A 72,089-nucleotide genomic window follows, 5' to 3' on the forward strand; every position below is an offset into this window, starting at 1 on the left:
CAAGATGATGAATCTTTTATTCATTTTTTTCTCATTTTCTCATTCTTCCTCCTTTTTGTTTTGTTAGAGGGGTATTTTCAGGCACACCCCGATGATGGTTGTCTGGAAATATTTTGTTCTAAACATGGATGGCATGCTTCGATGGTTATGGCTGAAGTATTATCCGCCAAACACATAGCACAGGTAGTGTACTGTTTTTCCAGCTGGGTTGAACAAAAAAACTAAATTATCTTGTTTGTGGGCCAATGAAAATAGATCATTTTTAATACCGATCATAATATTGATTGTTTTTCATTTGTTCCGTCTCTCAAGCAAATGACTAGCAACTACTGTTGGGGTGGGGGGACCTCACCAGAAGTTTTCTTTTTTCTACCTTCTTCTGTTTCTCTTCGTCTACTTATGCTTGAATTTTTCTATCTCAAAATGTTTAGTGCTTGAACTTACATAAGTCGGTGGTCTGAGCCTCTATTTAGTTAGTCTATTCTTGTATTTTATTCCTTTAGGAAAGTACAAAACAGTTTTCTGAACACTCCAATGCGCAAAAATTCCTATTTAAGGGAACCATCCATTGTGGTGCATATGAAAAGTCACTGCAGTCTTAGGCCTTCACCTAGTTGTGTCTAAACTTGAGCTAGTTTCTTGCTATGCACTCTGCAGATATGGCGAGATTAGAGAAGTTTGGCTAAATGGTGCAAAGGGTGAAGGGGAGAAATTCATGCAGTACTTCTTTTATCATTGGTTTAGTTTCATTCATCAACATGACAATATCAACCCAGGGCTATCATATTCTCCGATGCTTGTCCAGACACAAGGTGGATTGGGGACGAGGCTGGCGTCGCTGGGAGTACTTGTTGGTCTCTCTTCAACCGCACCAATGACATGATTGGCAACACTAGTATGTCCGCATCTCGATCGTTGCCCCCAATATATTGAGGGATATAGTTCATTCGGTGGAATTGGGATATTAGATCATAATTCATATAATTGCTCCTCTTATTATTTGATACTAATGACTGTTAATCATGGCCTAGGGCAAAAGTATTTTGATATTTATGTTGTCTGATGGCATTTCTCTTCATGTCGGAGAGTGTATGCTAAACGTAGTGATGTAATATTGCTGGTTGTCATACTTTAAGAGGGGAAAAAATAGAAAAAGAACATTTTTCTGCCAAAATGTCAAATCTAGTTACGTCTCTGAATAACTTATATTTATATTTTTAAATAGGTACAAAAAATTTGAGATGAATGGGAGCGGGGAAGAGGAAGAAGGTGTGAGTGAAGCCGAGGAAAAGGAAACTTCTAGTGCTGAGAACAAGTCAGAGCCATCACTAGAAAAGCGAGAAGAAATAGATATTGTTGGAGTGGAACCAGCAGAAAAGGAGTCCCAAACTGAAAAAGAGTCGATCACCTCACCTCCTGAGGACAAAGCGTCACAGGTCATTCCAGAGGAACCAAAAGATGAACCTCAAGAGAAAGGAGAAAAGGTCATCGAGCGTGATGTGGAACTCGACAATACGCTATTCTATCTCTAGTCAAGAAAATTGCATGTGCGCGGTTAGAAGGTGGAGGAATTCACAACTGCGGTGAAAGGAGAGAATACACCAACGGAGAGACCACCTCCAATGATTGACAAGTATGATGGGTGTTGCGAGGAAGAAGAAAGACCGAGGCTGAAGAAGGGGAGAACCAAAAGAAGTGCTGCAAGATTCATCTACTGGGTGCAGCTTCAATCATGGCCGGAACTGCTTAAGACAAAGAAGCCTCCTAACCCTGGAGTGCGTCCCAAGGAGAACAAAAAGATTCAGGGGACGTACAAGAATCACAAAAAAAGCGGGCAGCCATGATGGTGATGTACCCTCAGAAAAATCAGTGGATAGAAAAGAGAAGAATTAATCCAGGATCTCCAAGAAAAGATTATTCCCATAATGGTTTCCCGACTTCTGAGCTGATCAAGTTGAAAAAGACATCAAAACCACTTGATCCAGTCATTTGCAAAGGTGGCAACGGGAACCAGATGAAGGATGACTATGAGGAGGAAAGGAAACTGCCAAACCAAAGGCACCATGGTCTAGAAATTATCAATTAGGCAAAAAGTACTACTTCTCAAGTTTTGGTGGGAATCAAAGCAAGCCAAATTCAGAAGAGCAAGTGCAAACTTGCAGCTCAACCGATCCACCACATCCTGAGGATTACAAAGTTTCAGGGAGTATCTTGCCTTATAACTTTCTCTTCGACTATCCATCTAAAAAGAATGGGAAATAAATCGACAGTATATGTGGGAAAAGAAATCCCACTAACTAATATTCAGCCTGATCAAGTGAATAAATAGTTGCTAGACTATTCTCGGAAATTTACGTACTTAGCTCAATGCACATGTGCGAGCAAGGTACTTGATCAAGTTAATTCTGAGAATTTGCCTACAACCTCAAATAAAGGTACTTTGGACGTATCTAAAGGAGATATGAATTTCAACGCAATACTTTTCAGAATCTTGAAAACCTCCGCCAGTACTCCAGAAAATCTTTTGTTTTGTTTTTTGCGTGTTTTATTTTCGGATAAGGATTTGACTGAATAGGTAAGAGAGAGGAAATTACTTTAAAATTTTGTTTTTAACCGAAAAAGGTAAAAAGTGGGGGAAATATGGAAAATTTCAAAATTCAGAGTTTGGCACGGAAGTCAAACGGTCGCTGACATCATGGAGACCCTTCCCTCCCCCCTTTCTACCTCTATTCATAAAACTTCCTCCTCTCTCTAACTTTTTCACATTTCAACAAACCCTTAGCTTTCTCCAACCTCCAAAATTCCTAACTTCTTATCTCTCAATTTTAGACGCAAGCATCCCACACCACCACCCATGGACAAATCATCCACCAGCTATTCTAAGAAACACTCAGCAGGGCGATGAGCACGATTGATTCCGTCGACTCCTCACCCGAAAATTATGACACCGCCGACTACCCAATCAATGGTATCACCAACTTCTGGTACGTCTCAGCCAACGGAGACGTCCATGAGTAGTACGTACCTTAGAATTCTTGGAAACGTAATGGGAAAGTTCGTTCCGAGTGACAAAATGAGTGAGGTTTTCTCCAATTTGGCCGATAGATTTAAGGAAGAAGAAAGTCGAGTTACTCCCATTCCCGTCGGAACCCCAATCAGGGAATTGGTCCCGAGAGAACCAGCGGCACAACCCCCCAGCACATCGACTGCCTTTCGGGATCAAACCCTCATGTCGGAAACAACCAGAACCGCCGACAATCTTGAACAAAAGGCGGAAATCGAAGAAGGGGTGGAGTCCAGCGAGGAAGGAAACAGTCGAGAAAAGGGAGAAACCGATGAAGGGAATGAAAGAGAGATTCGGAAGACAGTTGGTGAAGAATCCACAGGGTGGGCATTAGAAGTGGTGAATGTGGAAGAAATGGAGTCAGACGATGATATGGAGACCCTGAGTGAGAGGGCGAGAAGAAGAAGTTTTCGTACACAACGGGGGCTGGATAGAGAGGAACTAAGAAGCATGCGGGAAGAGGCTGCAGTCTTGGCAGCCGCAAAAAGAGAAGCATCACAAAGAAAGAGAAGGGGGAAGCGGGTGGCAACCCCAAGCCAGCGTAGAAAATCAAGACCGGCATCTTTGGGGGTAGTGATCCGGAAAGTTGTTGCCAGCCCCACCAAATCATTTCACCATCAGGAGGAATTACGCGGGGGGAGTGTCAGAGTCAAGACCAGCGCAATCCGGAAGAAATAATTCACTATCCCTTATTGTAGATGATATGCGTCAAGGAACAATTTGTGGGCTGTATTAGAGGAATCGGTTTTAGGTGGTTACTAGAACATGCACCTTGTGAGGTGCCGGTGAATCTGGCGAAGGAATTCTTTACATCCTTCAATTTTGAGTACACCATCAACTTGGATGAAGAGTCCATCTATTTCAGAGTATTCAATCAAAAGGTGGTGATGAGCCTTAGGGAATGGTCATTGCGACTGGGTTTGCTGAGCCCTGAAGAGGACAAAAGGTGAGATTGGTCTCTGCGAGAGATTGGCCAACCGAAATGCACGGAGGAGTTCAATGCTAAGGAGGCGTGGAATCTAGTAGGGGCCAAGGGTGCAAAACCTTTCAAGACAAGTGAGTCGACATGAGAAGCAACCTCCTAGGTCATATCAACACCACAGTCACCATGATCGAATTGTATTTTATGTGGTGCATGATCAACAAGGTCAAGGTACATGTAGGGTACTGGCTAGCCTATTCATGTCACAAGATAGCTCATCACCCTGTTTACGATCTATACGCTTGCCACCTGCTGGGAGCGTATTTGATAAGGAATGTTATACCAAGGCTGACAATCGCAAGATCCTCTATCGAGATGTGCGAGGATCCAGAGTGGTTTGATCATTCTCATCTCATTAACATCGGAGTTGTCGAGAGGAAAGGGGATGCAGTGGTATTTTGTAAGCATGAGCAATCGGGGGGAGAAAGTGAGGAGAAGGCTAGCGAAGAGGATAATGAGCCCGAAGAGGCTGCAGAAGGGAACACTCCTTCAGAGAGACCATCTCCCACCAGGACAAAACAAGAAACTCCCAAGTTGCAACCACAGAGAAGAAGTCAGAAGGCACGGAGGAGAAATGGCAGAGGATAATTGAGTTCATGATGCAAAAATTTAGCGAGGCCAATGAAAAGAAACAAGCGTTTCTCGAGCTCCAGAATGAAAATATGACTCAAACACTCTCTCTGATTGAGAGAATGACAAATTTGGCGGAGCAGAATAATCAATTGGCTCTCCAACTCTTATCCGCTACCTCTACCTCAAAAGGAAACCAACCCTAGGAAACCACTCCAGAGACAACCTCGACCAGGACACTAAGAAGAAGGAGGATCACCACCACCACCACCACCACCAGCTAACCACCATCTGACCTACTGACCTCTTCCACGGCCAAGAGGATCAAGTTGGAGAACCAAGTAAACTTTAATTTCTGGTTAATATTTAGCTCTCTTCAGCTTGAGCATGATCCTTTCTGCCTATATATATATGCTGACTATGCTTCTACCCACATGTTTACTTGTTTGCTGCTTGTTTATTTGTGTTCTTCTCCTACTTAGTCCAGAGTCTGGTCAAGTGTGAGAAGTTTATCTGATTTTCTTGCTATTATATTTGTGTATGTTTTGTGTTCTTCCCACACTTAGCCCATCGCAAGGTCTAAGTGTGAGAAGTTTTTGTTAAAGATATGTTTGTGTAGTTTGGGTTTTTTGTCTGTTCTTCTCACACTTAGCCCACTTCTTGGTCTAAGTGTGAGAAATTTCTCTGTTGTTTCTGTTTTAGTTGTGCATGTTTAGAGTTTGACATCTTTTTTTATCTTCTCCCACTAAGCTCACTGTTTGGTCTAAGTGTGAAAAGTTTGTTTCTTTGTTTTGACACTAACAACACTGTTTTCCACTTCATCAAGTCACTTGAGGACAAACTGTAATGAAGTGGGAGGGGGGAAATAGTTGGTGTAGTTAGTGTCAGCGTTGTGTGTTTTGTTTAGCTAGAAATCTTCTGTCAGGTGTTTTTGCTCTACGTGTTTCTAGATAAGAACTGGTTTAAGAAAATAATGGCAAGATTCTCTTAGTAAGAGTGATTGAAGAGAGAATACACATTGATTTGTGAGATTCCCTTCTTTAATAAACCAAAATCTGCTTGGAAGATGTGAGAAAGATGAAAGTAGCTTTAATCTAATCCCTCTGTGAAGCCCTCTAAAATGTGAGTTAAAAATAGAGAGACTGTCATTGATGCTTAGAGGGAAATGACACAAGCTAGTGAGGACTAATTCTTTCGAATCATGCGAACCTGCCTCATTGCAAAGGCATCCCCTAGTTACAACTTTTGAGCATAAAGTATGATCATCCATTCTTTGGAAGCCCTAAGCCTTCATGTCATGTGAACAAGGGGATAGGCTAGGGCAACTCACCATCCGGAATAGGAAATAAGTTGTGAAACAGGGGAGTATAAAACAGAAATTTAGAAAGAAAACGGGCAGGAAACATTGTAACCTGACCCAGAAAAAAAGAGAAAGATAGAAAAAGAAAATTAGAAAATGGGCAGGAAGAATGTATAACCCAACCCACAGAAAAAAATAGAAAGAAAAAAGAAAAAAAAAAGAGAGGGCAGGAAATGATGAAACCTGACCTTATGAAGAAGTTAGAAAAATAAGGCCAAATTGGCCAAGGGTAGTTCCAAGGTTTCAGATTGTACATAGGGAGGTTGTACTAGTTTTGTCCCTAAGTTCACATGTCCTTCATACTTCTATATACCTTATGAATTTAGAACCCATAGGACTCTCACCTTTATACATTACAACCATTTCCCCATTAAAACCTAAATAAAGACTTTAAGGAGTTAGCTTATGTCAACATAACTCGAGCATCAATGGTATGACAAAATGAATGAGAGAATGGTCCTAACAATTCTGGTGAGGACTGAGTGACCGAGTGAATCCAACAGTTGGAAAGATAGAAGCTATCTTGACAAACGGACAAGCATGATTAGGTAGAATAGGGGAGGGAAAGGAATCTGAGACTGTAGACGATTGGATTAACCTTAAGCTTATGGGGACGATTGCCAAACAACATAAACCAGTTTTTTCCTTTCTACCTTTGAAATGTGTTTAGTTGCTTATGTGTTCTTCCTTTCTAGGTCGTTTACATATTTGTGTTATTTTTAAGTTGTTTTAAATAAGAACCATGCGTTGAAACTTGCCTCTTTCCTTTTCTTTTCTTTCATACTTGAGGACAAGTATGAGTTAAGTGTGAACAATTTGATGAGGCTCGTTTCATGCATGTGTTCTGTGGTAAAACTACATCAAATTCTGTAACTAACGTCCAATTTTGAGCCAGGTGCGTGTGAAAATCCGTCATATTCGGAAAAGGAACAGATCAGTTGGGCGGATGAACAAATCAAGAAAAGAAGTAAAAAACTGCAGCATTGAGTTGATCAAGTTAAGAATCGAGTGGAGCTAGCAGAAGTCCTCCAAATGGGAGATAGAGTTGAAGACCCCACTAATGCACTTTTTATTAGCACTATAAATACCTGCAAGTATATAGAGTAGGAATAGTATAGTTAAAGGTCAGTACCGGATATCGATCACGGGGAAAATAATCACAGACTGCCTTCCCTCTTCTAAAACTCAATTACTATTTGGAAAAACCGAAAGATTTGAAGATTTTTGAAAACAAAACAATTCGAAAGCAAGTAAACAACTAATTGCAAATAAATCATGGAGATAATAGTATAGAGATAAGAGAATTCCAGGGATGTGCGTTCACAGTTATGGTTATACAAATTCCAACTACAATACCCTAGCACAGTTCTTACTTTGATAGAATGAGTCATCTAGTTTATGCTCATGCGATGCAAACGTTGGTTACAAACATTAGGGTTGAAGGGAAAACAATTGGAACATAAAACTAAAGCAGATAAAACTCAAAGGTTGAATCCTTGTAGCTTTGATGTTCTTGAATCCTTCTCCAACTCCTTGCACAATGAAGCACTCTCACTTTTAATCTCTATAAAGTATGTTGCAAAAAGAAGATTATTTTGATAAAGCTTGAGGGGCTATATATAGGGAGAAATTTGAGCTCCTCAAAATATGGAAAAAGGTTGCAAAATATAGTAAACCTTGGAGAGAAAATTAGGACAAATCTGCTCACCGCTATTTTGAGGCGGATCGTTGCACCTTGGCCAGCGGTCGCCAAGCATTAATCTGAGGCTTATGACTCTTGGGTGGGGGTCTCGAAACGGACCGCTACAGATATGGTGGTCGTCGGCAGTGTTGCAGCGGTCGCTGGACGCTACCAGAAACTGCAGATTTCCTACTTCGCGTTTTGACTCCCTTTTAAGCTCAAATATGCACATTTCTCACAAAACATGTCAAAATACCAAAACATATAAAATATGCAAATAATGGACATGTAATGCAACATTGACACTCAAAACAGACCAAATAATGACCTTAAAACCGTGCAAAATTCAAGCGTATCAACTCCCCCCAACTTACATTCTTCTTTGTCCTCGAACAAAACATAAAAGACATAAGAATAGACGCACAGAATGCATAAGGACTAGACGCTGTAATTGCCTCAAAAGATGGAAGAATAGATTAAGAATGTATTAACGCAATCAAATCAAGCAAGGCTTATTAGTTCACTTTCATTACTAACTCGTGGAACATCTTGAAATCATGCACTCACATGTGGCAAACTTCCAAAGATGGGAAGTGATTTATCTTTCACTCTCAAAGTGTATATGGCAAAGTGTATCTCTCAAATCATGCATCATACAAAGTTTACCATAGGCTTGCTAAAAGTCTTATCCATCCTCTACTAGATGTGATTAAGAATCAAAAGTCCGAAAGGTCTTTATTTTTTGTTGTAACGTAGGCTCTTTGGTAGGTGAGAAATATTTGGCTAAAAAGTGACTTCAAAAATAAAAAAATCACAAGTAGAGTAAAAATAACTCCACTTTCTAATAACCCAAGACATTTTTAACATTTTAATTTTCTCCTTCAACTCACTTTCTAAACCTTTGATTTTTCTCTATTTTCTTTACAACCTTTCACAACTTTTTCTTTTCTTTCTTTTTTCGTTAGCATCCTTTCTAAGATTAAGCACACATTTTGATTTTTTTCTATTTCACAACTTGCACTTTTCTATGTTTAAGCACACTACTTTTTATAATTTTCCTCCTTGTCTCTCCAATTCCTTTACAAAAGATAAAAACTAAACTAACCCAAGAAATTGTCCCCATTTATTTTGGCTTACAAAGAATTTGCTTAAAGGCTCAAAATTGGCTCCAAAGGGAAAGAGGGTTGAAAATTTGGGAATAAAAGTAGCTAAGAAAATATGGCCTAACATCCTCCTAAATCAACTTAAACACTATGTAAACTTAGGCAGACTAGGAGCAAATTCTAGAAACATATATATGCATGTAGATAAATCACCCAAGAAAGAAATTAGGCTCAAATCTCACAAGGTATAAGCATGATTCAAGGCGAACAAGCAATTCACTAATTGTGCACCTTTTCACCAAACCATCATATCAAAACGTCAAGCCATACTTAAACATGGATGGAATTAAATATCATCGGCAACTCGGTCTAATGTGTCCCTAAGCATGCGTGTTTCTAAGTTCTTCATGCTAAGTTCATGACATGGATTCACCTTCGGGATTTTAAAACAAAAACTTAAACTAAAAACCTAAAACAAAAACACTAAACTCACGGTCCACCATTTCATCCCCCGAAACTTATTTACAACAAAGTGTAAAATAAGTTTGTAGAGTCAGTCGGTAGGGATGTGAGGAAACTACTAAAAAGAAAGAATACCTTGAAAAATTCACGTAGAGGTTGGACTGGATGAAAATTCGAAAAATTTGAAATCATTTCCTGCCCTCTCTTTTCTATCTTCTTTTCTAAGGCTAAGGGATTCCAAAGAAGAGATGATCATAGTTGAACCTTAAAAGGTGTAAATAGGTGGTGTCTTTACACTGAGGCAGGTTTATATGGTTCGAAAGAATTTGGCTCAACTTGTTATTCCTATTGCCTTTAGTCCTTGCTAACCTATGTCATTTTCCTCTAAGCATCAATGGCAGCCTCTCTGATTTTTTTTCTTTTGGTAGAAAGTGTTCTACTCTAGCTTATAACTCACATTTTAGAGGGCTTCACAGAGGTTTAGATTAAAGCTACTTCCATCGTTTTTACATCTTCCAAGCAGATTTTAGTTTATTAAAGAAGGGAAACTCACAAATCAACATGTATCCTCTCTTCAATCACTCTTACTAAGGAAATCTTGCCATCATTTTCTTAAACCAGTTCTTACTTGAAAACACAAAAGCAAAAACAACTAACAAAAGATTCCTAACTAAACAAGTCACAAAACTTTGACACTAACTACACCAAATGTTTTTCCCTTCCCACTTCATTACAGCTTGTCCTCAAGTGACTTGATGAAGTGAAAAACAGGGTGGTTGGTGTCAAAAGCAGAGAACAAACTTCTCACACTTTAGACCAAGCTGTGGGCTAAATGGGAGAAGATAAAGCACATTAAACAGAAAACATAACAACAAAAACAAAATAAACAGAGAAACTTCTCACACTTAGACCAAGAAGTGGGCTAAGTGTGAGAATAACAGACAGAAAATCAAAAATACACAAACACATCTTTCTGTTAACAAAAAATTCTCACACTTATACCAGGCAGTGGGTTAAGTGGGAGAAGAACACAGAATAAACATAAACATATTATTAAGGAAAATAGATAAACTTCTCATACTTAGACCTGGCACTGGGCTAAGTGGGAGAAGTACGCATATAACGACAGTAAACATATAAGCATGCGGGAGAAGCATAGTTAGCACATATATACAGGTAGAAGGATCATGCTCAAGCTTAAAAGAAGCAAAATTAGAACCAAAAACTAAAGTTTACTTGGTTCTGCTAGCTTAGCCCTTTTTTGGCTCCCATGGGAGCCAAAGTGTTTGGTTCTCTTGGTCGCAGATGAGGCGAGATCGGCAGGGGATGGTGGTTGGTTTTCTTTTCCTAGAGGTTCCCACTAGTTTGGTATCTGAGACATTCTGGGGAGGTTTATTCTTACTTGCAACTGAACTTGACGGCAAGGGTCGATGAGAGGCTTGGGTTTACCCCTTCCATACAGGAGATCATCCCGACAACAATGTCGACCAGCTTGATCAATTGCTCCCTTCGAGCCTTCAGCATAGCTTTTTGCTTCGCATTTCCTATCACCAACATATCCACCGTTTCCTCCATTCTGCTTTTCCAGTCATCAGATGCAGTTGCTTCCTCATCGTCCGTCTCCGTCAGATCATAGATCTCTCTAATGGGATTTTCTTGGGGCTCCCTATTAGCCGCCTCTGCAGGAACTTGCAGTGGTTCTCCCAATTCTTGCGTTTCTTTGGATATCCATTCCCTCTCTTTTCCACTCATCTTCCGAATCACCTCAGATGCAATTTCCTCAAACGTTTGACCGTTGCTGAACCAGAGTGAGGACGACGATGTCGGACTGGTCTTGATGCTCGATTGAGTTGCAGCTTTGCTCGAACTCTTACTGGAGCTAGTCTCTTCTGCAGTGATTCCGTACTTCCTCAACTTGGCTATCGCCTCTCTGATGATATCAGAGCACAAGTTGCCAGCGGACGTCTCCGGTGGCCGCGACGTACCCACATTCGGGATCTATACTGGCTGTGCAGTTGGAGGCGTTGTACCCTCCGGTCGGGGAGTTGTGGGAATCAACCGAAGTCGGTGTTTGGTGGAAGATTTTTGTGCCTGACTTGATGCAATTTCCTCAAACGTTTGACCGTTGCTGAAACTGAGTGAGGATGACGATATCGGACTGGTCTTGATGCTCGATTGAGTTGCAGCTTTGCTCGAACTCTTACTGGAGCTAGTCTCTTCCGCAGCGATTCCATAATTCCTCAACTTGGCTATTGCCTCTCTGATGATATCGGTGTACGAGTTGCCAGCGGACGTCACCGGCGGCCGCGACGTACCCATATTCGAGATCTATGTTGGCTGTGCAGTTGGAGGAGTTGTACCCTCCGGTCGGGGAGTTGTGGGAATCAACCGAAGTCGGCGTTTGGTGGAAGATTTTTGTGCCTGGCTTGATGCAGATGGCTTGTCCATTTTTTTGGCTAAGAAGATGTTTTGCAGAAGATTGAGAGTGAGAGGTTAGGGTTTGACGCTTGTTCTTTTTCTTTGAGGAGAAGCGGTCTAATTTATTTGCCGAGATATGAAAAGACAGGATGAAGTGCGTTTAGATATCGATGTAGGAAGGTGAAACGATCTCTATGACGTCAACGTCTGTTCGCCTTTCTGCGCCAAAATTCAAAATTCGATTATTTATAATATTCCTTTTATTTTTTTCCTCTTTTAGCTTTGTCCCGGTTAAAAGGCAAAAGCTGCACAGTAATTTTCTTTTTCACTTAATTACTAAAACCATGCTTCGAATAAGGTAAAATTAAAATATTTTGTGAAACACTGGTAGAAAATCTTCAAAATTAATTTTCATTTAAATTCCTACCAGGTGTGTCCAAAACTTTTGAAAATATTTGTGTTATTTTCTAAAAACCCATCTTTTGAACTTCTTCTTCGGCTGGAAGGGGAGTACAATCTCGTTGTGTCGTACGAGCTCCTTTTTGGCGAGTTCCTCTACCTCCTCAGTGGCAGGCCGCTGCGGGGTATGCGATGGTCCGCCAGGCGTTGGACAGATTCCATTCTGTGGTCCAGCGGCGGGGTGTGCGGCGGTCCGCCGGATGTCGGTCAGTCCCCAGATTTCACTCCGGAGGCGCTGTCATCGTTCGAGACGGCAGTGGCAATTATGGTTATTCCGGCCTTGAGGTTGTTCAACCTTGCTTCCACGACCCTAATCTTGGTATCATTGGCTTTCCTATCTTGCACTAGCACCTCCAAAAACACAAAAACAAATTAACTAAAATTAAAAACAAAAAGCAATTAAAATCCAAAGTAATAAAATTGTCCGTTTGAAGATATCAATCACAAAGTGAATGTAGTCCACGACAACGGTGCCAAAAACTTGATGCATTTTTTATTAGCAATATAAATACCTGCAAGTATACAGAGTAGGAATAATATAGCTAAAGGTCAGTACTGGATATCGATCACGGGAAAAACAATCACAGACTGCCTACCCTCTTCTAAAACTCAATTACTATTTGGAAAAACCGAAAGATTTGAAGATTATTTAAAACAAAACAATTCGAATGCAAGTAAACAACTAATTGCAAATAGATCAATGGAGATAAAAGTATAGAGATAAGGGAATTCCATGAAATGTGCGTTCATAGTTATGGTTATACAAATTCCAACTACAATACCCTAGCACAGTTCTTACTTTGATAGAACGAGTCACCTAGTTTATGCTCATGCGATGCAAACGTTGGTTACAAATATTAGGGTTGTCAATCCTAAATACGTAACTCCTAAAAGCTCCTAAGACCCTTGAAAAGTCCTCAATCTCAATTAGCAGTGTCGTTTTAAAGGAAGCTACTTGTAGTGCCTATTAAGTGGATCTAACTCGCTAACCTCCTCTCACGATTATGTAGCAAGTTATATTAATTCATCACGGAATGTGTCACTCAAACGTGAGGCATTATCCAACAACTTAACGAAGAAACAAAGTAAGAACAAAACGGATATTAAATAGAAAAGGAATTGTATAATCAAAGTCGTTATTAACACATCCCTATAATTCTATGAATTTACTTACACATGATAGAATAATCTAAAAACATATATTGAAGGGAAAACAATTGGAACATAAAACTAAAGCAAATAAAACTCAAAGGTTGAATCCTTGTAGCTTTGATGTTCTTGAATCCTTCTCCAACTCCTTGCACAATGAAGCATTCTAACTTTTAATCTCTATAAAGTATGATGCAAAAAGAAGATTATTTTGATGAAGCTTGAGGGGATATATATAGGGAGAAATATGAGCTCCTCAAAATAAGGAAAAAGGCTGCAAAATATGGTAAATCTTGGAGAGAAAATTAGGACAAATCTGCTCACCGCTATTTTGAGGCGGACCGTTGCACCTTGGCCAGCGGTCGCCATGCATTAATCCGAGGCTTCTGACTCTTGGGTGGCGGTCACCACGCCTTTCCCAGCGGTCGCTGGGCGTGTCTTCATTCCATGCACAAATTTCCCGAAACAGACCGCTACAGATATGGCGGTCGCCGGCAGTGTTGCAGCGGTCGCTAGACGCTACCAGAAACTCCATATTTCCTACTTCGCGTTTTGACTCCCTTTTTAAGCTCAAATATGCACATTTCTCACAAAACATGTCAAAATATCAAAATATATAAAATATGCAAATAATGGACATGTAATGCAACTTTGACACTCAAAACGGACAAAATAATAGCCTTAATACCGTGCAAAATCCAAGTGTATCAAGTCCCCCCAACTTATATTTTTGTTTGTCCTCGAACAAAGCATAAAAGACACAAGAATAGACGCACAGAATTCACAAGGACTAGACGTCGTAATTGCCTCAAGAGATGGAAAAATAGATTAAGAATGTATTAACGCAATCAAATCAAGCAAGGCTTATTAGTTCACTTTCATTACTAACTCGTGGAACATCTTGAAATCATGCACTCACATGTGGCAAACTTCCAAAGATGGGAAGTGATTTATCTTTCACTCACAAAGTGTATATGGCAAAGTGTATCTCTCAAATCATGCATCTTACAAAGTTTACCATAGGCTTGCTCAAAGTCTTATCCATCCTCTACTAGATGTGATTAAGAATCAAAAGTCCGAAAGGTCTTTATTTTTTGTTGTAACGTAGGCTCTTTGGTAGGTGAGGAATATTTGGCTAAAAAGTGACTTCAAAAATTAAAAAAAATCACAAGTAGAGTAAAAATGACTCCACTTTTCTATTAACCCAAGACATTTTTAACATTTCAATTTTCTCCTTCAACTCACTTTCTAAACCTTTGATTTTTCTCTATTTTCTTTACAACCTTTCACAACTTTTACTTTTCTTTCTTTTTTTCGTTAGCATCCTTTCTAAGATTAAGCACACATTTTGATTTTTTTCTATTTCACAACTTGCACTTTTCTATGTTTAAGCACACTACTTTTTATAATTTTCCTCCTTGTCTCTCCAATTCATTTACAAAAGATAAAAACTAAACTAACCCAAGGAATTGTCCCCATTTATTTTGACTTTCAAAGAATAGGCTTAAAGGCTCAAAATTGGCTCCAAAGGGAAAAATTTGAGAGGGTCGGAAATTTGGAATAAAAGTAGCTAAGAAAATATGTCCTAACATCCTCCTAAATCAACTTAAACACTATGTAAACTAGGCAGACTAGGAGCAAGTTCTAGAAACATATACATGCACGTAGATAAATCACACAAGAAAGAAATTAGGCTCAAATCTCACAAGGTATAAGCATGATTCAAGGCGAACATGCAATTCACTAATTGTGCACCTTTTCACCAAACCATCATATCAAAACGTCAAGCCATACTTAAACATGAATGGAATTAAATATCATCGGTAACTCGGTCTAATGTGTCCCCAAGCATGTGTGTTTCTAAGTTCTTCATGCTAAGTTCATGACATGGATTCACCTTCGGGATTTTAAAACAAAAATTTAAACTAAAAACCTAAAACAAAAACCCTAAACTCACGGTCCACCACTTCATCCCCCGAAACTTATTTACAACAAAGTGTAAAATAAGTTTGTAGAGTCGGTAGGGATGTGAGGAAACTACTAAAAAGAAAACATACCTTGTAAAATTTCGCGTAGAGGTTGGACTGGATGAAAATTCAAAAAATTTGAAAAATCGCGCTGGAAACTGCAATTTGGCGGCGTTCGCCGCGGTGAGTCAAAATGTTTCTAGAATGTGGCTGGCGGGCTGCTGCCTCCTCTACAGCGATCGTCGGCGAAGGTCAGAACCTGCGAAATGTTTTCAAAAATATGAAAACTAGACAAAAACAAAAAGTACCCAAAAACTTAAGCAAAAATTGTCAAAACATATAAAGAAATTGTCTTCAAACCAAAAACAAATAATGATACAAGTGCTCATTAAAGTCATGAGCTTGACTTCTTCAATCTTGAGGAGGAGGGGGGAAACGGGCGTTGAGGTCGTCGAATGCGCCAATAAGATAGGCGATGTCGCCACTCATGGTTTGGCGCTCTTGTCGAGCCTCAGCGGCCATCCTTTGGAGCTCGACGATTTGTTGACGTTGATGAACATCTTCTAGCCGTTGATGCTCCCAAAATTCTTGCTCCGTCGTTCCCCATTCGCCTTGTCCCGCCCATCCTTGGCGGTTATAGGCGTTCTCTTATTATTGCTCCACCCATCTATTGTCCCAAGTGTTGGACATGTTTTGCTTGTAGGAGAACATATCTCCTAATTGGGAGGAGGTGTAAGCTTGGAACTCCTCATTGGCGTTAGGCCTCCAGCGGCGGCGGTTGGCTCTAGTGCGGCGGCGATAGGCTTCTTCTTCTTCTTCTTCTTCTTCTTCTTCTTCTTCATCTTCTCGGTGGTGGCGCTCCACTCCCTTGAGCATGTGAATGCTCCACCTCTTCTTGATAGTTGTCAATGGCATCGAAGGTGGAGTCATCTTCGGGGTCGAAGACGGGGATGCGAGAAGGAATGTTCATCCTCCTAAACTCTCCATTAACGGGGTTAGCCTCAATGGCTCTCCAGTGGGAGGGAGTATTGAGCTTCGAATTGGCTTGGTTGCCCCACGTTTCGACCTTGGTCAAATGAGGAATTGGAACAGGAAAGTGATCCTGATCCACTTGCAAAAAGAATCATTGACTGCTAACATTGGTCTTCAAAAGTCCCACCGAGAAGAGCACCTCGTAAGTGATGAATCTCTCCCCCATGTCTTAGGAGAGCCCGGCGGTTGAGATGCCAAGATGTTCGGCGAGCGCCGTGATCATTCCCCCACAACAAATAACTCCCTCGTCCGTCTTGGATATCCGGTCAACGTAGAGAGTTAAGAGGATTCCAAAGTTGAACACCCTTTTGGTGAGAAGACACTACGAGATGTTGAGCTCCGTTTGAGAAACACTCCCACCATCAATCCTTGCGAACATAAGTTAGGCCATAGCCCGGTGGAGGTACCTCAAGACGGGGTTGCGGATGGACGAGGACTTGGCGTACCCCAGCTCATGATCTTCCCCCTCCGTAGTCATCGCACCCCAAACATCGGAGTAATCATAGTCGACCTCTTCATCGGGGTTGGGGTCGAAGCAATGGAACACCGCATAAAGTTGCTCCATAGTGAGTGAGTGGTTGCGGTTGCCTAGGACGAAGTCGATCCTCTCGGGGATGCGGGAGCGGTGGTTCTTGTTCACCTTGAGCGAGCTTAGAAACTCTAGAGTGAGTCTTCTATATGATGGTCACCTCCTTTGGAACATATGGATAAGGCCATTCCCCTCGCCGACATTACATAACGCCCAAAAATCATCTAAAATCCCCAAAGTTTGTAGGGGAAGATCAATGGGGTATCTCGAGGGTTCCATCTCCCTCGCCAACACTTTCTTCCACATAGCCTTTCCCAACGGTCGCTAGGCGTGTCTTCATTCCATGCACAAAGTTCTCGAAATGGACCGCTAAAGATATGGCGGCCGCTGAATGCCGGCGTTCGCCGGCAGTATTGCAGCGGTCGCTGGACGCTACCTGAAACTCCAGATTTCCTACTTCGCGTTTTGACTCCTTTTTTAAGCTCAAATATGCACATTTCTCACAAAACATGTCAAAATACCATAATATACTCCCTCCGTCCTTTAAAAATAGAACACTTTGTAAACGGCACGGGTTTTAATGTAGAATTGGTAAAGTAAGAGAGAAGGGAAAAAAATAAGAGAGAGGGAGAAAAAGTAAGAGAGAAGTAGTGTTAGTGGAATGTGGGGTTCATATTATTAGTAGTGTTTAATTGTGTTAGGTAACACAAGTATATTTAATTAGGAACTAGGATCAATGACTATAATTAAATTAACAAATTAACTTCAAATTTTCATTTTTGGAAATGGAAAATTGTATCCAGGGTTGGAAAACTGCTTTAACGGTTGGGAAATTGCACTAATGGTTGGAAATTTGCATAAAGTAGTTTCTTATGGAAAATTGAAGATGGTTTGAAATTTTCATTTCATTTTGGAAATTGACGTAATTAATAGATTTGGATTTAATGTTTGAAATGAGTATGAGAAATTGTTCTTAAATTGTTTACACAAACCAAATCAATAAAGTACGAAATTGATTGCAGTAAGTCAATATGGAACATTGTTTATGCATTAATTGGTACGGAAAAATGTTTCTGTATTATTTATGGTGATTAATGCATCAAATAGTGCATTGAATTAATTTGTAAATCAATAATGATTATTGCATTAAATTGTAAGCCAATTCAACACATTTATTACCGCCTACAATGAAAAGAAAAGAGGGAAAATTTGAAATCAGCTAAATTTGACGGAGGGAAAATTTCCCTCCAGAATTAAAGTTTGTTGCATTAACTAGTCATTTAAATACATAAGGCCAGTCATTCATTAGCATTCATTACAGAGAACTGCCATTTCAAAACAAAAAACTACACATTCCATACTCCCAAGATGGTAAAACAGAAAGACACCCTTGATACCACCGTGGACCAAAAAAATTTAATCGCCCAGTTTCTTCTACAATGTACCATTGAGGGAAATCTTCCTTTTGGATCAAAGAAGAAGGCAGCAACAACATTTGGAGTCAGCTACATGACAGTTCGTCGCATTTGGGCAGCAGCAATGGAGCAGGTTGCAAAAGGAGAGCCAATACAATTCAAGTCAAATAAGAAAGGCAAACAACATGCAGATTTACTATTGATTGATGAAGCTAAATTCAGGTCTCTGTCAGTGTTAGAAAGAACAACCATAAGAAAGATGGCTTCAATGCTTGAGGTCAGTAAATCACTTGTAGGTGTATGGATTAAACAGGGAAAACTAAGGCCACACACAAATGCAATTAAATCTCAACTTTCAGAAGCAAATAAGATTGCTAGGATGAAATGGAGTTTGAGTCAGCTGAGGTTAGACAATAATTTGGATAAGATGTTTTACAACAGCATGCAAAACGTAGTTCATATTGACGAGAAGTGGTTTTACATGACCAAAGCATCAGATAGATACTACCTTCTCCCCGATGAAATTGAGCCCTATAGGTCCATCCAATCAAAAAGGTTCATCAATAAAGTTATGTTCATGTGTGCCGTAAGCAGGCCACACTTTGATAGTAATGGTGAATTGCTATTTGATGGGAAGTATGGAATTTTTCCATTTACTACTCAAGTGGCAGCACAACGAAACTCCAAGAATAGAGTTAGGGGTACATTAGAGACTAAGCCAATCAATTCAGTGAACAAAGAAATCATGAAAGACTGCATCATTAATCAGGTATGTATAGGAGTATAAGTTTATTCAATTTTTCAGTATTAATACATTTATCATTTATTTATCAGATTGTTCCAGCCATAAAAGCAAAATGGCCAGCTAGCTCATGCAAGGATATTATCATCCAACAAGATAATGCGAAACCACATATAATGCCAAATGATCAAGAATTCAAGGAAGCAGCAAATACGGATGGTTTCAATATTAAGATAGTTTGTCAGCCACCTAACTCTCCAGACACAAATGTTAATGACTTAGGTTTCTTTAGGGCCATCCAGTCATTACAAGATGACAAATCAGCCAAGAATGTGGATGACCTTTTGAAGAATGTGGTGGCTTCATTTGATGAACTGTCACCACACACTCTTGATAGTGTCTTCCTCACCTTACAAAGTTGCTTGACAGAGATATTGAGAGTAAAAGGTGGGAATAACTACAAGATTCCACATATGAACAAGCAACGGTTGAGAAATCTAGGGCTTCTACCAATGTTTCTTGAAGTGGACAAGGATTTGATTCGGGACAGCTTGAACTACCTACTGCTGCCTGAAAATGATGCTGGTGCCGATATTGATCTGTCATTTCTGAATGACTATTTCCAGATATAGTTAGCATTAGAAGTGTAGGCTTTTTGTGCATTTTGGTAAGGTTGTCAAGTTAAAGTTTTTTGTACATTTTGGTAAGCATGTAATGTCTCAGCTTTTTGTACATGTTTGTCAACTAGTGTGATGCTTATTTGCAAGCCTCCAAACATATGGAATGAAATGTAATTCCACAGGGTGACTTCTAAATTAGACAACACAAGATATTCATACAGAATTGCATCATTGACATTCAAATTCAGATTCTGCCCCAACACAATGATCCAACAAATGCAAAACATTCATCCAACAAATGTAACACATTCATAGGACAGTCACATTCAGACGCAACACATTAAATACAACCAGCATTGCACACCAAGGACAATATATCGACAGATATAGCAAGATAGTCACCTGATTAGAGATCAAGTGTCAAAACTGCCGGACAAAATATCGCCAGAAGTTCGAGGAAAACTTTATCCGACTTAGGGCGCACTGTTCTCGGCCGAGAATCAAGGATTACAGTCTCGGATGTGGAGGATAATGTCTCAGATTCGTCAAACGACACCACCAACTCCGGCACCACCATGTCAGAGTCGTCAAGCAGATGACTCATCTCCGGCACCACCGCGTTCAATTCGTCGCACGGAAGGACCGTTTCCTGCACCACCGTTTCCAACTCGTCCCCGGCACCACCACCGTTTGGATCTGACTCGAAACGTTCACGAGCGTGACTAGGGTTTACAGCAGGTCTTCGAAACAAACTTCGATTTACATTTCGATGGAATCGTTGCTGAGGGCTACGGCTGCGCTGCCGACTAGGGGGTGTATCCGGAACGACGGTTTCCATTTCGGACTCCATTGAGAAGATGGATCGAGCAGAAGAGGGAGGATGAGAGCGACGTGAAGGATGAAGATGTAGATGAAGACGAAGATGAAGATGTTTCAATCTCAATTTTAGATAGGGCACGATTAATTTAGGTTTAGGAATTGGGTGGGTTGGGGTAATTAATTAGTTGGGGTAATTAGTTTACGAGTCAGAAATTATGAGGCTAAATAGAAAATTAAGTTTTAATTCTAATGGCATAAGTGGTAAATAAAATGATGTGTGGGGTTATAGTGTAGTTGAAAACTTTCCATTTTTGATTGTGTTCTAATTTTGGTGGACGTCCAAAAAAGGAAACTGTGTTCTATTTTTTGTGGACGGAGGGAGTATAAAATATGCAAATAATGGACATGTAATGCAACTTTGACACTCAAAACGAACCAAATAATGGCCTTAAAACCGTACAAAATCCAATCGTATCACCCACCACAAAATGTGAAGGGCAGGAATGACATTTCGGAGAGGATGGTACCCTAGGGATCAGAGCCCTACGCCTCTCTATGTAAAGGAAGCCCGACACAAGAAAAAGGGAGCTCTCACAACAAGGGGGTCTCACAGGCATTCTTAGAATATCTTTAGGAATTTCTTCTAGGGCTGAAATCGGAGTTCATTTCACTTCATTTTCCTGATTTCCGTCTCACACACACTTGGTCCTGTCTTAGTTTAGTTTAGTTTGTGTTTGGTGTTGGTTTTCTGTTTTTAATCGTTTTGTTCTTGCTATTCCTCTTCGAGAAGAAGTGATAAAACAATTTCCTATTTTCGTTGTTTATTTTTAGTTTGGTTTTGACGTTGTTGACTCTTTGATGTTTGATTTAGTAAATTTGAAGTTATGATTTCATTTCCAGCTGATGTGTTCTGTTTTCATGCATGATACTTCTGATCTGTTTTGATTTTCATTTTATGTCGCATGTCTTAGCTCAAGTGTCTTGTTCCATTTTGATTTGGTCAGATCTGAGTTTCCGAGTTGTGTTTATATCTAGTTATGAAAGAAATTGTCATTAAGTTTGTTTAGGATGTTTAGATCTAGTAGTTTATATTTTATTTCTGCATGATCATGGTTTAGTTTCTAGTTTACGTAGTCGTAGGTTAGATTTTAGGAGTAGATCTAAGTTTACAAGTTGTTATGGTGTTTCGTTTTTCGTAACGTTTTAGATCTGCTCTTTGCTCTGTTTTTCATGTTGATTCGGTGAAGAAGATGAAGTTGTTAAAAAGTTTTTACTTTATCGTGCACTTTGCAGGGGACTGACAGTCCCCCGTTTATTCTGTTGGCCCATTTCGGGAAAGTTTAGTTGAGTTGATCAAGTAGATTTAGTTAAGCTTGTCAAGTTGATCAGTTTAGTTAGTTTATTTTTCTCAAGTCAAGTAGTTAAGTTAGCCCACCCCCTAGAAAGCGTGGCCGCAGCAGTCATTCCCAAATCGTGTCCAGCAAACAAATGTCAATCACATCATCTCTGTGGGATCGATCCTTACTTCCCTACACTAGTTAATAGTATTGTGGGTTAAGGTTTTGAACTCTTCCATTCATCTCACTCAAGTCGAATCTAAGTCAAGTTGATCAGCTTGAGTTTCCACTGGATCCACTCACCGGCATTTTGCAGGTAGAAGGAGTACAATGGCCAGCTAGATCAGTTTGATGATTTAACTTGAGCAAGCCACAACGATACAAAAAGAATGAGAAGAACAGAGAGCGAAAAGTCATAGTCGTCAATCACCTCTTGACATTTCACCTCCCATCGGCTTCTCTTTTTCCATCTGCTGCCCCATCCCATCTACTTCCATTTCGTTAAATTTGTTCCCATCCACCCCTGCTTTATATTCTGTGTGTTTCCCTCTGGATTGTGGTTTATTATAGTCTCTCTTGGTTGGATTTTCCTTTTTTTCCATTTGCATAACATGCGTCTGTGGAATGTCCCACATGTCTACATTCGTGGCAATATTTCGGGATCCTATCCCACTTGACCTTTTGTCGAACTTCACGTCCTTGAATGTCAATCAAAATTTCCTCCGGTGGCACCCTCGATATATCGATATAAATACAAAGTCTTGCACAGGATAGTCTCTTTTGGGAGATTGTCGCATGATCAACCTGAATTAGCGTCCCCAACAGGCCTCCTATAGCAAATAAAGTTGACTTCTCATAAAGATGGATTAGAAAGCCGACTAAATTGCACCATATTGCAGCAATCGGAGACTCAAAAAAAGGATCAAAATCTGGTGTCCACTTGAACACTCTCATTGGATGTCGTTCTATGAACCACACCGACAATCCATTTAGTCCATTTAGCATCTTAGCATAATCAGAGATCATCTTGAACTGTATTAAAACATGTTTTGCATTAATATAACTCCAGTTACACTCCCCTAGAAATCTCTTACTTTGGAAGGCCTTTTGTATGTATTGTGACGACGGAATGGAATGAGTGAACTTCCCCACCACAACATATCTCAGTTTCTCAGCACGGAAAGTTGTGTCAGAACCTGGGAAATAGATGGCTGGCAAGCCTAATCTCTCCCCCACCGTCCCAATTTACTTAATCTTATCAGGTTCGAAGATAACCAGGTCCTCTTCCCCTGCCATAAGAATATCTGCAATCGACTGTTTCGGCCCCTTTCTGTCCTTTCCTCCCATCCCTCCTGAGGTAGTAGCCTGTTGTTGTCTCACAAATGTATTCCCAGGTTGTGGGGGTAAACCACAGCCATTCACTGCCTCAGCTCATCTCTCTGACTACTCTCACCCTTTCCCATCTTCCCCTGTTGCAGGGACGTCTGAATATCTGACCTGTTCTTTCCCCTTTTGATAACTCCTTCTCTTAAAGTGGGGAAATCCTCATCTGAGTATTTCCCTCCCGGGGGGGACTCAAGCTGAGTTACCTCCCCATTTTTTTCCCACTTCGTCCCCTCAACCCAATTCCTAATTTCCGGGCAGAAGCTCACACTTACATCCTATCCAACCTTTAAAAAATCCATGTTCTGGAGTGGATGAGCTTCACAAAGATCTAAAGCAATATCAGATTCATTCATAACCAGGCCAATTTCATTCATCACCATTATCGGCCCCTGGTCTATCACCTACTCTGCCCCATCAGCCATGCCCACGCGTTTTCCCCCTTCCTCACTACCCCCCACATCAAGCAACATTCCCTCATCCCCACAACCTGCATCAGGCAAATCGTCGAACACATTATCTGCACATTCCTCTTGCCGCGCACCTTCATTCAGAAAACTACTCTTATCCTCCTTCTCCGAATCAATTCACTCCAGCCTTCCCCTCCCTCCATTAACATCCTCCCCTCCGAACTCCATGTTCTCCGGGATAGTGGAAATCCCCTCCGATTCTGCCACAATTTCCTCAGTAATCGGTTCAAGGCCAACTACCTCGTTCCGATTCTCGGTCTCTGGGAAGGAAATCAGCTGGGATTTGCTCTGATTTCTCATCCTCTTAGTCGCAATCAGCGCTCCCTTACTTAGTCCCTTGCGCCCCCTTTTCATCTCCGCCAATCTAATCCGAGGTGACATATATATGGTGAGCCTATTGTGTGAAGATCTCTTCCGACCCCCTACATGTCTCGTGTTCATTCCCTTGCTCAGAGCTTCCAGCCCATCCTTCCCAATCACCGGAGATATCTCCCCATCACCCCCCTCAGGAGGATCCTCTATATGACCAGCAAGCAAAAAGTCCCCCACCGGAGAAAAGTGGAAGACGAATGGAACAGTAACGAGAACCACACTGAAACTGTGTGAAAAAGGTGTGTAAGTGTGTGAGAGAGACGAGAGAAATCGCCTCTAGAGAGAGAAGGACTCGATTGAAACTGATTCAAAAGGTTTCCTTGTTGGCCTAGATTGTAAAGGTTTGCTTGTTCACCAAGTAAACCTAAATATAAAAAGTTATGCTTAAAATGAACTTCCACGAGACAACAATGGTTATGATGCTCTATTGACCAAAATGATCTCGTCTTCTTTGATGCCATTAAATTACAGTCATCACACAATATATTTGTGAGGGAAATTTCAATTCAAAAGGTTTTATTATTGGCCAAGTAAACGCACATATAAGAGTTATGCTACAAATATACTTTTAAGATATGACAAATACTTTGATGTTATATCGACCAAAATGATAGTATCTTGATGCTATAACCGTACAATGAATGTTTGCAGGTTATTTCGATTGAAAAGGTGTGCTTGTTAGCTAAAAAAGCCAAAATATAAAGAGTTATGCTTTAAATGAACTTCTACGAGACAAAATGGTTATGATGCTCTATTGACCGAAATGATCTTGTCTTTGCTGCGATTACATTACAGGCATCACACAATGTATTTGTGTAGAAGATTTAATTTCGATTCTAAAGGTTCACTTATTGGTCAAGTAAACGCATATATAAGAGATATGCTACAAATAAGCTTTTAAGTTATGAAATTATTATTAGTGTTTAATGAGTTGTAATGGTAGGATATATTGATATAGTAAGTTGTCAATAAATTGATATATGTGTAATGAGTTAGGGACAACTTTCTATAAATAGAAATGCCTATATTTTTATGGGACAGACGAAAATGAAAAGTGCACATATTTTTATGTGAGTGAGGGAGTATATTTGTTTGTTATAGAGGTCCAAAGTGTTTAAATCTATATATGACACGATCATGGAAGCCGTGCATTGAGGATTTTACATATAGCTGGATTCAACCAATAGGACGTCCAAATGCTCTTAAAAAGCCATCAATTTCTTCGTCTTTGAAAGAGCTTCGCGTGGGTACCTTGCACGCCTCAATTGGAGTCCGATGGAGAGAGTTATGGCCAATTTACTAAAGCAGCGCAGAAGATAGGGCGAGTCCAGAGAAAACGCGCAGGCGGCCGTTTTGCGCCTTACAATTCGCCCGACCGGGCGAATCACGCGGACTTAGACACCATTTCCTTAAATTTTGAGCCTAAACTATAAATAGCACTCTTTATCATTTTATTCCTTAGATTTTGATTAAATTAAAGTTATCTCCCTAGTGAGTTTCCTCTTTGAGGATTGTATCCAAATTCCTTCATTAAAGGTTGCTTGTTTCATTCCTAGATTGATTCAAGTAGAGGTATGCATCAATGGGGGTGTAGCCATTGAGTAGTGGAGCCAAGAGGTGGCTAGAATTGGTGAAAGTTGCCTAGGGTTGTTTCCATCTTTTTGGTCAAGGTCCTTGGTTGTAACTCTAATTCCTCATCAATACACATTCTCTCATTTCTTATCTTCCATGAATCTCTATTTTGGATCTAGTTTTTGTGGCTAGATCCACTCTATCTTTGTTTATTTTTGTATTTTGTTGTTGGATCTACACTTTGGGCATAATCTTCGGTAATTACATGGATACGTTAGTTATATGCCTGCAAAAATTCAGCCCAAAATACCTTCGTTTGCCTATGGATATGATTAATTGAATATTGTTGTCGTAGTTGGGGAAAAAGTGAAAAATCATACCCAATTTCAAAATTTGACTTGTTAGGCTTATTTTATCCTTGATATACACTCAATTTTGAGTCTCTCTACAAAATTTCAGCCAATTTGGGGTTGGATAGCTATACCAAAAACAATTCCCAAAGTTCAGCTCATGTTTATTATATTTTCAGCTCTTATATATGGCTTGTGTGTGTTGTCTTAGGCCTAGTTCCTTTCTTTCACATATTTGATCATTATTACTTTGGTGTTTACTACTTGGTGTCTATAATTGGGAATTGGATCGAGAGTGTGTGATACTAACCCCACTATATTCTAAACCTACCGAGTAACATTGGTGAGTGACTTGGGGGAGGGATACTACATTGGGGTGAGTTAGCTTCTTAAATCTGTCTTTCATATTTTACTAACCTATAGGGCTAGATCCTAGTGTTCATCATTTCTTGTAGGTACATTTGATGTAGACATCCACGGGGATGGAGGAGATAAGGGAGCGAGCTCGAGTTATGTTATGCCCGGAAGTGATTACATGGGCATGATAGTAAAGACGAAACTCAAAGGCGGGCTCAAGGAGGTCCAAGCCCGGATGGATGCAAGATTAAATGCTCGCTACAAAGACTTGAATGGGATCCGTGAAGAAATGAGGGAGGTGCAAATCCGCACGGATGCCAATCACAATGCCCTTTTCCAAGAGCTCAACACATTGAAAACCGGAGAGAAACAATGGAAGAGATGGGAATTGTGGGTGGCAACATGTTGAGGAGCATGGTTGGGGTGATCGTATTGGGCATGGTTATGGGAAACGAGCTCCCAAGTCTCATGGAGAGTGGAATTGTAGGAGGGTGAGAGATCAAGTTAGCCATAAGGGGTTTGAGAGGCCAATTGAAGAAGAAGTCCCATATAGAGCTCGGTTTGGCCTACCTATCGATATGGTGGTGTTGACACAAACCAAATGGGTACCCCATCAAGTCAATTGACTACATCTTCTTCACTCCACTTCTCACATGAGCCTCTTAATGTGTATGGAAATGTCTCCTCTTCAATGAGCTTAAACCAAATTAGTAGGGAAAAAGAATGAGAGAGAGGGAAAGGCTTAAGAGTGAAAGTGGGTCTAAAGAGCCAAGAGAGTGTAAAAAAGACAAGAATATGAGATGCAAAAGTCAAGAGAGAGTGGTGGGGGTGAGATAGAAAAATACCACATAAGAGAAAAACCACAAGCACAAGTGAGTCAATGGTGTTTGTTAGATTCTAAGGCCAACCTTGGATGGGCACCAAATGAGCCTTTGCCTCTTGTCCTTGGTGAGGAAAATAAGTTTTTACCCACTAACACTTCTGGTATGTTTTCTTGTGTTGATGACTTTGTTGTGAGTAAAATTGAAGACATGAAAGTGAAGCATCAAGTCGTACATGGCTTGAAAACTACGCGTCCGGAGAATGATCAAGAGGAACAAGGGCAAGTGGATGAACTCTTTGCCCAAGGTTCAAGTGCACTCTCCTTGTCTCCTTGTGATGCTCCCTTAGATATGATTGCATTAGAGAAGTCCATTTATTTTGATAGATTTACCATTGTTGACTTGTGTGATTTGTAGCATCGAGAGCTTAAATTGTTGAAGCCTAAGCACATCTTTGCATCATATGTTGATACTTTCTTGATAAATCCAAACATTGATAAACATGAAATTTCTCTTGTGGATCCTACCTTGAATATTTGAGTGACTTTCTTTCTAAGATGCATAAGCTTTCGTTTGTTGGTAATTTTGAACTTCATGAGTATGTGGATGAGAATAGTGGGATCAAGAGAAGTGAAATAGTTAACGACTTTAGAACTTGGTGTTTGCTATATTTTTATTGCAAAGTGGTTAAATCTATTAATGGGATTGGAGTTTTCTATGGCCGTTTTGTAAAGGATTTTTCCACTCATATGTCTCTTGTAGATGGTGTTGTGATTATTGGTATAAAATTGCATTGTTCACATAGTTGTGATCTTGTTTTAAAATTGTTGGAGGAATTGTGTAAGACCTATTTTGATAAAAATCTTAGGATGCTTATTATGGCTTTGCACAAATTACATATGCATGAAGTTGTGCTTATTATACATGTTGAGCATAAAGATTTGTGGATACATTATGCATATGCTTTTGACCACTTCTTGAAATTGTTGGAGCAATGGAATGAAATCCATTTTGATGAACTTGGTTTGTTGGTTGGTACACCTTCTTGCAAACTTGATGTGAATTGTGATGAACCTATTCTATATTTTGAACAAGAGTTTGTCAATTTGTGGAAGGGTATCCCTTATTTGAGAAAGAATGACGTGTTAATGATTGAAAATGATTGTTCATTGCATGAGCGTGAGAATAAGATTTTTGTGCTTAGGCCTCTCTTGATAACTTTCCATTTTGCACCATACGGGGACCCTTTCTTTTGTATGCCTAGTCTTGATGAGAATGTCAAATCTTTTGTGAAAATGTTCAAGAATTTGGGCATCATTTATATGGGGATGATCGAGCCAAAGAGAAACAAGGTGTTTGATGCTTGTGTGTTGTGGCATAATACTTGTTTTCATTGCATGACAATCAAGCCGTTCGCAGGGGTTAACATGTTTTATTGTCATTTTGTCAAAGATTATGCATCACATGGTTTTGTTTGGAACTTCAATATTAAAGAATTCCTAGATTTCTGTTTCCTCATAGCTTATGTATTAGTGTTGAGCTTGTTAGAGCATGCCCACCATCTTGGTGTGGTAACTTCTTTTAGGGTCGTCATTGGTCTTAATCTTTATCATCGTACTTTAATATTTGATTTGCTCTCATTCCATTTTATAGGTGTGCGGAATCCGGATTTGAGGGCAAATATGACCACGGGAGCTAGACGTCAAGAGTCTTCACTTCGACGTGAGCAATGGATTGTTGGGGTATAAGGATGAGAGAGAAGGCATGCCAAGGATCCAATAAAGCTAGAGGGCCTCCCGAGGATGCGAGGAATAGAGAAGGCTCGGATTTGAGGACAAATCCTTTCCAAGAAGGGGAGGATGATATGATCATGGAAGCCGTGCATCGAGAATTTTACATACAGCTGGATTCAACCAGTGATCAGCCTACCAAGATGACGTCCAACTACTCTCAAAACACCACCAATCTCTTCGTCTTCGAAAGATTTTCGCAAGGGTACCTTGCACGCCTCAATCGGAGTCCGGTGGAGAGAGTTATGGCCGATTTACTAAAGCCGCACAGAAGAGAGGGTGAGTCTAAAGAAAACGCGCGAGTGGGCGAAATGAGCCATGGAAAACGCTCGGGCGGGGGTTTTGCACATTTTTGCACATTTGGGCAGAAAGTTCGCCCGGGCGGGCGTTTTGCCTTACAATTAGCCCGACCGGGCGAATCACACGGACTTAGATTTTGTGGGCCATTTCCTTGAATTTTGTGCCTAAACTATAAATAGCACTCTTTATCATTTTATTCCTTAGATTTTGATTAAATTAAAATTATCTCCCTAGTGAGTTTCCTCTTTGAGGATTGTATCCAAATTCCTTCATTGAATGTTGCTTGTTTCATTCCTAGATTGATTCAAGTAGAGGTATGCAATGGGGATGTAACCATTGAGTAGTGGAGCCAAGAGGTGGCTAGAGTTGATGAAAGTTGTCTAGGGTTGTTTCCATCTTTTTGTTTAAGGTCCTTGGTTGTAACTCTAATTCTTCATCAATACACATTCTCTCGTTTCTTATCTTCCATGAATCTCTATTTTGGAGCTAGCTTTTGTGGCTAGATCCACTCTATCTTTGTTTATTTTTGTGTTTTGTTGTTGAATCTACACTTTGGGCATAATCTTGGGTAATTACATGGATCTAATCAATCGAGATCCTAATCAATATACTCCCTTCGTCCACTAATATAAGAACACATTTTACCGGACATGATTTTTAAGAAATGTAATATAAAGTGGGTTGAAAAGGTTAATGGAAGGTGAGTCATATTTTTATATATTAGTTTTATAATGAAATGCGAATGAGATAAAATTACTGGAATGTGGGATAAATTACCAAAGGTAGAAAAAAAACGCAAATGAGAAGTTTATTGATAGACGGACGAAAATGACAAAATGAGAAGTTTATTGGTGAACGAAGGATGTATTTGTTTAGTTACTTTCAAGCTTACTCAATTTTATTTATAATTTTTTAATAAATTCATAATCCCACCATCCTAAAAAATAGACAAATTTGTAAATGATGTACGAGGTTTAATGTGCAATTATTAGAGAGATGAAAAAAGTACTCCATCTGTTCCATAGTAATTGAGTCATTTAGTCATTTTGGTGGGGTTTATAGTAGTGAAGTTATTTTCCTTTTTAGTAAAGTCAACACATTTCTTCTCACTGTTTTACTCTCTCTTTATTTCTCTACCTCTTTCATTTACTACTTTATTCTTATTTTACTTAACTCACTTAACACAATTTTTCTTATCTCGTGTGTCGAAAGAAGCACTTCCACTATTGTGAACGAAGGTAGTAAGAAACAGAGAGGGAAAAAATAATGGAAGTATTATTAGTAGATTGTGGGTCCACATTATTAGTGGTATATACCTGGTTAAAAACTTTCCATATTTTGACTTTATTTCATTTTAGGAGACAACCCAAAATTATAAAGCTAGTATATTTTTTTAGTACAGATGGAGTATTATGCATGCATTTTTAGTTTTACTATCCTATATGTAATGACTTTTATTTTCTTATTTTATTTAATTACATACTCTCATCGTTTCATAAGAGTGTGCACTTTTGATTTGGCACAAGTTTTAATTCACAATTGATAAAAGAGATAAAAAAAAAGTAACTAAAGTATTATTAGTGAAAAATTAATCTTATCTTATTAAAGAGAAAAAAGTTTTTAAAATTAGAAAATGCATATTCTTGTATGAGTAATTAAAAGGAATGAATACATACTCTTGTGGGACTAAAGAGAGTATGATAATATGGAGATAGTACTCGCTCTGTCCCTCTATTGCTCATCATATTTCTTTTTGGGATATTCCAATGTTTATATCATTTTTATTTTTGGTAAAAAAATAAATCTATTTATTCTCTTTTACTTTATTTTCTTTTCATTCCATTTACTATATTCTCATTTCACTTATCTTACTTTCTAGTACAATTTCTTAAATTTTGTCTTACTTTCTAGTACAATTTGTTAAATTCTGTGTAAAAATGAAACGATAATGAGGAATATGATAAAAATAAAGAGTGATGATAAACAACTAAATTTTGTACAACCAATTTTTTTTATTAATTATACATTAAAATAATAAATGTAGTTAGTGGACAAGTTAAAAAGACTTGATTAATCTTCAGCCTCATTTTTAAATTTTTTTTAATATTTGAATTGTCTCTATATTACTCCCTCCGTTCAGCAATAGCAGTCCCATTCACAAGTGGCGCGGGTTTTAAGAAAGAGTTTGAGTGTGTAATAAATAGAGTGTGATAGTGGAATTTGGGTCCCACTTAAAATGTTTAATTTATAAATTTAGCTTTTATACCAAAATTTTCTACTTTCATATTCTTATTTTTTGAATTCTTGTTTTTAGTTTCAAATTGTATATCACCAAATCACACTAATTGCAGTCACAATACTAAGATCTAAACAACCTAAACAGAACCAGATTTCTAGCTAAACACACACTGAAATTTTCACTTTAATTTCAAATCCGTTTTGAATTGATTTCAAAAAACAATTAATGAATCGACACCGAATTTGAATCAAAAAGCAAACACTGCAGAGGACACAAGAATTGATTTTTCAAGAACAAATTTTGGAAAATTAACAGCTCTAAAAATCACACTTGATACAACAATTAATTTCACAAATCAGGCACACAACATGACACTAACGCAGATTAATGAATCAAAAATGCATCTCTGATTCTTTCCAACTCCCCATCTCTGTCTAGTGTTTCCTCGATGAGCTTCATAATGGACAAGCCCTCTGTAACACCAGCCAAAGGCACAGGTGGCCAAAGGGTAGGAAGAAGATCAAGGGGATTAGGGCAATGTTTTGGACTGTATTCCATTTCAGAGAGAGGAAAAAAGGCGGGCGATTAGGGTTTTGATAGGAGGTGGTGGAGACGGCGGGCGATGGAGGCAGTGGAGGCGGCAGGCGCGGTGGGCGATTACGTTTCCCGAGAGAGAGGGAGAATGAGAGAGTGAGAGATAGAGAGAGAAAGTGAATCACACAAATGAGGGTAGAGATGAGGGGATTGGGGTTGGAAATTAGGGAATTAATTTGGGGCATTTTTTATATTTATGTGAATAAGTAGGGGTTGTTTTTATTGCCAAATATGATAAGGGAACCGGGACTCCTATTAGCGGACGTCCCGAAATAGAAAAACGGGACTCTTATTGCCGGACGGATGGAGTACTTTTCAAATTTGAATTAAAGTATGCATTAATTATATTTTATGGTTCTGAAAAAATAAAAAAATTTTATACAAATCATTAATATATGACCACAATAGTATGCATCTTCCATGTATTATATATGCATTCATATATTTTAATTAAATAAATAAATGAATCATTTTTTTCTATTGAATAAATCAGTTTTTTGTCGTACAAAATTTGATCAATTAAAATTGGGTCAGGTTAACCGACATAAGCCCAGAAAAAGAGGCCTTCTCTGACACTGCGTCGTTTTGACGCCAAGAAATCAGGGATGGGATCCCCTGCTGTGGTGGGAGCACAGCAGGGGCTGCTGCTCCTCACAAAAATATTTTAATTTTTTTTTTTTTTTTTTTAATAATTTGAATTTAATATTAAAATATTTGTATGGGAGAGGCACAGCAGCCCCTGCTGTGCTCCCACCACAGCAGGGGATCCCATCCCAAGAAATCAAGGGCTCACAATCAATCTGAGATACGTGAAAACCCTAAATTCCCCTCAAACCCTATATATCCAAAAATTGCTCTAGCCCTCGCTCACAATTCCAGTCAATCCTTTCATCTTTCCGGCCATATCGACGATGTCTGACGAGGAGCACCAGTTCGAGTCAAAGGCCGACGCCGGCGCCTCCAAGACTTACCCCCAGCAGGCCGGCACTATCCGTAAGAACGGTTACATTGTTATCAAAGGCCGCCCCTGCAAGGTTTCTCCTTTTCATTCAATTCCTTTCGATTTCTTTCTCTCAATTCCAATTTGATCTCGCTTTCAAATTCTTAAGATCTAATGAATATGATCTGTTTTGTTTATGCTTAATTAATTTAGGTTTTTGCTGCGGTTTATGGATTCTTCTTAATTTAGTTAGTAGTATTTTTCATGCTGCTTTTATCGTGATGGAAATAGATCGATCAATTTGCTTCATCTATTAGTGCTTTATTGATTATTGCCCCTGCAAAATATTTTAGCTAATAAAAGCAACAATTTTTTGTGAGATTAATTATGCTTTGACAAATATCCTTGTTCATCTATTCGTTATTTGTTGAATATTGCCCGTGCAAAATATTTAAGCTAATAAAAGCAACAATTTTTGTGAGATTCATTATGTTTTGACAAATATACATGTTCATCAATTCGTGCTATTGAATTTTGCCTGTGCAAAATATTTGAGCTGATAAAAGTAACATTTTTTGTGAGATTCATTATAATTAGAAAAAGCAAATTTCAATTGCTGACCTGATTACAGGTTGTTGAGGTTTCAACTTCCAAAACTGGAAAGCACGGCCATGCCAAATGTCACTTTGTTGCAATTGACATCTTCACTTCGAAGAAGCTCGAGGATATCGTTCCTTCTTCCCACAACTGTGATGTATGCATATTCTATTCTTGTTGTGAACTACATCTATTTCTTTGTATATTATGAAAAGTGAAAACCTTATATTGGTTTTTCTCTCCAGGTTCCACATGTTAACCGCACTGACTACCAGCTGATCGACATCTCTGAAGATGGATTTGTACGTTTCTAGTTTACGTTAATTCCCAAGTTTGAATAGCTTTACACAGATTAGTAGACTAACACTGAGTGAAATAAATAAATTAATACATAGGTGAGCTTACTGACTGATAGTGGCAACACCAAAGATGATCTCAGGCTTCCAACTGACGAGGCTCTCCTTGCTCAGGTGAAGCAGCTTTTTCCACAATGTGTCTTTCTTTCGATTCCAAGTAGGAATTTACAGTCTCGCACCTTGTTAAACTATGTCTTAATCGCAGATCAAGGATGGATTTGCTGAAGGGAAGGACCTTGTTGTGAGTGTTATGTCTGCCATGGGGGAGGAGCAGATTAATGCTCTCAAGGACATTGGTCCCAAGTAGTTTGGGATTGATATGATATGATATGATATGATATGATAATTATAGTTTAGTAAATGATGGGAGGACAATTTACCATCTTGTTATTCTGGATGCTTCTGACTGGATTATTGATGGTTTGTGTCCTCGACGACGAAGAGACCACTTTCCTATTATAAGGTTTGCCTAGGTCGCAATTGTGTTTCAGTTCTTTCCATTTTTGTCACCTTTGAACTCCTGTCATGTTTATTACTGTGGGATTTTAGATTTGGTATGTTGAAAACTCGAGTCTTCCTGCGTAAACATGTGTTTATATGTATGTGCTGAATCTTGATGAGTTTTTACATTGTATGATTTCCAAATCGCTTGCTAAATAAGATGGTTGATGATATATTGTTGGTATTTTGATTATTAGTGGGAATTGTATGTTATTGATGAGTTTGTGTTATATCTATCCATAACTAATAGATGCAAAAGTGCTGGGCTGTGTTGATTTCATAGAGTGAGTGTACAAATGGTTTTTTACATTAAAGAAATGGGATGTTTTTTGTTTGTGTATTGTACGTGTGAACACTTCTAAAATAAAATTTAGAAGCCCCATATGTTATTATAGGATTCTCTATGGGAGTTGGGTTCGTACATGAGTTTCTTCAATGATTAATCTACGGCGATCATTATTGAGCATCTCGTTACCTCTTAACACCCATTGAGGGTCAGGGACAAGGAAATGATATAGATGACGAGTGGGTCAAACATCTCATTCAACGAGTGGCATGCGCAAGTTGCACTCGATAGAGTAGGGATTAGTTATCAATCACTTCACTGCGTCTCGCATGTGAGGACGCAGAACAATGCACCTGCTTTAAGTGGGGTTGGTAGAAACATTGCACTTGATCTAGTGAGGCTTAAACAATGCACTTGCCAGTGTGTGGTTGGTAAACCACTCACTTGATCGAGTGGGGCTTAATGACGATCCTCTTGGTTGTGTCTCGCGTCCGGAAGACCCAGAACAATGCACTCACCTGAGTGGGGTGTTTACCGACCAGTCACTTGGTCGAGTGGAATGATGTACGGAGGCAGAACATAGGTGTTTAGACCCAATTTCCACTTTTTGTTGGTATAAAACTCTTTGTTTTTATTTTGAATTCCTAAGAACATGTATCGGAAGATGGCTTCAGAGAATGCGAAGATGGAAGATTCACATCAATATAAAATGGTTTTAACAAGCAAAGATTCAAGTAACACGCTTTGATGATGCGATGGCCATTTTTTTGTTTCTAATCTAGTGGGCGAGACGGATGACTGTCCCAAGCCAGTCATCGGGTATATTACCTGGGAGTGGTCCTTTTAGAGCCCTTGCTGAGTGCTCCGTTGCTGCCTGTGTGATCGGACCGGGAAGCATGTTGGTTTGTAATATACAAGGAAAATGAAATATAAGAAAACCAAACACTGGTTTGAGTAAATTACCTTCACTATGTAGACATCGATCCCCAATTTGGCAATCATAGCAGCTTCTGTTATTTTGGTGAACATGCCTCCAGTTGTATCATGTGCTGCTACTGTTATTTCAACTGTCGAAAATATATTGCTTGAGTTAAAAAAACAAAGTCATTTCTTGTAAGTTTTATCTAAAGTTGCAAGGATTCATACTAGAGAGGTTTATTGTTTGGCATCTATTAGGACTAAGTTACAGTTTCATTTATATTTCTTCACTGACCTTCGTCTTGCAGATTAGGTTGCAGCACCGACCAGCTCCCATCTTCGTGCACAGCTGCAATATGAGAGTGGGTGAAGCTAACATGAGCAGGTACTCGACCCAGCATGAGTTATGGCACTACAATCAGACTCACCAATTTCCCTCAGAAGCACTGCACCCAGTTCTGTTGGTGGGCGGTCATACACCCCAGAAACATCCGTCTAAAAGTGACTAGTGTATAGGATAAACATATATGTCGATTTAATCACATTTGATATTGAAAACCTACCCCCTAAATATTTCTAAACAGATCCAAGATTTTGCTTTCATATCCAAAGACGAAATGGAAAAAAGACAACTAATGAAAGTGTCACCATACTGGCGTGTCTATATCCGAGTGCTTATATCCTCTTATAGGTCCAGAATCCAAATATAAGAGAGGTAATGACCAGTTTGAAGTTGGGCACAACCCACACTAGAATTGACATGTTCATAGATATATCTTGGCCATAAAGAAAGATATGAGTTCGATCTAGTCTAATGTGATTGTGTTACCGGGATAAATCATAGATAATAGCAATCAGAGAACCATTGATCAGCAGTGGATACAAGAAACACAACGTAGTCAGGTCTCAAGTGTTCTGCCAGATGACTTATAATTACGTCTCCGCTTAATATAGTGCAACCCTGTCAAAGATTAGAATTGAATTGGCAGATGCGTCTCAACATCCAGAAACTTGACTCCAGAATATAGAGTAATATCAAACCAGTGAAGTATCCAGAACAGCATCGCCGTGCAAAACCTGAAACATTATTAAGTAGCCATAAGTTCTAGATTTCACCTCAGATCAAGGGAGTGTACCAAACAATGGCCACAGAGCAGAATTCGGACAGTTTGAAGCTGGACATTCATAAGTTCTTCATAGCAATTCCATATGCACTAGTAATGATTAAAACTCACAGGTACAAATCCAGCGTCTAACGCTTTAACCACTGTTGAGGTATCTGCCATAGCAATCTGTGAATGTTAAAGGGGTCAATTTCAAAGCCACGGTGAAAAAATAAATTGATAAACTTGGTAATTGTTGGATGACTTACAATTCTTTCGCAAGTTGACCAGCCACATGAAAATGGAGACATTCCTATAGAAGGAATACCTTCTGTAGGAGATCAATACACAGAATGTCAAAATAGCAAACATAGGAGGAGCTTGAAAAAAAGGGCCAGCCTATTCAATAGTATGATAATATGCCTACTAGATCAATTATTCACCATAGATTGAAAAAAATAGTGGTCCAAATGTTTTTTAAGAAGACCACAAGCAATTCATACCTTTTGCTAGTGCTCTGACAATTTCAAGATTAAGGGTAGTGACCTGAAAATAGAAGAAAATATGAGATTAAGAATAAGACAAAATTATGAACAACACAAAAAAGGAAAGAACCACAGCCAGTTCATCATAGTATCCTCTAAGAGCAGATAATATGTCAATGCATCATGTTTTCATCATTCTCACTCCCACAAAAATTGGAACAAGACAAGGCCAGAACAGGAAAAATCTGAACAAGACAAAGTAGAAAAATGACAGGCAATATGTCATACTGATATCCTTGTTGCAACAAAACCAGCCTTGACAAGAGGTTTGTTTAGTCCACCCTTATGAACTCCCGATCTGCTTGCTTGAAAGTGGCCAAAAGAACCTGGAGAAGCAGTCTCATGTCTCCAATTCAATTCAACCAGAGGAACAAGACAGATCAATTAAAAATAACAACAAAAACACTCATATACTTTACTCAAGGTGATTGCATTCTTCACCCATATTAACCCCCTGGAAATGATATACTACAATTCAAAGAAAATATTCATATTCAATCAAAAAGTATGAAAAAGCAAGCTCAAAATGTGAACCTGCGCCATGGACAACTATAAGTCGTTTGCATTGTGATTCTAGTTTATCATCAAATTTATCAACTACAGTTTGGATATCCGTCGATCCAGGCCTCCTGCTCCAATCCATACCGTGACATGGCTCCGAAATCATTCCTTGCTTCAGTTGTGATGAAACTATGCTAAGATTACCCTCATTGATTGTCTCCAACTCATTTTTACAGGTAATTGCAGAACCCCCTGTGTGCCAAAAAAATTAACATTGCATCAACTAAACGAGTATAATTGGAAAACTAGTACTCCCTCCGTCTCAGCCTAAGTGAGACGCTTTCCTATTTGGTAGTACGTCTCAACCTAAGTGAAGCGTTTCCTCTTTTGGCAATAATTAACTCACTCTTTTCTCCTACTTTATCCTCTTATCTCTCTTACTTTATATTCTCTCATACTCTATTCTTCCTTTCTCTTTCTTACTTCGTTCTATGTCTTACTTTAATAATTTAATTAATTAAACACTACTACCATCTAAATTCCCCGTACAAAAATAGAAACGTCTCAATTAGGCCGGGACGGAGGGAGTACTATTCAAATGCACGTAAAGATGGACAACTGAATAAAACCTTTATGAATCAGTAGACACTCATTTTTGTGAATCGGCCGACGATTTAAGTTATATTCAATGTTTTAACTGAAACAGTAGTGTTCATTAGATTAATTCGCAGCTACTCGAAACCTTAGTCATCCTTCAAACAAAGTGAAATTGGAGTGCCGTAGTCATCTAACGAATTAATCTCAACCGAGTTAGTAGCACAGATATGCTCGAATTCAACAGATCGAAAAGTTTAGATTGAGGTTGATGAATCAACTAACCATAGCAGCTAAGTTTATAAGAGTATCCACATGAAAAAATTCATCTCACCGAGCTTGACTATGCAGTGAAGTGATCCAGCATCCGCGGCGGAGTTAGTGGTGGTGGATTGGCTGCGCCGATCCATCAGATATCGCTCTCAACAAGTAGAGAGAATCCTTTCCTCTCCTCTCCGAATATAATACTTGGATTATTGGTTTTCTATCTGGAAATGGGTCCGTTACAAATGAAAAACGAATAATGTAAGAGTATGTATTTGTTTGATACTTTAATTAATTAATTAGAATAGCATATGCAATTTTATAAAACAAATTTAACTATCCGTTCCGCCATAGTTTACTGATTTCTTGACAGATTAAGTTTGGCAAAGATTGTATGAGTGGGATTTGTCATGTTTGGTTTAAATTTATTCAGCGTTTTATTCGTTGGTTTGAGATCTTGTTTACCTAATGAAATGTTTCGTCATTTTGTGCGTTTGATTTCAAAATTGACTAAAATTTCATTAGACAAGTTTAACCCTTCACCTTCCCATAAATGACAAGAAATGATGCTCTAATTCGGGATAAAACATAGTATTTACCTTTCATTGAACAAATTATGCGCGGCCCGAGGAATGAGTGCCGCCGGCCTGCACTATTCACTCAAAATTAGCGTAATTCATTTCTTGCAAAAATCGTTGGTTTTCATTTCTTGCAAAATTTCTATTATACCCCTTCTTTTTCTGAAATAATGTTAATTTGGAAAAGTGTAGGACATTTTTTGACCATTTAAAAAATCATTTCAGGAACGGCATATATTTTGATTCTACAATGAACAATATTGAATTCTATTCAGATTTCATTTCTTGAGATTAGGATCTCGACATTCCCATCGTATCCTTCTTCTCCCCATTTCATGTGGCTTACTTTCACATTCATCTCGATCATAGTTGCAATTAATTGCCCCAGGTAAATAGCCTCTTTATTATTACTTAAAGTCGAGAAGGGTCTAATTGCTTGGTTAATTCTGAAGTAGTCGTTTGCATACATCCATTGCATTGAAGTGCTTAATAGGAGTTGAATTTGTTTATGCATATCTACGCGTATCTACTATTTATGAGTTTTGCTATCAATATGTGTTACATAGTTCGATGTAGTTACCTTTTTGTATTGCAAACCTCCATTAAAGATTTCGATCATGGGGTGCATAGATGAGGTGTTTCTCTTAAGTGTATTGAAAAAACTCGTTGGGATCATACTTGGCCTGGCCCTTGAACAAGTTTTTCACGCCTCCCAGATTATCCTTAAAAGGGTTGAAAGGCTCGATTTCCTCACGAGTTTCCCAGAAGGGGCATGACAAGCATATTTGTGCCCGGCATTGGAGAAACAAAATTTGAATTAATGGGATAGGGACTAGAATGATGTTATTGAAGGCTTGTATATCAGCAGTATATGTATGGGTTTAGGCCCCTATATGTATGCAGTAATTGTATGTATATGGACTCTGTAATTGATGATCAAATTATGCAGTAGGCCATTGATGGGGTACGTACTAAACAAGCCCAAAGTCCAAGGAAGAGTATCAGTTCGGCATTACCAAAGAGTTCGGCCCCAGCCTACAGCTCGGTAAAAGCCGACCAATCAAGCTCTACTCTCAGATCGGCAAAAGCTGCTCGGCAATAGTTCAGCAGTTCGGTCTCAGTATTCGACCGAACTGGGAGATAGTGGACCCATGCAGGATCTCATGACCACTACACGATCTACTTAGTGGTGTCAAATCATGCAGGATCTCATGCGGGATAAGCGGACCAAACAAAGAGGTAGTGGACCCATGCACGATCTCCATGACCTCCACGACATCCACAACCATCATTAGTGGTGATGCAAGCCACGATCTTAGTTCAATGTATAAATAGAACTTAGATCAGATAGAAAAGGGTTAAGTTCTCTAGAGATCAAAGATCAAATAGCAAGTCTGTATTGTAAGCTGTAGAAAACAGATCAAGCAATACAACTCTGCCCTCTTTTCTTCCCGTGGACGTAGATTTACCTCAGTAAATCGAACCACGTAAATCTCTGTGTCGTGATCTGTATTTTCCAGCATTCATCACCATCAAAAATTCGCCAAACCATCACTGGCGCCGTCTGTGGGAAACAGAGAACCAAATTTGTGATAAAGCGAATTTTTGACCCTTTTTCCACCCAAAAAAAAAATGCATACCAGATCACACACTACCCGTAATACCGTTCATGAAAACCATGAGGAAGCTAGTCCAGCCCGCAGGTCCGGAAGACAGCCTCGGGAGACAGCTACTTCCAGTTTTCACGATGAAGGAACAAGCCGCTCAAAAGGTCCACACACCGAGTCTTCCCAGCAGCCTGATTTGAATGAGGCTGTCAAGCTGTTCTTGGCTGAGAAGCAGGATGAGTTCTTAGCCTTCCTGCAAAAGAGCCAACAGCCGAAGACGAAAACGGTGGATTCTCCTTCCTCATCAAGACATGAAAGTCACTACCGCAGTAGTGCCGTGTCTTCCAGGAAGAAGAATCCTCAACCCCGACATGTTCCTGTTCCTCCTCGGTACCGGAATCACAGGAGATCTCCATCTCCTCCATACCGAAGAGATGTCGGGTTCGCCATGTACGGAGCATTGAAGACTCCGTTCTCGGACGATATCACCCGAACTCCCCTTCCACAGAACTACCGAACTCCGTCGATGACTTATGACGGGTTGGTGGATCCTCATGACTTCCTGGGACGCTATCAGTATAATATGGCGAACCAAGGTCTCAATGAGGTCCATATGTGCAAGCTGTTCCCCGAGCTGCTTATCGGGAACGCGAGAAGGTGGTTCGATAGCCTCCCCCAAGGCAGCATTAGATCTTACCGAGATCTAATGGATGCTTTCCACAGGAGGTTCTTTCAGAAAGCGGAAGCCCGAAGCACTTCGGCTCAGCTGCTTTCTATACGTCAAGGTCGTGACGAAAAGATCAGCGACTTTATGACGAGATTCCACAAGGAATGCCTACAAGTAGATGATCTCAATGATCTACTTGTCATTTCGGCGTTCCAAAATGGAATCCTGCCCGGAGCTCTCTACAGAAAGCTCGTGGAATGCAGTCCGCAAACAGCTCAAGAGATGTGGGACATTGCGGACCAGTTCTCCCGTGCCGATGAGGCAGACCGTCGAAAACGGTCTTTAGACAGCTCATCTAGAGGAGACGAAAAGAAGCCCGATCATAGCGATCAGAGGCTTCCTCGCCGAACTCCTTTTGAAAGAATTCAAAGGGCACCGGTACAAGGCAGATTGGGACCACGTCTCAATCCTGAGAAGCCGCCCGCTCAGTTCGTACCATTGAACAAGTCGAGAGCGGAAATTTTCGAACTACATTCCGATATGTTCGAAAAGCCAAGGCGGATGACGAAATCGGCCGCGCGCCGACCTCAGGATCAATATTGCTCCTTCCATCAAGACTACGGTCACGATACCGAGGAGTGCCGACATTTGGCTGCAGGTATTGATGCCCTTGTGAAAGCAGGGACGTTAAAAAAATACCAAAGCAAGCAGCCGAAAAAGAACAAAAAGCAGGGAGGTGCGAACTGCGCTCCTCATGATCCGAAAAGGCAACAGGATCCCGAAGACGATAACGAGCCGCAATATGATGGAGTAATCCTAACTATTGACGCTCTCCCTGCCGGGAAGACTAAATCGTCTCTGAAGTCATAGAGCAGAGGTTTAAAAGCTCGGTCTCCCACCCACAAGCAAACGGACTGAAGCCGTGATTCCGGTTGAGATCGGCATACCCAGTCCCCGAACTCTAAATTTCTCCTCATAAATGAATGATGACGGACTGAGAGCCGAACTAGATCTGGCCGAAGAAAGAAGAGAATTGGCCTGCATAAAAGCAGCCAAGTACAAGGAGCAAGTAGCCCGGTATTATAACCAAAGGGTGAAAAAGCTGCAATTTCAAGTGGGAGATCTCGTCTTGAGAAACAACGAAGTAAGCCGAGCAGAAAAGCTGGGCGAACTCGAACCCACATGGGAAGGTCCATATCGGGTGTCAGAAGTCCTCGGCAAAGGGTCTTACAAATTGACTCACGTGTCAGGAGCACAAGTACCCCGAACATGGTACGTTTCCAACCTCAAAAAGTTCCATTTGTAAGAGACAGTCCGGTCTGTCAGTCTTGTGTCTAGTTCGGTCCTAAGGCTATGTGCGTTTTTGTCTCTATGTGCTTTTTATTTGTCTATATGCGTTTTGTCTGTCTATGTGCGTGTCGTCTCTTACAAATGTTACTGAGGTATCTTGTTCTTCGAAGGCTGATCCCCTTCTTAGAACATATACAAGCCAACGATTGTGAGTCAAAGCTTCTAAAGAGGATACAAGACCACAATTCAGCTTAAACAAGCAGTTCGTCTGAAACGAACTGCAATAAGCCAACGATTGTGAAGTCCAAGCTTCTAAAGAGGATACAAGACCACAATTCAGCTTAAACAAGCAGTTCGTCTGAAACGAACTGCAATAAGCCAACGATTGTGAAGTCCAAGCTTCTAAAGAGGATGCAAGACCACAATTCAGCTTAAGAATCAAGCACTTCGTCTGAAACGAACTGCAACAAAAGTCCGATTCACGCGATAAAACTTGCCTGAATTAGGACAAGGGAAAGTCCGATCCACGCGATAAAACTCGCCGAATTAGGACAAGGGAAAGTCCGATCCAAGCGATAAAACTCGCCAAATTAGGACACAAGCTTAGTCCGGTCAAAGATGTTTATTTCATCAGACCAAAGACGAGTCCGGTCAAAGATGTTTATTTCATCAGACCAAAGACGAGTCCGGTCAAAGATGTTTATTTCATCAGACCAAAGACGAGTCCGGTCAAAGATGTTTATTTCATCAGACCAAAGACGAGTCCGGTCAAAGATGTTTATTTCATCAGACCAAAGACGAGTCCGGTCAAAGATGTTTATTTCATCAGACCAAAGACGAGTCCGGTCAAAGATGTTTATTTCATCAGACCAAGGACCAAGTCCGGTCAAAGAAGTTTACTTCATAAGACCAAGGACCAAGTCCGGTCAAAGAAGTTTACTTCAAGAGACCGAGGACAAGTACGATGAAATTTTTTCGCTAAGCTGTAAATACACAGTGTTAGAAGCGAAAACAAAATTTCATTTTTCAAATCTTGTTCGGCATACAACTCCGCTACCCTACAAAATGGCGTTACGCTATTACAAAGGACTATTCTACTGTCCGGGGTTGCTAAAGTTGAGCCACCTATTCACAAAATCCTCGTGAAGCCGAGTTCGGGCGTTCTCGGCAGCTGAAGAATAAGCAGGTCGACGAGATGCTCTAATCGACCTACCACCTCTTCCCTGAGCCCGGGAAGCTCTAGCACCTCGGCGGCGAAGAGTCTCTTCACGAAGCATTTGTTGATCTTGCTCACTCATAATCACAGCTCCTCTACGAACTTCAGTCCGTCCTTGTCTTGACGTTTCCGGCTGTTCCTGAGTTCGTTGCTGACTTGGAGTAAGGTTTTGAGCAAGTGAATCAGGGGTTTGAGCTGGAGTGTGACCATCTGTTGACGGGAAATGCCTAAGGAATCTCTCGATTGAGGGACGCCGGGAAAGAATGATGTCGTACCGAGAAGCCCAGCGCCGCAATGATTTCACGACTTGTTGGCAAGCCGAGCTCTCCAGCGCATTGTTCCTCCGGAGTACATGATATTCCTCCCACAGTTCGTCAACTCGTTCCTGAACTTCAGAGATGGTCATTCCCCCACGCCTGCAGATGAAATCCTCATACGCAGTCCTCTCAGCGACGGCAGTGTTCAGCTCGGCCTCCAGATCCTTCTTTTCGGACTCTAAGTCCTTATTATCGGCCTCCAGCTTCATTGAACGAGCCAAGAGTTCGTCATTCTTCATCTGGTCAGCTATAGCTCTTTTCTCAGCTTCGTCTAAAGCCGAAGAGTACAGCCGCTTCCAGTGAAGTACCTCCAGCTCCTTGAGAGTTAAGAATACAAAGCAGCTACGTCAGTTCGGCATTTCAGCTTACCGAGCAGGTAGTGAACCACAACAGGAGTAAGAGAGTACGAAAGGCTATACGAAGACACAAGAGCAGAAAGAAGAATTTTTTCATTCATAAGAAAAAATTTTTTCTACACAAGGGCTTCAAGGCCGTTTTACAAGAAGGAAGAAACTAAACTAAGAGAAGGAAGATGAAATCATACTCCGCTAGCTTCGTCTCCGCCTTCTCGGTGAGGTTCAGCTTCCTTCTCCTTGTCTGCTTCAGCTTCAGCCTCGGCCTCCCTGCTCTCCCCAGCCTGCTCGGCGCCACCGTAGCCGATCTGCTGCGCCTCCTGCTCGGCCTGCTCATCGCCGGTCTGCCGCTCATGCTGCTCGGTCTCACCCTCTCCATGGAAAATTGGAGCGGGTGAAACTGACCCTATGGAGGCAAAGATAGCCTCCATATTCTCATCGCGGTCAGCTCGGCAACTACGAACTTGGTCTGCAGAAAGCAGGACCGAGGACGAAGCAAGCTCCTCAAGCACCGGCAGACTCTGAAGCCGAGCTGCTATCTCTCGGCCGTACAGCGGCAGGATGACTTCGGGACCCTGCTCGGCTTTATCGGTCATCAGTTTCAGCAGATCACCGACAAAGGCCGAAAATTGGTTGCTTAGAAAGAGTTTCAAAATCATCGCACCGTTTCGAATCCCACCTTTTTAGGATTCAACGGCCGGATTTTACTGTCGCATTTAATGCAGTCACGCGCAAGGCACGTCCCCTGACGTCAGCCTCCCCCGTACCTTTATCCAGAATGCCGAAGTGACTCGTTTCGCCGAAGTGATTCACTTCGCCTTTCGGGGGGGGTAGTGATGGGGTACGTACTAAACAAGCCCAAAGCCCAAGGAAGAGTATCAGTTCGGCATTACCAAAGAGTTCGGCCCCAGCCTACAGCTCGGTAAAAGCCGACCAATCAAGCTCTACTCTCAGATCGGCAAAAGCTGCTCGGCAATAGTTCAGCAGTTCGGTCTCAGTATTCGACCGAACTGGGAGATAGTGGACCCATGCAGGATCTCATGACCACTACACGATCTACTTAGTGGTGTCAAATCATGCAGGATCTCATGCGGGATAAGCGGACCAAACAAAGAGGTAGTGGACCCATGCAGGATCTCCATGACCTCCACGACATCCACAACCATCATTAGTGGTGATGCAAGCCACGATCTTAGTTCAATGTATAAATAGAACTTAGATCAGATAGAAAAGGGTTAAGTTCTCTAGAGATCAAAGATCAAATAGCAAGTCTGTATTGTAAGCTGTAGAAAACAGATCAAGCAATACAACTCTGCCCTCTTTTCTTCCCGTGGACGTAGATTTACCTCAGTAAATCGAACCACGTAAATCTCTGTGTCGTGATCTGTATTTTCCAGCATTCATCACCATCAAAAATTCGCCAAACCATCAGCCATCCTTTTTGGTGTGATGGATGCCATTACTACCCATCTTTTAATCTAATATGATCAATGATCGAACTAGAAATTTACATAAGTTGGAGCTTAAAACAAAAATATTATTTTAATTTATATACATTTGCACTAATCTTCCCCCCTACATTTTAGAAAAGGAAAAATTAGTTGCCCCCTCCCCTGACTACATATGCCTTACAAGTTACTCCCCCTGTCAGCGAATAGAAGTTCCATTTCTTTCCGGTACAGGTTTTAAGAAATGTGAAATGTGGGGCCTCTTTATTATTAATAGTGCTCCATCCGTCCCGGCCTAAGCGAGACGTTTCTATTTTGGCACAAGAATTTAGGTAGTGGTGTTTAGTGAATTAAGTTATTAGTAGTAAAGTAAGAGAGAGAGAGTAAAGTAAGAAAGAGAAAGAGAGAAAAAAATAACAGAAATGATAAAGTAAGAAAGAGAAAGAGAGGATAAAGTAAGAGAGAAGATAAAGTAGGAGAGATGAGTGAGTTGATTGTTGCCAAAAAAGAAAACGTTTCACTTAGGTTGGGACGTAACAAAAAGGAATACGTCTCACTTAAGCTGGGACGGAGGGAATAATAATGAACTGTGACTCCTATACGAGGACAGACCAAAATAGAAAAATATGACTCTTATTCACGATTACACTACTTAAATAAAATAATCTCTCTCTCACCCTAAGGCCCAAATTAAAATACATACACAAAGCCTTGAGAAATAGAAAAGCTAAGACTTCTTTTTGAAGACACTCAGTGCGAGGGTTTAACTTTGGAGAGAAAAAAACAACAAGGAGGGAGCTCTGGGATTGGGACTTTGAAGTTGCTATAGAAAATATCTTTAATTTTTTTTTTGTAATTACCAAGAGTATCCACCGGCGGGCTCAGTGACTAATCCTCGTACTGATTTGTAGGCAACTCAATGGGTGAGACTGCTGGCCCAAGGATTTAAAGTTGCTCCATACCCCAAGGCTAACTATTCAGTTAAAGATGGATGAGCTCCATGACACTCGACCACATCCCTTGGGTTAAAATCTTTAAACTTTTCCTGGACAAAAATAGAGAGTGGGTAAGGGTAACTCTTTTTTTTGGTGGGTAAATAAACCATTTATAAAAGAAAGCAGTAAAGGTGTTACACGAAGGGCAAGCCCAACACACACGCCAAAGCTCGAGGGCTTGGTGCGGAAGAAGCCATAGACATGCCCATGGTCAACTAAACAGCGTCTTAACCTAACCCTAACCATCCATCGTGGAATTGGTGTTGGCTTGGTGGTTGGTATACAAACTGGGGAACCCAAGTGTGGGTCTAAACTTCCACTGCGGCGCCTGTTGGGAAGAATTGTGTCGACCTTGGGCAAAGGTGTCGTCTAACACGTGACCCCGTTCACATGACCGTTTTTGCACTGAGGGATGTGGTGGTAACTACAAGGCGTCCTCGAACCCTTGTCATAGTGGTGCACTGATTGGACCTTAGCTGGTGGCCCGCGTGGTTAGCAACGCCTCGCGAGCAGCATTTGTTTATCACATAAAGGATATCCTTATACATATCCGATCGGAAATCCAGAGGCGTTCTTGTTCAACGGGTGTGGTCCCCGATGCAAGTCCGTGACCAGGTTGGCGCAGGGTTGGTAAGCGCGTCTACTCCACGTCCATCTCTTGACTTGGTGCGTGAGTAGGCAAGGGATCTGGTTAATTCCCACGTGCAGTCCCCATCGATTGTGGTCTCCAATTGGGTGCACTGCATCATGTCTGCACCCCTGTGCTATCCATGTCTTTCACAAGCGTTGACTGACCACGCCAGCAGATCTCTGCAGCACTGAAACACGACAAGGTGGGTCGTTCAGCGCTGCATGTTTGTCGTTTTACGCCTAGGAGTGCTAGTTGGCTGGTAGCGCCAACGGTTTGCGGGATTGCTCATGATTCTAGCAGGTTTGACCCGAAATAACTCTAACCAAGACCTGGCTATGGGACGCTAGTGACCCTTTCTTCACCATCGGCAAGGGGATCTCACCTTAGGCTTTCGGGTGCTGGTTAGAGCCACAGGGTCAGGTTGATGGCCGGAGCTTTAAACTGACTCCCAGAGAAACTGAGTTCTCGTCGGTTAGGACTCCAAGGTGGCTGGACCGGCGTTAGTTCCGTTGTTGGAACTCTAATTCGTGTTTTAGTTTGAGGACTCCCACCTAACGCGGGGTTCTGGTCACAGTGTATCATCGTTGTTGAGCTTTAAACCTCGAAAAACCGAGTTTAGAGAACTTCAATTTGGTATTGGGAGGAGTTGAACTCTCCCTTTCTTCAACTTGCTCCGAAGAACCGGCCGTTCTAGAGGGTGGCTAGGGCAGCGTTGGGACCGATGGAAGGAGCGGGGGTGTGTTCGCCAACGAGCTAGCAAGCTGTCGGCGGCACACAGGGCGTTGTACGGGGGGCCTCCGCCTGGTCGCCAGAACCTAGGTAGGTGACGGTCTTGGAGGAGAAGCGGTGTAGGGCTAGGAGAGAAGAAAGAGCTCACCACCTTATCGTCGGCAGCTTCGCCACCTAACGCCGACTAGTGTGACTGAGGAAGACAATCCACTAGATGGAGAGCTTGTTGTCCAGCAACGACGTGTAGCCCCAGGGTGGAAGGGACGAAGAGAGATCTCCAACAAATAGGTCCCAGGGTGGAAGGAACGAAGAGAGATGTCACGACCGCCCTTCTAGGGTATAATAAATGCGGCGATCGTGACTTAACAGGACTTAAATGCAATCAAAGAAAATGGCTAGGGTTTTATAAAAAGGGGTTTGACCAAGGAAATAAATGAACAATAAGTATAAGAAAAGAAGGTCACCCTTTAGCAATGAAACCCAATGAAGAATGACTATCATATTTTAGGTCAAAATGGCAAGGTTCAAAATAATCCAAAACGTAACATGTCTCAATATCCCTAACAAGAATCCAATAGTTTCAGTATCAACCCAGAGATAAGAGTAATCATGTTTTAGCGGAAGCATCCAAGAGAAAAGTGAAGTCATGTGTGAAGACACGACAACACTCGGAGTTTCAAGACAGTCTCATAATTTTATTTAATTTGCTCAACACCGCCAACTGCTCGTCGCCGCTCAACCTGCACATAAGGAAAACACATGCAGGGCTGAGTACTATAATAATACTCAGTGGACTCAGGCCGAAAACATTTTCAATAAAAGTATTATTTATCATTCCATACATAAGTAACCATCGGGGTTTTATCTTTAGAAAGGCCCGAGGCACTCAAAATCATTTCCCATTGTAAAGGTCGACTAATCAGTCATTTTCCCATAGACGTTAGCCATATCTGCCAATACATGACTTGGAATGTGGCCACAAACCAAGTCACTAGACCGGCCAGCCCGTACGCCAGCACACAGTCTACCATAGGTGTACACTAATCTAAGTAGGGTTTGCGTCCCTACGAGGACCCGAATTCGATTTAAATAATAGTGGCAAAAGCCACATCAGATAGGCACCTTAAAATCAAAATACCGCATGATAAATATATTTGCATTCCCATCGATAAGATATTTAGGACATGGTCCTTATTTAAAAGAAAGCCCACCTCGACGACTTAGATCTCAAGCACTTTCTTCCCCTTGCTATCACGCTGAGAGTGCGAGTTATCACCTTTAAAATTTATGTGTATCATAAATCAGTCTCAATTATCGACTCAAAATCATGCATGCCCCCAACGTTTCCCTTTTCCTATCAATTCGTTTTATCAACATAAGGAAACACACCATCAACGCACAACACATCACTACATCATAGAATGGGTTTCTTCACACATATGCATCATGTATATCATTCAAAGCTTAACAACATAGATTATCTTTGCATGACTTAAATCTGGTAGAAAAGCGCAGTCGTTTTGTAAAAATCATTATAAATCCATCCGACCTCCGTTGGGGCTGAAATTTTGCCACAACCCAGTATACACATCAAAGGTCATCCAATTAAAATTTCACATCAAAATCAAATGTTTAGGTCGGTCAAATCAAAAACGAAACTCACTGGTCAAGAATACATATTCTGACAGAATTGCGCAGTCGACTTCAATAATTCATTAAAAATTCATCTTTCGACCAAAAAGGCTGATATTCACACACAACACAGAAGACACCTTGAAGTTTACTCAGTTAAAAATTTCTCACCAAAATAAGATCGTTTGGTCAGTCAAACACACGTCGGAATCTACTATCCGAACACCACAGTTGTCATGCTTCAAAATTTCGAATTAGGGTTTATCAAATATCCATCCCAACATATATATTCATACTTACAACACATAATCATGCTTCAAAAAGATCTCACCATCATGTTCTCATATATTCACATAGCATTCACCATAAATCATCCACAAGTTCATTCATAAACAACCTAAATGCATATACATATCCTTTTTTTATGCAACCATCAATCCCACCCGATTAAATATTAGATCTACGATCTCTACACTTATTATATGCATGATGGAATCAAAATCAAGGTTTCAATGGAGATGATGAGGAAAAGAAATTCAATTATACCTTTCTTGATCAAAAGCAATCGGTAGAAACAAAGTATAATCTTGATTCTTCAATAATTCTTGAGGCCTCAACTTAAATTCTTCTCAAAAGATGAAGAATTTATGGATAAAAATAGAAGAAAAATTGGGAGAGAGTGGGGAGAGGAGAGGCGTGAATTTCAAGGGAGTGGGAGGAGTGTATTTTGTGATTTAGGTTTAGGGTTTCTCTCTTATTTATAGAGTGCAAGATATAATCTTTAATTAAATAAATTAAAGATTTGAAAAGATATGGAGGAGTGGAAGTTGGCGTGAATTAGGAGAGAAAATATGAGGAATTCGAAATCTAGGCTATTTAATTAGCCTATGATTTAATTTGATATTTCACGGAGTAGAATAAAATGCTACAGAGCAGAAAATAATAAATCCTCCCAATAAAAGTGAGTAGGCGATTTTTATATATATTCTCCCACAAGGAATTAAATTCAAATCCTAATTTAAATAGGATATGGCAAGATCTCCTTAGATATGGTAAGATTTGCTATGATGTTTATATTTATTCATGGCAGGGAATAAATAAGGGATCAAAATATATAAAGAATAATTTCCTCCTCCCATAAATAGGAGGATTTCGAAATCTCCATGGTGTCAGGCATATGTGTCGTTTTTCTCATGGGGAGAATAAGGAATAATCGGACTTCAGATTTAATTTGGATAAATATCCCAAGCAATTAATTAAATCCAAGGAAAAATAGGATTTCTTCTCCAATAATAATAGGCGTCGAAAATGCCAAATGAATACTGATGCTCCTATTTAATCTCACTCATCCCTTAAGAAATAATTCGCCATAATATATTTCACCCCGCATAGATTATTCACACAGCCACGTCACAATTTCAACCATTTTCACTTCCACCACATATTCTCAACACTTTGACATTTCAATGGCCACGTCATGTGTTCCACATCTTTGACTATTCAACAACCATGTCATATGCTCAACGGATTTGACTAATCAAATCAAATCTAAATTCCAAAACGTAATTAGGTCAAGCAGAAAACATGCAATTAATTCACTCATCATTTAATTCACATACTTCACGGCATTAAAAGCATTAAATGTAAAAATTTTATGCTTCGCAAATTAGGGTTCCGAAAGTGGGGCGTTACATCGTACCACTCTTAAAAGAAATTTCGTCCCGAAATTTGGTACCTTCATGAGAAGTGTTCCGGGTACAATTCCATCATCTTGTCCTCAAGTTCCTACGTGGCTTCTTCGTACCCGTGGTTTCTCCACAACACTTTTACGCTAGCTATCGATTTATTTCTCAAATTCTGAACCTTTCTGTCCAGGAACGTTTGGGGTCTCTCCTCGTAGCTCAAGTCGGAATTCAACGCAACATCTTCGTAATGAATCACATGCTTTGGGTCGAACACGTATTTCTGCAACTGTGATATGTGAAAGACGCTGTGCACATTTCTGAGACTTGGCGGTAGCGCCAGTCGGTAAACAACGGGTCCTACTCCTTCTAGAATTTCATGAGGCCCGATAAATCGCGGTTTCAACTTTCCCTTAACACCAAAACGTGTTATCCCTCTCGACGGGGATACTTTGAGGAAAGCTTTGTCGCCAGCTTGAAATTACAAGTCGGTTCGTCGGACATCCGCGTACGACTTTTGTCTGTCCTGGGCTTCTTTGATTTTTTTTTCACGAATTTGTCGAACAAATTTTAATCATTTCTTTAACTGCATCAGGTCCAAGTACTCTTAGTTCGCCAACTTCGTCCCAATAGAGCGGCGATCTACACTTTCTTCCATACAAGACTTCGTACGGCGCCATTGATAAGGCTCATTTCATGCATCGGTTTAAGGGTGAAATACATGTTACTTGATCGGTTTATCGCGCAAAACAAGTGTTAAATGTGCAGAAATACCACTTAACCAAGGCAGTAAGGCCGAACTGATCAAGCAAGTACAAAAGACGATAAAAGGCCAAGAATCGGGGGAGTTGATCAAGGGGGAGCGATCAAGCAGTAAGGCGGGGGCCGCTGGCTTCTAGAAGAAGAACACGTGAGGAAATGAGTTGGATATAGCGCACCATTCTGTTATCAAGGACGACGTTCTAGAAGGGGACACGTGCTGGAATATGAGATGCAAGGACGGAGCTGAGTCACGAATCTGTCACCAAAAAGCGTCGTCATTCTAGAAGAACAGCACGTAGCAATCAATGAGTCGCTCACTCTCAGAATGAGCGACTATTCCCTGTCAAGATCGTTATCCAGCTGGCGGCCGAATCAAGCTTATAAATAGAGGGTGTGCCACCACAAGAAGGCATCCGAGACTTAACTTTCCGTCTAGTTTAGCTTAGCTTAGTTATTTAGCGTAGTTCAGCTCTCTAGCTTAGTTTAGTTCAGCTCTCTAGCTTAGTTTAGTTCAGCTCTCTAGCTTAGTTTAGTTCAGTTCTCTAGCTTAGTTAGATAGCTTAGTTTAAAGGGCGACCGAAAGGGAGTGCTGCAGAATACTCATTTCTGTTAGCGTTATCTTAAGTTTCTCGCTGAGATTTTTCTCGGTTTTTACCGCTTTCTTAGATTCCAAAGTGTTAGCTTAGTTTAAATTTCATGTTGTACTCAGCTTTTAATTTAATCAAAGTTATTTTCCCTTTTAATCCGCACATTTACTTTTCTGTTATTACCTGCAATTCACTTGATTCAGTAGTTAAATTTCCATTGATCAGGCTAGCTAGTTTAATTCTGTCTAGATTAAAACGAGTAGTTAAAAACTCCCAAGTTAAAGCGTGGCAGCAGCTAACCCCCCTGTTCACTACTCACACACTCGACACACCAACTTCTCTGTGGGATCGACCCCGAACTTGCCGCTTTACTGTTAAAGTTGTGCAAAATTTGGAGTTATAAATTACTTTGGCAAGGCGGAAAGGGCGAGAGCTAGATTGCATTGATTAAGTGGCAACGACATTTGCTAACTGATCCAATCGGTTCGGTTATCATTCCATATAACTTGATCCGTATTCTATTTGTGTTTTCGACCTCTTTCCAAGTCCTTCCAAAAGGGCGCCGTTGTCGGGGAAGCATGGTGTTACTTTATGTTTGTGCGTAGTGCGTAGGTGTATATAATTTTGTTTCTCATTTTTTTTGTTTTTCCTGCTGTTGATGAGAAGGTACCACCAAGGCGATTACTTGAATCATCCCTTGATATACAGAAGAACTAACACTCAGTGGAGAGTCCAGGAAGCCGGCGTTGTCATCACTCGTCGCAGAGCCGCATTAGAAGCAGCAGCAGCCACCGAGCAGAAAACACAACCACCACCACCAGAACGAACGGAAGTAGAGATGGCCGTTGTCGCCGACGACTCGGGAATCGGCTCTCTACACGCTCATGATGAGGGAGATCCCACACATGCCATCGCCGCTACTCCTGGAATGCAGACCATCACAATCAAATCAGGAGTACTGGCCGGTTTGTCCCATTTCTATGGCCTTTCGAAGGAATGTTCGTATGCTTTCCTGGAAGAATTCTACAGATACTGTGATATTCAGCCCGTGCCAGCTGGATCCACATCCGAAGATTACAGGCTTAAGGCTATTCCCTTCGTTTTGAAGGGCGATTCGGGTGTCTGGCTGTCAAGGCTGCCGGAAGGATCCATCAGAACGTGGGCTGAGTTCCGTATGATATTCCTCGATCGTTTCTTTCCAACATCAAAAACAAGTGCCCTAAAAAGGGAAATTACAGAAGCCAGACAGGAGTATGACGAGCCCCTCGGCCAGTACTGGGATAGGTTCCAAGAGCTGCTTCAAGCATGCCCTAACCACAAGCTGAGAGAGAAGGAGATCTACTCGATCTTCTATGGCGGACTCACGGTGGACAGCAAGAACTACCTCAACCTCGCAGCACAAGGGGATTTCTCAAAAACCCTTTTTAGCCAAGCTAAGAATATTTTGGAGAGGCTGATTGAGGCTAAGCGGTCGTACGAAACATCTCGAGGGCAGTACAGAAGAGGAGCAGTGCACGCAGCTGAGGCGCGCAACGATGAAAAGCTGGAGGCTTGATTTGAGCAAATGGAGAAGAAACTGCAGGAAGCAGTAGAAAAAATGAGACCGCTGCCACCGCCTGCACCGAAGGAGACACGGTATGTGCCGCAACCGCCACCGCCAGAAGAGCATCATTACTATTACTGCGAGTTTCCCCCTGAGGTAGAGCAAGTAAACGCCGTAGGCCACTGGAACACAAATGGCAACTGGATCCAGGGGAAGCAGAGAGATGCTCCGAGGAGGGACCACCCCAACTTCAGATGGACTGATCAGAATCAAAGCCAACCACAACAGGTACAACCCTCTGACGGGCTGTCCAACTGGCCTGTTCGAATCTTGGATAGACCAAACACTGGAGGGAATAGAATGCAAGGAGGTCAGGCAGGTTGGTCAAGTGGACCTCAAGGGAACTGGTCAAGCCGACAACAGGAAGGAGAATGTGGGTACCAACAGCAAGCCCCTCAGTATAGCAACCAGGGTAGGCAACCAAGTAATCAAATGGTTAGTTATGTCCCGCAGTACCACAGGGGAAACCAGCAATCCCAAGGGAACCAACAGTACTTCCAAGAAAACCAACAAAATCATATGTCCCAGAACCAACCAGAGCAGTATGGGTCTTCCGGTTTTTACCAGCAAGGCCATGGAGGAGGCCGATTTAATCAGAGAAATAACAGGCAGCAAAATGAAGGTCCAGGGGATATGATTCCACACCAGTCCCATGATGCTGTGCGAGAAATGCAGAAAGCCCAGCGAGAACAGAGAGCTGCATTAGAAATGCTTACGAAGCAGTTATCTCAGGTCGCCATGTCACTGTGCGAGCTAAGAGGTAATGAAGGAAAGATTCCGGCTACAGTGCAACCTCCAGCAGGGCGAGAGAATGTCAACACAGTCTCTCTGAAATCAGAAGAAGTTTATCAGAGCTCAACTGCAAGTTTTCCAGCATCCAGGACAAGTCTTAATAAAAGCCTTGAATCCAGAGCCCTTGATCAAGTCATAACGAAAGAAGAGTCAAACATCTGTGAACAGGGTGCTGAAAAGAGGAGGAAGGTCGAAGCAGAGGAAGTGACCGGTATGATCCAACCTAGTGATCTTCCCTCCAAGAGAACTGACACAGGGGTATTTACGCTCCCAATTTCCATCAGAAACGTTCAAATGGAGCACGCAATGTGCGTCCTAGGGGCTTCCATCAATATTATGCCATATTCTATATACAAGAGGCTGGAGAATGCTAAGCTCGTCAAAACTAATATGGAAATACAGCTAGCAGACGGGTCTTGCATTTACCCCGAGGGAGTTCTGGAAGATGAAATCGTCAAGGGGTGAACAGATTCATGTATCCCGCCGACTTCTTTGTTATAAAAATGACGAAACCAGGAGAAAGGAATCTATTGGGATCCTTTTAGGGAGACATTTTCAATCCACCGCCAACACAGTCATTGACGTCCGCCATGGGACAATTAATCTGGAGTTTAAAGGAGAGCGACTTACGGTCGGCATTAATGAAGCGGCAAAAAAGCCACAGGGCAGAGAGCGCATACAAACAGTAAACGCTATCAGCCCTCGGAAACAGGAGTATTCGAAAAAGGAATCCTTCGAAGAGCCATCCGCTAGTTACACTGAAGATGAACAACTGAAGAGAGAGGCAGCAGAATGGTTTGATACGACAGTAACTGGAGCAATGGATGATCAAGCCGTTAGAAGGGCAATTATGGAATTTTGCCAGCCGTCACAACCAGCCAAGGCAAGAGAGATTACTCAACCAAGAAGGGTCAAGAGACTACCTAACCAAGCCGTTCCATTAAAAGGAATGCTGTAGAAGGAATCCTCGTTTACAAGGCAACTACTTTCCGTATCAGCATCACCGATGGCTTCAAGGACTTGTACAGCCAGACAGATCACAAAACAGTCAAACCACGATTGAAGAAACAGGAAGAACTACTCTTCCAACACCAACCCCAGCTGATGCCCAAAAAGCGAAGTTCAAACTGGTCGGAACCTCAAACAGTCATGGCAAGGCACACTCATGTGGCAAAACTTCTGTACCCTATTAACCAGGAGGAGATCAGAGCCTTGTTAAAGTACGCAGTGGCCCGTGGAGGACTCATCAAGGATTTCGCCGGAAGAGCCCAGATCCTGACGAAGTTTCCCCAAGATGACGTAAAGTTTAAATTTTCTGATGTCTGCAAGGCCGCGTTCCCATTTCTGAAAGATCGATTGATGAGTTATTCTATAATACGCGGTCCTGACTGGAATCACTCCTTTGAGGTGATATATGAGACTAGTAACTGTGCTTTGGGAGCAATATTATGTCAGAAAATCCAGGGGAAAAGTTATGTTGCCCTCTATGCATCAAAAACCTTGAGTCAGGCGCAAAGGAACTATGATGTGACCGAAAAAGAGATGCTATCAGTAGTCTTCGCATTTGAGAAGTTCAGACAGCACCTACGAGGTTCCAAAATGATGGTGTATACAAACCATGCGGCCATCAAATACCTATCGTCGAAGAGGAGATCAAACCCGCATTTGATCAGATGGTTACTCCTTCTACAGGAGTTTGAGTGGGAAGCAGTTGATAGGAGAAGATGTGAAAACATAGAGGCGAGTCACCTACGCCAAATTCTGCAAACAGAAAATACGGAAGCCATTCCAGACAAGTTCCCTGAAAGGCACATGCATCTGATCAAGTCGAAGCCTGAAGGACAGCGGATCTGCCAGGAAAGGAGAATTGATCAAAGCAAACAGAGAAGCTGGGAGCAACTTGCGCCTAAAAGGGAAAAGTTCGCAGGAAGGACCAACGGTCTGGAGGAAAGCAAGTTACCCGGAATGAACGGAATGGAGGCGTTTGTAGTGGACGACATTTCACTACCAATGCCTAGCTCACGCCAGTAAACAGGTAGAAGGAGTGATCGGGTATTCATGGATAGTCTGCTTGATCAAGCGACAAATTCTAAATCTCTTAATCTGATCAAGTGACATTCCAAGGAGACCCGGTCAAATCCTTGTTAGTGTAAATAGTTTTTTTTTAAGTGTGTCAAGTTTGTCTTAGTTAATATAAAAAAATCGGAAGTGGAAGAAAGGAACTGATCAAGTGGAATTATGTGAGCTGCCATCGGGATTTAATGTTCCACGTGATCAGTGCAAATTGAATTTAATTGGTGGTGCAGTGATTGAGTTGATAAGAGCAGGTGGTGCAGTGATTGAGTTGATAAGAGCAGGTGATGATAAAACGTGCGCAGTAATTAGAGAGGTGTCAGGCGGCGCCGACTGTTGAAATGAAAGGACGACCTGGAGAGAGGAAGGAAGCGTATCGGAGAAGCTTTGCCATCTGGCATTCTGAAAAGGCGCGCCAGTACGTGAAAAGTCGCAGAGATCTCAATGGGTAGGGATCTCAATAGTCGGAGTTTGAGTATGAAAGGGGGTTTTCCGAATCTCACTTTCTATCAACTGCCTTCAGAACCTTTGTGCTATCCTCATCTAATTCTCTCCAAATTCAAGTCACCAGCAAACATAATCAGAAAGAAATGCAGGGCAATCAACTCGAGACCTCCAATACCTCCTCGTTTTCTTCAGGAGCCGGTCTCAATAGTAATAATCAGAGATCCTTTTCACCACCGAGTCTACCAATTACCAAAACACCATTATCGCCCCCTAGATTCATCGGCCCACTCCAATATATGGACCCGGCTGACATAGGGCGTGTGGACTCTGTGCTCAGAAGTTTTCCCGTCGGCACTGACCCCGTGGAGATTTACACCGCCCTAAAAGCTCGCCTAATAATTTCTCGGTCTAAAGACCCTGCTCCGCCACCAGCAACAGAAGGGCTGCCTCGTCCCAGTGACTTCCTTCTACGACAAAAGGAAGCAGAATTTAACCTCTCATCGACTATAGAGGAAGACTCCATCCCGAGAAGGATGCGCCACCAGACAATGAACCAGCTACTTCTTGAAGCTGAGGGTTCAAGGCAGCAAGCAAGACTGTGGAGAGCAACCAGGTGAGAGCAGAGGAAGGGGGAAGAAAATATCCTTCCTCCCCCTAGTACGGGCCACCATACCAACCAAGGTATGAGGCTTGTAACGCTGCCAGCATGCTTCTCCCCTCCCCCCCCCCCCCCCCCCCCCCGAAGAAAAAAAGAATAAAAAAATATACCAAGGATGAGGAGCTCCGATAAACACGAAGCCTTAGAAGCAATAAGGAAGGCCTGTGTAATGGAGGCGATAAGGAAGGCGCACAACATTCCCCTGATTCAACAACCTAGAAGGCAGTAGTATCACCCTTAACCCTGTTTCTTTGTGTAAATTGTGTTTTTGACTCCGTTCTCACACTTAGTCCTGTGTCTGGACTAAGTGTGAGAAGTTTATGTAAGTTGTTCTCTGTTTTGCCTATATCTGTTTTATTTTTTGTGTGGTTATTAGCATGTTTTGATTGCTGGCACTGCCTCACACTTAGCCCAGTGTCTGGTCTAAGTGTAAGAAGTTCCCTTGATTGTTGTTATGCCATCGCATGTGCCTAACCCTTCTTTCCACTGCATCCAGTCCCTCGAGGACGAGTTCATATGCAGTGGGGGAGGGGGGACGGGTTAGTTACAATAAAATCATACATGGTAAAAAATTTTCTCAAAAATAACAAATTTCAGGTAGTAATAAATAGGCAATATGCATGAAATTGGATAAATGGGAGACTTGATTACTTTTTGGGAGAGTTAGAAAAAGGATTCAGTATGCTCACGTGTAAAACTTGATTGCAAAAACTTGATCAATTTGAATGACGCAAGTATGATGGAAACGCTCAATTTCTAAACCAACTGCGAAACCTCTCTATATGTGAGTTATAAGCCAAAAGTAGAACACTTTCTACTATTTTTACCAAAGAAAAAAATTACGAGAGGCTGACTTTTAATATTGAGATGAAAATTGCACAAGTAGTAATGACTAAAGGCATTAAGACTTTTGTATTAAATTTGTGGCAACACCGAGTGAACAGTCCTAACATCTCTGGTGAGAAAGGAGTGACTGAGTGAATCCAACAGTGGTTTTTAAATTGAGCAATCTTGACAAGCTGACACCTTGATCAAGCAAAGGCGAAAGAGAAGGAACACAAGCTACTGACAAATGGATTGACCTCGACCTCGGGTATGATTGTTGGAAAATTATTCGGTCTAATGCATACATGTGAATACGTTTTTTTATCTTAAAGTTTTGTTTTTCTTTTCGTTTTCCTTTACTAGTGAAATAAGTAAACCATGCCTGAAATCTGCCTAATCTTTTTCTTTTATTTTTCTTTATACTTGAGGACAAGTATGTTTTAAGTGTGAGCAGTTTGATAAGGCTCATTTCATGCATCGGTTTAAGGGTGAAATACATGTTACTTGATCGGTTTATCGCGCAAAACAAGTGTTAAATGTGCAGAAATACCACTTAACCAAGGCAGCAAGGCCGAACTGATCAAGCAAGTACAAAAGGCGATAAAAGGCCAAGAATCGGGGGAGTTGATCAAGGGGGAGCGATCAAGCAGTAAGGCGGGGATCGCTGGCTTCTAGAAGAAGAACACGTGAGGAAATGAGTTGGATATAGCGCACCATTCTGTTATCAAGGACGACGTTCTAGAAGGGGACACGTGCTGGAATATGAGACGCAAGGACGGAGCTGAGTCACGAATCTGTTACCAAAAAGCGTCGTCATTCTAGAAGAACAGCACGTAGCAATCAATGAGTCGCTCACTCTCAGAATGAGCGAATATTCCCTGTCAAGATCGTTATCCAGCTGGTGGCCGAATCGAGCTTATAAATAGAGGGTGTGCCACCCCAAGAAGGCATCCGAGCCTTTACTTTCCGTCTAGTTTAGCTTAGCTTAGTTATTTAGCGTAGTTCAGCTCTCTAGCTTAGTTTAGTTCAGCTCTCTAGCTTAGTTTAGTTTAGTTCTTTAGCTTAGTTAGATAGCTTAGTTTAAAGCGCGACCGAAAGGGAGCGTTGCAGAATACTCATTTCTGTTAGCGTTATATTAAGTTTCCCGCTGAGATTTTTCTCAGTTTTTACCGCTTTCTTAGATTCCAAAGTGTTAGCTTAGTTTAAATTTCACGTTGTACTCAGCTTTTAGTTTAATCAAAGTTATTTTCCCTTTTAATCCGCACATTTACTTTTCTGTTATTACCTGCAATTCACTTGATCCAGTAGTTAAATTTCCATTGATCAAGCTAGCTAGTTAAATTCTGTCTAGATTAAAACCAGTAGTTAAAAACTCCCAAGTTAAAGCGTGGCAGCAGCCAACCCCCCTGTTCACTACTCACACACTCGACACACCAACTTCTCTGTGGGATCGACCCCGAACTTGCCGCTTTACTGTTAAAGTTGTGCAAAATTGGGAGTTATAAATTACTTTGCCAAGGCGGAAAGGGCGAGAGCTAGATTGCATTGATTAAGTGGCAACGACATTTGCTAACTGATCCAATCGGTTCGGTTATTATTCCATATAACTTGATCCGCATTCTATTCGTGTTTTCAACCTCTTTCCAAGTCCTTCCAACCATGTTTATCGTTGCTTGGAGACTGTTGTTGTAAGAGAATTCGATCAGCGGTAGCACTGATTCCCAACTTCCTCTGCGGTCGAGCATCACGGTTCTTAACATGTCCTCAAGAGTTTGGATCGCCCTCTTGGATTGTCCATCGGTCTGCGGGTGAAGCGCTGTGCTAAAAATTCAATCGAGTTCCAAGCTCGCGTTGCAGACTCATCCAAAATCTTGAAGTGGATTTCGGGTCACGGTCGGACTTGATTGTCACTGGGACTCCATGCAGTCGCACTATTTCCTTTATGTAGATCTGAGTTAGCTTGCTCGATCCATGCGTTACGGGAATCGGTATGAAATGCGCACACTTGGTGAGTCGGTCTATAATTACCCATATGGCAGTATTCCCTTTTTGCGTCTTTGGCAAAGTCGTCACAAAATCTATGGCGATGTGCTCCCATTTTCACTCGGGAATTTCTAGTGGTTGCAACTTTCCGTACGGTCGTTGATGTAGAGCCTTCACTTGCTTGCAGGCTAAGCAGCGCTCCACAAATGCCGCTATGTCTCTCTTCATGCCATTCCACCCAACGGACTTTTTCAAGTCTTGATACATCCTCGTGCTTCCCGGGTGAGCGGTGTATGGAGTCTCATGAGCCTCACTCATGATCTCGTTCTTGAGTTCCACGTCGTTTGGTACGCACAGTCTCCCTTCAAAAGTGAGGGCGTTGTCGGACTCCTCACTAAAACTTCCAGATTTGCCAGTTCTCACTTCAATCCGTTGTGCTGCAACGATTCTCGTTCTTAGATTAGGTTCAACCACTAAGGTGGCAATTCGGCCTTACACTGTTTCAGGTGCCCTTACCACTTCCAATTGCATTTTACTAAACTCTCGTATTAGACTTTCCTCTTCCGTCAGAAAGCAGCTAATTGCGAATGGTTCCTTCGGCTCAAAGCATCTGTCACTACATTTGCTTTGCCAGGGTGGTAGTTGATGCCACAATAGTAGTCCTTTACTAATTCGAGCCATCTTCGTTGTCGCATGTTCAAATCTTTCTGCTCGAAGAAATATTTCAGGCTCTTGTGGTCCGTAAAGATTTCACATCGAACTCCGTAGAGATAGTGCCTCCAAATCTTTAGGGCATGCACTACTGCTGCTAGCTCCAAGTCGTGCGGACTCAATTGTCGTGACGCTTAGGAGATCACTTTGTTGTTTTGCATCAACACGCATCCTGGTCCCACCTTCGAATCGTCGGTGCAGACTACGTAGTTCACTCTAGGCTCCGGCACAGCTAACACTGGCGCGGTGGTCAATTTCTCCTTCAAGAGTTGAAAACCTGTGTCAACTTTGGTAGGATCCACTTGGGTCCCTTCTACCGATACAATGTGTCCAAGAAAGTTTACTTCTTTCAGCCAAAATTCACACTTGCTAAATTCAAGTGTGAATTTTTATATATATTCTCCCACAAGGAATTAAATTCAAATCCTAATTTAAATAGGATATGGCAAGATCTCCTTAGATATGGTAAGATTTGCTAGGATGTTTATATTTATTCATGAAAGGGAATAAATAAGGGATCAAAATATATAATGAATAATTTCCTCCTCCCATAAATAAGAGGATTTCGAAATCTCCATGGTGTAAGGCATAGGTGTCGTTTTTCTCATGGAGAGAATAAGGAATAATCGGACTTTGGATTTAATTTGGATAAATATCCCATGCAATTAATTAAATCCATGGAAAAATAGGATTTCTTCTCCAATAATAACAGGGGTCGAAAATGCCAAATGAATAGTGATGCTCCTATTTAATCTCACTCATCCCTTAAGAAATAATTTGCCACAATATATTTCACCCCGCATAGATTATTCACACAGCCACGTTTGACATTTCAATGGCCACGTCATGTGTTCCACATCTTTGACTATTCAACAGCCACGTCATATGCTCAATGGATTTGACTAATCAAATCAAATCTAAATTCCAAAACGCAATTAGGTTACACAGAAAACATGCAATGAATTCACTCATCATTAATTCACATACTTCACGGCATTAAAAGCATTAACGCAAATTAGGGTTCCGAAAGTGGGGCGTTACAAGAGATCTCCAACAAATAGGTCGGATCTGACAACTTCTCAAGAAATCCCTCCTGGAGCTGAGGGGTCCTCGGAAATTCAGTCGACGCCGGTAGGGAGTACCGTCAGTAAGGGATCAGGGAGGGAGTAATGTGTGCTTTCGCCGGAGGGACGACTAGGGAACGACGTCGTGATTTTCAGCCACAGCCGCCCCCTCCAAAGATTTTAGAGTGAGAAACTCTGGTTCTAGCTTTTCACTTCTAGAGAGAATGAGGAGAAATGTTCTAGAGAGAAGAGCTCTTATTATTAAAATTGGATGTCTTATTATTTAAATTGGATGTGCTTGTCTTAATTCTTCATTCTTGTTCTTATATGGTTATAACTCTTATTATTAAAATTGGATGTACTTGTCTTAATTCTTCATTCTTATTTTTATATGGTTATATACTTTTTATAGTTGTATTAATTGCATTCATCCAAAATTCTTAAATGATAAGAATTTTATGTTTTTTTCTCTATTTGTTTTATTGAATAATTATGACTAAATTAATCAAGTATTATGAATTATTAGTAGAAGATGGAGTAAGATTTAAAATAAAATTAATAGTGGAGGCAATATCTTCAGTCGGAAACAGAGCAAGTGATGATCTTTAAAAAAGAAGACATGTGGATATTAGAACTCCCTTCTGATCCTAGGCTTAAGAAAAAAAATTAAGTTATCATCCTAATGATCAATTTGAAGACAATATTTGCAATAAGGTCCATGAACCGAAGGGACATGATTCTTCTCAGGAAAAAAAATCAGTGACATATATCGACGTTTTGTTCCAAAATGGTTTAAGAAGAGCGGAAATTGGTTGGGATATAGTGTTGAGAAATTAAAGATGTTGCTTTTTGTTTGCGTTGCTATCTTTATAGGCCTGATATTGGATCGCAAGCAAGCGGTGATGTATTTGTATCAGAGGATATACTAATTGGAAGAAAAAAAAGAGAAATTCAAAGAGCATATTGGAGGTCCAGATAGTACTGACAATAAAGCATGGAGAAATTGTGAGGATTTTATGAATCAACAACATATCCGATTTTCTTTGGAGAAGCAATCAATACAAGAATGAAATGATTATCGCACTCGGTTGACTGCTTCACTTGATTGCATCTGATTTCTTTTATCTCAATGTATGGCCTTCCGTGGTAACAATGAATCAACAGAGTCTGCAAATCATGAAAATTTTCTCGAGCTTCTAAAATTTCTTGGTGATCACAAAGAGATTATCTTGAATAATTCTCCGGGAAACCAAAAAATGATAGTTCCTGATATTTAGAAGATTTGTTCATGCTTGTGTTATGGAGACCTCTAATGCTACTCTTCATGAGGTATGTGATGAATTCTTTGCTATATTGCGTGATGAATCTCGTGATATTCAGTGAAGGAACAAATGATAGTTGCTCTAAGGTTTGTCAATTCTAAAGGATGCATTTGAACGATTTCTTGGTACTGTTCATGTGAGATACACCAGGGCTTCCTCATTAAAAGCAGCGATATAAGGTTTAGTTTTGAAGCATAATTTGCGTTTGTCTAAAGTACGAGGCAAGACTATGATGGGGCAAGTAATATGTGAGGTGAGTTTAATGGACTAAAGTCACTAATATTGCAAGAGAACTCTTCTTCTTATTATGTTCATTGTTTTACTCGCCAACTCCAACTAGCTCTCGTTAATGTGGCTAAGAAAAAATCACAAGTTGCTACATTTTTTAATTTAGTGAATAATATAACTACTATTGTTGGAGCTTTGTGCAAACGCATTGATCTACTCCAGGAGAAACAGTTGAGCAAACTTCAAGAAGCATTTGATAGTCGTGAAATCTTAATTGGTAAATGGTTCCAACCAATAGAGAAGTTTTGAAGAGCTAGTGATACACGTTGGGGTCTCATTACAAGTCACTAGCAAATTTGTCGACCATGTTCTCTTCGTTTATCGAGGTTCTCCATATCATTCAAGAAGATGGAACTATTGATAATCAAAGAGGTGGATCATTTATCATGTTAAGTGTTATTCCTATTTTTGAATTTGCATTTATTTTACACTTGATGATGATTATCTTGGGAATCATGAATTAGTTATCTTTAGCATTTCAAAGGAAAGATCAAGATATTGGGAATGCCATGACTTTAGTTGGTGTAGCAAAACAACATCTACAGGATATGCAGGATGAAGGATGTGAGTCTCTCTTGAGCGAAGTATCTATATTTGCTAAGAAAAATGATATTGATATCATAAACATGGAAGAAAAATATATTGATATCATAAACATGGAAGAAAAATATATGACTCCGGGACGACCTCGAAGAAAAGGAGAAGTTGATAAATTACGCATAGTTCATGTTCATAGCATTGTGAGGCTATTTTATCTTGCATGACTTGTGCATATTTTTTAGCTCAAATTGTTTTGCATGATCTTGGTCTATTGTTGAAAATTCTTGCAAAGTATTGGGGATAGAGATCATGATGGGGGGATGATTTTTTGAATCAAGGTAGATTAATTGGTCTTGTATATGATTATTTTTACGCCTTGATTTGGTTTGAGTTTGGGGGATTGAAAATATTATTTGTTGTATCCTACTACGATTTTCTTCATTCTATGCTCACATTGCGAATTTGTAGGTACAAAGGCATCCCAACGGAATTCCCACGATGGGGGATAAGTCATGAACTTCAAAGAACGTCAAGCTAAAGATAAAAAATAAGCGCTTGTTGGGAGGAAACAGAACCATTTATTTCCAGTTTTTAAAGTTTTTTTGTGTTTAATTTCGTTTTCATATCTTTGAAAAATTTTCGCAGGTTCTGACCTTCGCCGGCGACCGCTGCTGACGTCCCGGCGGCCCGCCGGCCAGCTTCTGGAAACATTTTGCCTCATTGCGGTGACTACCGCCAAATTGCAGTTTCCAGCGCGATATTTCGAATTTTTGAATTTTCGCCCAGTTCAACCTCTACGCGAAATTTTTCAAGTATGTTTTCTTTTTAGTAGTTTACTCACGTCCCTACCGACTCTACAAACTTATTTTACACTTTGTTGTAAATAAGTTTGGGGGGATGAAGTGGTGGACCGTGAGTTTAGGTTTTTGTTTTAGGTTTTTAGTTTAAGTTTTTGTTTTAAAATCCCATAGGTGAATTTTCTTGAATCCATGTCATGAACTTAACATGAAGAACTTAGAAACACGCATGCTTAGGGACACATTAGACCGAGTGTCCGATGATATTTAATTCCATCCATGTTTAAGTATGGCTTGACGTCTAGATTTGATGGTTTGGTGAAAAGGTGCATAATTAGTGAATTGCTCGTTCACCTTGAATCATGCTTATACCTTGTGAGATTTGAGCCTAATTTCCTTCTTGTGTGATTTATCTGCATTCATATACATGTTTCTAGTACTTGCTCCTAGTCTACCTAAGTTTACATAGTGTTTAAGTTAATAAGGGAAGATGTTAGGCAATCTTTTTATAGCCTACTTTTTATCCAAAATTTTTGACCCTTTTCAAAAATATCTTTTACCCTTTGGAGCCAATTTTTGAGTCTTTAAGCATATTCTTTGGAAGCCAAATAAATAGGGACAATTCCTTGGGTTAGTATAGTTTTTGTTGTCTTTTGTAAAGGAATTGGAGAGATAAGAAAGAAAGTTATTGAAAGTAGTGTGCTTAAATGTAAAGAAGTGCAACTTATGAAATAGTGAAAATGCAAAATGCGTGCTTGATCTAGAAAGGATGTTTACGAAAAAGAAAAGAAAAAGAAAGGTTGTGAAAAGAAAAGAAAAATCAAAGGTTTGGAAAGTGAGTTGAAGGAGAAAATAAGTGTTAGAAATGTTTGGGTTTTTAGAAAAGTGGAGTCACTTTAACTCTACTTGGGATATTTTAATTTTTGAGTCACTTTTTAGCCAAATATTCCTCACCTACCAAAGAGCCTACATTACAACAAAAAATAAAGATCTTTCGGACTTTTGATGCTTAATCACATCTAGTAGAGGAGGGATTAGACTTTGAGCAAGTATATGGTAAACTTTGCATGATGCATATGAGTGAAAGAACACTTCTCATCTTTGGAAGTTTGCCACATGTGAGTGCATGAATTCAAGATGTTCCACGAGCTAGTAATGAAAGTGCACTAATAAGTCTTGCTTGATTTGATTGCGTTAATTCATGCTTGATCTATTTCTTCCATCTTTTGAGGCAATTACGACGTCTAGTCCTTGTGCATTCCGTGCGTCTATTCTTGTGTCTTTATTGTTTTGTTCGAGGACAAACAAAAATGTAAGTTTGGGGGAGTTGATACGCTCAGATTTTGCATGGTTTTAAGGCCATTATTTGGTCCGTTTTTAATGCCAAAGTTGCATTACATGTCCATTATTTGCATATTTTATCTATTTTGGTATTTTGACATGTTTTATGACAAATGTGCATATTTGAAGCATAAAAAGGGAGTCAAAACGCGAAATAGGAAATCTGGAGTTTCAGGTAGCGTCCAGCGACCGCCGGCGCTCAGCGGCCGCCACTTCTGTAGCAGCCCGTTTCGGGAAATCTGTGCATGGAATGAAGACACGCCCGACGACCGCCGGCCAAGGTGCGGCGATCCGCCACAAAAGAGCGGCGAGCAGATTTTCCCTAATTTCCTCTCCAAGACTTACCATATTTTGCAACCCTTTCCTTATTTGAGAGGGGTGATTTTTCCCCTATAAATACCCCGTCAAGCTTCATTATTAGTATCCTTTTGAAACATATTTTCTAGAGATTAAAAGTTAGAGTGCATCATTGTGCAAGGAGTTGAATAAAGATTCAAGAGCATCAAAGCTACAAGGATTCAACCTTTGGGTTTTATTTGCTTTAGTTTTATGTTCCAATTGTTTTCCCTTCAATCCATCTCTATAGATATTACATCATGTGTAACTAAATTCAGAGGATTCTAGGGATGCGTTAGTGACGACTTTGGTTATACATTTCATTTTCTATTTAATATCCGTTTTGTTTTAGTTTGTTTCTTCTCTAAGTGAATAATAATGCTTCATGATTGAGTGACACAATCTTGGATGATTTAATATAACTTGCTACATAATCGTGAGAGGAGGTTGGCGAGTTAGATCCACTTAGTAGACACTACAATTAGCTTCCTTTAAAACGACACTGTTAATTGAGAGTGAGGACTTTTCAAGGGTCTTATGAGCTTTTAGGAGTTACATATTTAGGATAGACAACCCTAATGTTAGTAATCAACGTTTGTATCGCATGAGCATAAACTAGGTGACTCGTCCTATCAAAGTAAGAACTGTGCTAGGGTATTGTAGTTGAAACTTGTATAACCATAACTGTGAACGCACATCCCTGGAATTCTATTATCTCTATACTTTTATCTCCGTGATTTATTTGCATCTAGTTGTTTATTGCTTTCAAATTGTTCTTTGATTTCAAAATTCTCAAAATCTTTCGGTTTTCCAAGTAGTAATTGAGTTTTAGTAGGAGGTAGCCAATTTGTGATTGTTTTTCCCGTGATCGATATCCGGTACTGACCTTTAGCTATACTATTCTTACTCTGTATACTTGTAGGTATTTTTAGTGCTAATAAAAAGTGCATAAACCCGGTGAAGCATACATGGCTGACATGTCGTAAACAAACCTTGACGTAAGACGTGTCTAGATACATCCCTATCAATGGTTGATACGCTCGGATTTTGCACTATTTTAAGACCATTATTTGGTCTGTTTTCAGTGTCAAAGTTGCATTACATGTCAATTATTTGCATATTTTTATCTATTTTGGTATTTTGACGTGTTTTGTAAGAAATGTGCAAATTAGACCCTAAAAAGATAGCCAAAAGTCGAAGCTGGAAATCTGGACCTTTCGAGAGGTCCAGTGGTCCGCTGCAACACAGCCAGCGACCGCTGGCCAACAACGACCGCTGAACAGATAGCGGTCCGCTCCGGAAAAGTTGTGTTGAAAAGAAGAACACGTCCAGCTACCGCTGGGGTGTGCGCAGCGACCGCTCTAAGAGATCCAGTGCTACGGGATGATTGCCAGCGACCGCTGATCAAGAGACAAAAGCTACAGAACATCACACAGCGACCGCTGGCCAAGGTGCAGCGGCCCGCTGGAAAAATGCGGCTCACAGATTTGACCTACTTTCTCCCTAAGATTTACCATATTGTGCTGAATATTTGCCATATTTTTGATACACGAAATTGAGGCTATAAATACCCTAGAAAACCTCAACAACAAGGATCTTCTTTTTGTTGCATAATTCTAGAGCATAATATTTGAGAGTTCTACTTGGTTCATCAAGTGCAAGGGTTTTGAAGAAGGATTCAAGAGAAGATCAAAACTACATGGATTCTACCTTTGGGTTTTATTTGCTTTAGTCTTAATGTTTTCTTTGTTTTCCCTAAGAACTATGTTTTTAAATTATTCTATCATGTGTAATTAAATTCATAGAATTCTAGGGATGTGTTAGTAACGACTTTGATTATACAATTCCTATTTATTTAATATCCGTTTTGTTCATTACTCGCTTCTATTTTAAGTGTTGGATAATTGCTTCACGTTTGAGTGACACATTCTGTGATGATCAACTGACTTGCTACATAATCGTGAGAGGAGGTTGGCGAGTTAGAAGAGCTTAGTTGACACTACAATTAGCTTCCTTTAAAACGACATTGTTAATTGAGAGTGAGGACATCTTGAGGGTCTTAGGAGCTTTGGAGTTACAAATCTAGGATTGACGCCCCTAGTGTATGTAATCTACGCTTTTGCCGCATTGGCAAAACTTATTTGACTTGTTCTAGTGAAGTATGAGCTGTGCTAGGGTGTTGTAGTTGTTTTCATTGTTTTTACAAGTTTTTATTTTCAATATTCCCAAGTCTTTCGTTTCTCCAAATAGTAGAAGACTCTAAGTAGAAGGTAGACAATTTGTGTCTGTTTTCCCCCGTATTCGATATCCGGTACTGACCTTTAGCTATAATATATATACTTTGTATACTTGCAGGTTTATTTAGTGCTAATAAAAAGTGCACCAATAGTCAGCCTCCAACTCCTGTAATAGTTAGTAACCCCCGACAGTTACAAACCAACCATTTATGACAAAATTCAAATTCGAAATTGAATTTTATTGACTCCAACAACCCCACCATAGCAGCGGGCTTAGCCTATAAATAGGAAGACATTTCAAGCATTCTAAAGAACACACATTGTGCATACACAAAACATTAGCTCTTTCTCTCTGCATTGTCTTTTCTCCCTAATCATCATCCAGAGTAGGGGTGGGTCGGTACGGTATACCGTACCGACCGTGCCATACCGCATACCGTACCGGAAAGTACGGTATGAAAAAATTCAATACCGATACCGTACCGAATTTTTGGTATACCGGAAATTCGGTATGATATTTTTTGATACCGGTTACCATACCGTTATTACGGTATACCGTACCGTGTTTCGGTATACCGTTTTTAACGGTATACCATAATAACGGTATGGTAACGGTAACGGTATACCGAAAAAACCTATTGTGTCCAAAATATTTAAAATAACAATTCAAGTGTTCAACTATTTAAAAAAGCCCAAAACAATAAAACTTCGTCACAATCAAATCTTGTTCATAGCATTCAAATTAATAGGGTTTGTCCATTTGATTCTATTTTGAATAATAGAGAAGTTAGAGTACGTAAAAAGAGATACAATAATATAAATACTTAAGCATTAATCAAATCATATTATTATTTGTAAATGGGCGATGATTATGGCGTAGAAGACGGTGTCACTTTTCAATAAAAATATGTTACTTTATGGTACTTTGATTCAATTCATTCTTTTTCCCTTAATTTCGAATAACAATATAGCATTATAGTAACACATTGAGGTATCACGTGTCGTGTTAAATTAATATGGTTTTTCCTTTCTCAACATATATAAAACTTATCATTTATCAGTAATCAATCGGATTCCCATTGGGTCACATAAGTCTAAAGAGTTAAGTAGAATAAGCTAAGCTATTAGTTGTGGAATCACAAATGATGTGATTGTCAAGACTTGTTGGAGTTGTCAAGAATCTATAGTTTTAGATTTTTTGGATGATAAAATGATACTTTTGCATCATAAAATGATAGTTTGAGGGGATAAAATGATAGTTTCAAATGATAAAATGATACTTTTGTTTTAAAATGATAGTTTTAGATTTTTTGGATGATAAAATGATAATTTTGTATCATAAAATGATAGTTTGAGGGGATAAAATGATAGTTTCAAATGATAAAATGATACTTTTGTTTTAAAATGATAATTTTAGATTTTTTGGATGATAAAATGATACTTTTGCATCATAAAATGATAGATTGAGGGGATAAAATGATAGTTTCAAAAGATAAAATGATACTTTTGTTTAATAATAATAGTTTTAGATATTTTGGATGATAAAATGATACTTTTGCATCATAAAATGATAGTTTGAGGGGATAAAATGGTAGTTTCAAATGATAAAATGATACTTTTGTTTTAAAATGATAGTTTTAGATATTTTTGATGATAAAATGATACTTTTGCATCATAAAATGATAGTTTGAGGGAATAAAATGATAGTTTCAAATGATAAAATGATACTTTTGTTTTAAAATGATAGTTTTAGATTTTTTGGATGATAAAATGATACTTTTGCATCATAAAATGATAGTTTGAGGGGATAAAATGATAGTTTCAAATGATAAAATGATACTTTTGTTTTAAAATGATAATTTTAGATTTTTTGGATGATAAAATGATACTTTTGCATCATAAAATGATAGTTTGAGGGGATAAAATAATAGTTTCAAATGATAAAATGATACTTTTGTTTAATAATGATAGTTTTAGATATTTTGGATGATAAAATGATACTTTTGCATCATAAAA

At 40.2% G+C, this 72,089-nt stretch overlaps 3 protein-coding genes and 1 pseudogene across 4 annotated transcripts; 3 read left to right on the plus strand and 1 right to left on the minus strand.

Moving 5' to 3' along the window:
- The window catches only part of LOC121766931, a 14,834-nt pseudogene extending 13,666 nt beyond the window's left edge, over positions 1 to 1,168 (plus strand).
- Positions 1,169 to 18,144: 16,976 nt separating this feature from the next.
- On the plus strand, positions 18,145 to 19,565 carry LOC121766932. Its single transcript, XM_042163158.1, has 2 exons — positions 18,145 to 18,960; positions 19,026 to 19,565. The coding sequence occupies exons 1-2, from the start codon at positions 18,145 to 18,147 to the stop codon at positions 19,563 to 19,565; spliced, it is 1,356 nt and encodes a 451-aa protein (XP_042019092.1).
- Positions 19,566 to 32,804: 13,239 nt separating this feature from the next.
- Positions 32,805 to 34,535, plus strand: LOC121768347 (eukaryotic translation initiation factor 5A-4). The gene is made up of 5 exons (XM_042164822.1): positions 32,805 to 32,991; positions 33,529 to 33,651; positions 33,740 to 33,796; positions 33,890 to 33,964; positions 34,056 to 34,535. Exons 1-5 carry the CDS (start codon positions 32,869 to 32,871, stop codon positions 34,155 to 34,157), a joined length of 480 nt encoding a protein of 159 aa, XP_042020756.1. The 5' UTR covers positions 32,805 to 32,868; the 3' UTR covers positions 34,158 to 34,535.
- A 125-nt stretch (positions 34,536 to 34,660) lies between these two features.
- On the minus strand, positions 34,661 to 38,927 carry LOC121768346 (isopentenyl phosphate kinase). Of its 2 annotated transcripts, XM_042164820.1 has the most exons (13): positions 38,633 to 38,927; positions 37,738 to 37,956; positions 37,432 to 37,529; positions 37,162 to 37,204; positions 36,928 to 36,989; positions 36,791 to 36,847; positions 36,597 to 36,632; positions 36,439 to 36,516; positions 35,984 to 36,050; positions 35,851 to 35,904; positions 35,601 to 35,704; positions 35,466 to 35,511; positions 34,661 to 35,281 (listed from the first exon to the last, which is right to left on the minus strand). In XM_042164820.1, exons 1-13 carry the CDS (start codon positions 38,706 to 38,708, stop codon positions 35,169 to 35,171), a joined length of 1,053 nt encoding a protein of 350 aa, XP_042020754.1. In that variant the 5' UTR covers positions 38,709 to 38,927; the 3' UTR covers positions 34,661 to 35,168. The 2 variants fall into 2 exon arrangements, with proteins under 2 accessions (XP_042020754.1, XP_042020755.1); XM_042164821.1 differs by lacking the exon at positions 34,661 to 35,281 and having other exon boundaries at positions 35,307 to 35,511; positions 38,633 to 38,921.
- Between the last annotated feature and the right edge of the window lie 33,162 nt (positions 38,928 to 72,089).

Source organism: Salvia splendens, chromosome 15 (assembly GCF_004379255.2).
Source record: "Salvia splendens isolate huo1 chromosome 15, SspV2, whole genome shotgun sequence".
Lineage (NCBI taxonomy): Eukaryota > Viridiplantae > Streptophyta > Magnoliopsida > Lamiales > Lamiaceae > Salvia > Salvia splendens.

What these genes read in the sequence shown, in the direction of transcription:
- LOC121766932 (XM_042163158.1), top strand. Translation starts at nt 18,145, where the DNA reads ATGGTAAAACAGAAAGACACCCTTGATACCACCGTGGACCAAAAAAAT. An exon ending in AAGACTGCATCATTAATCAG is followed by an intron (nt 18,961 to 19,025) that starts GTATGTATAGGA and finishes TTTATTTATCAG; the next exon opens with ATTGTTCCAGCCATAAAAGC.
- LOC121768347 (XM_042164822.1), top strand. Translation starts at nt 32,869, where the DNA reads ATGTCTGACGAGGAGCACCAGTTCGAGTCAAAGGCCGACGCCGGCGCC. An exon ending in ACATCTCTGAAGATGGATTT is followed by an intron (nt 33,797 to 33,889) that starts GTACGTTTCTAG and finishes ATTAATACATAG; the next exon opens with GTGAGCTTACTGACTGATAG. An exon ending in ACGAGGCTCTCCTTGCTCAG is followed by an intron (nt 33,965 to 34,055) that starts GTGAAGCAGCTT and finishes TCTTAATCGCAG; the next exon opens with ATCAAGGATGGATTTGCTGA.
- LOC121768346 (XM_042164820.1), bottom strand. Translation starts at nt 38,708, where the DNA reads ATGGATCGGCGCAGCCAATCCACCACCACTAACTCCGCCGCGGATGCT. An exon ending in GGTCAACTTGCGAAAGAATT is followed by an intron (nt 36,848 to 36,927) that starts GTAAGTCATCCA and finishes TAACATTCACAG; the next exon opens with ATTGCTATGGCAGATACCTC. An exon ending in TAGACGCTGGATTTGTACCT is followed by an intron (nt 36,633 to 36,790) that starts GTGAGTTTTAAT and finishes ATAATGTTTCAG; the next exon opens with GTTTTGCACGGCGATGCTGT.